The sequence below is a fragment of the Gallinula chloropus genome, assembly GCF_964237585.1.
Source record: "Gallinula chloropus genome assembly, chromosome: 18".
In the NCBI taxonomy this organism is placed as follows: Eukaryota; Metazoa; Chordata; class Aves; order Gruiformes; family Rallidae; genus Gallinula; species Gallinula chloropus.
The window spans coordinates 14,209,629-14,280,655 of NC_140103.1; the positions used below are offsets into that span (position 1 = coordinate 14,209,629).

General features: G+C 50.1%; 3 protein-coding genes across 3 annotated transcripts; 1 reads left to right on the forward strand and 2 right to left on the reverse strand.

Moving 5' to 3' along the window:
* Positions 1–10,973: 10,973 nt before the first annotated feature.
* LOC311198481 (olfactory receptor 14A16-like) lies at positions 10,974–35,336 on the reverse strand (the record flags this gene model as incomplete). The annotated part of the gene is made up of 4 exons (XM_084272438.1): positions 10,974–11,110; positions 19,584–19,647; positions 20,741–21,537; positions 35,294–35,336. 4 exons carry the CDS (start codon positions 35,334–35,336, stop codon positions 10,974–10,976), a joined length of 1,041 nt encoding a protein of 346 aa, XP_084128564.1.
* A 3,965-nt stretch (positions 35,337–39,301) lies between these two features.
* Positions 39,302–40,225, reverse strand: LOC311198482 (olfactory receptor 14A16-like; the record flags this gene model as incomplete). Its single annotated transcript, XM_084272439.1, has 1 exon — positions 39,302–40,225. One exon carries the CDS (start codon positions 40,223–40,225, stop codon positions 39,302–39,304), a length of 924 nt encoding a protein of 307 aa, XP_084128565.1.
* Positions 40,226–53,974: 13,749 nt separating this feature from the next.
* On the forward strand, positions 53,975–54,898 carry LOC311198483 (olfactory receptor 14A16-like; the record flags this gene model as incomplete). The annotated part of the gene is made up of 1 exon (XM_084272440.1): positions 53,975–54,898. The coding sequence occupies one exon, from the start codon at positions 53,975–53,977 to the stop codon at positions 54,896–54,898; it is 924 nt and encodes a 307-aa protein (XP_084128566.1).
* Positions 54,899–71,027: the final 16,129 nt, after the last annotated feature.

Consider the following 71,027-nt stretch of genomic DNA (forward strand, 5'->3'; position numbering starts at 1 on the left):
CTCTATTCTTCTAGATCCCTGGATAATCTACACATTAACCAATATTCCAAAATAAAAATAAAGCGTAACGCATTGGAGATATCCAGCAGAAGGTGGGAGTGATCTTCATTGGAAGATGGAAATAACTGACTGAATTGGTTATTAACTTATGAATTCAAGTGACTTTTAAAGCTGAGAAGTGGAGCACATGAAATATTTTTTTCTAAAAGTTTGATAACTTTATCTTTTGTGCATTTTCATGATTATATGGATATCAGAGCAGTTAACTGCATTTTTAAGCATACTGTCAGGAGGATACCATACTGTCTGCTTGCCCAATTTCATTCCTAGAAAGGACAGAATAATTTTTGCTGAAGTTGTCAAAAAATCAAAACATGATTTAAGTGAGGCAACATCATAACCACTAGGTCTTTGGGTGGCAATTGTCAGAACCTGACTAGCAGCTTTAGCATACTAGATATCATTATATTCAGTCTCTGAGTGTTTCAGGATATTCCAAGGAACACAGCTACATCTGTAGAATAGTGCTTACTTGCTAAGTTAGTGTAAACAAGCAAGATCAGTTGAGAGCAATGGGAATTATGCTGAGCTGCATCTTCTCTAATTAGGCAGAAAATGTTTGCTTTCAGGTTGACTTTCTCAGTTGCTTTGCCCTGCTATTAAAGTACTTATTGTCTGACCCTTGTCAGACCCAGAAGGGGTTACAGATAGGGGTGATCGTCTCACTTAACCTGTCTAGCGAGGAACTGTCATGAGGATCACTAGCCCTCATCCTTATTGGGGACTTCAATTTACTAGATGTCTCCTGGATGTACAGTACAGCAGGGAGGAAGCAGTCTATCAGATTCCTGGAGTGTTTGGAAGACAACTTCCTGACCCAGCTGGTGACTGAACCCACCAGGGATGGTGCCCTGATGGACTTGTTGCTTGAAAACAATGAAGACCTAGTGGGGGATGTGAAGGTTGGAGGACGCCTGGGGCATAATGATCATGAGCTGACAGAATTCTTAGTACTGGGAGAAGTAAGAAAGGGAAACACCAGAACAAGCACCTTAGGCTTCTGTAGGGCTGACTTTGATCTGTTCAGGAAGCTGCTCAATAAGATTCCATGGGAGGCAGCCCTGGAGGGCAAAGGAGCCCAAGAGGGTTGGTTGCTCCTCAAGAAGGAAATCTTGGCAGCACAAGAACAGGCTGTCCCGGTCTGTTGGAAGAGGAGTCGATGAGGAAGGAAGCCAGCTTGGCTGAGGAGGGAGATCCAGGAAGATCTTTGGGAAAAGAGGGAAAAATATGAGCTTTGGAAGAAGGGGGAGGTGTCTTGGGCTGACTATAGGAATGTAGTGAGATCGTGTAGGGGGAAAGTCAGAAGGGCTAAAGCTGAACTGGAACTCAGACTGGCCAGTTCTGTAAAAGAGAATAGAAAGTCCTTCTCTAGGTACATTAACAGTAAGAGGAGGATCAAAGAGAATCTCCATCCCTTATTGGATACTGAGGGAACACTAGTGACAAGGGATAAGGACAAGGCTGAGGTCCTTAATTCCTTCTTTACCTCAGCCTGTAGTAGTAAAGATGGTTACTGCCTGAGTACTCATCCTCAGGAACTGGCTGACAGAGAGGGGAAGAATAGCATAATTCCCATGGTTAAGGAGGAAATGATTAGTGATCTCCTTGGCCAGTTAGACACTAACAAGTCAATGGGACCTCATGGGATTCACCCGAGGGTGCTGAGAGAGCTGTCAGATGTGCTTGCCAAACCCCTTTCCATCATCTACCAGCAATCCTGGCAGACTGGGGAAGTTCCACTCGACTGGAGGCTGGCAGATGTGACACCCATAGACAAGAAGGGGCGGAAGAAGAATCCAGGGAATTACAGGCCTGTCAGCCTGACCTCACTCCTGGGGAAGGTCATGGAGAGGGTCATCCTGGGAGCTGTCATGCAGCATGTGTGATGGCCAGGGGATCAGGCCCAGTCAACATGGGTTTACAAAAGGTAGATCCTGTCAAACTAACCTGATCACCTTCTATGACAAGGTGTCCTGCTTAATGGACAAGGGGAAGGCTGTGGCTGTCTCTACCTGGACTTCAGGAAAGTCTTTGACATGGTTTCTCAGAGCATTCTGACTAAGAAACTGGCTGCCACTGGCCTGGACAGGTGAACCCTCAACTGGGTTAAAAACTGGCTGGATGGACAGGCCCAAAGGGTGAATGGAACAAAATCCAGCTGGAGGCTGGTCACGAGTGGCGTCCCCCAGGGCTCAGTCCTGGGTCCAGTCTTGTTCAACATCTTTATCAATGACCTGGATGAAGGGATTGAATGCTCCCTCAGTGAGTTTGCAGATGACACTAAACTAGGAGGAAGTGTTGATCTGCCTGAGGGTAGGGAGGCTCTTCAGAGGGATCTGAACAAGCTGGACCGATGGGCTGAGACCAATGGGATGAAGTTTAACATGGCCAAGTGCAGAGTGCTGCACATGGGGCATAACAACCCCATGCAATGCTACAGGCTGGGGGAGACTGGCTGGAGAGCTGTCAGGCAGAGAAGGACCTGGGGGTGTTGGGTGACTGCAGGCTGAATATGAGCCAGCAGTGTGCCCGGGCAGCCAAGAAGGCCAATGGCATCTTGGCTTGTATCAAAAACAGTGTGGTCAGTAGGTCTGGGGAGATGATTTTGCCCCTGTACTCGGCATTGGTGAGGCCACACCTTGAGTACTGTGTCCAGTTCTGGGCTCCCCACTATCAGAAGGACATTGAGCAAGTGCAGAGAAGGGCAACCAGGCTGGGGAAGGGGCTGGAGGGCAAATCCTGTGAGGAACGGCTGAGGGAGCTGGGGATGTTTACCCTGAGAAGAGGAGGCTGAGGGGAGACCTTCTCCCCACCTACAACTACCTGAAGGGAGGTTGTAGAGAGGTGGGTGATGGTCTCTTCAGCCAGGTGACAGAAGATAGAACAAGGGGCAATGGCCTCAAGCTGGGCCAGGGCTGGGACAGATTGGATATTAGAAAAAAAAAAAATACTGAAAGGGTTGTTGGGCTGGAACAGGCTGCTCAGGGAGGGGGTTGAGTCACCTTCCCTGAATGTGTTCAAAAAAAGGGTAGATGAGGTGCTTAGGGATATAGTTTAACTTAGGATGGGAATGGTTGGACTCAAAGATCTTCAAAGGTCTCTTCCAACCTGGTAAGTCTGTCATTCTGTGACTTCATTTAAGACCTTCCTCTCCCAACCCACATTCCTGCCCCAGTTTTACCCAGGTAAGAAAGTCAAGTCTTGGGTATAGGCAGCATTCATACGAAATAACAAGAACCTTGTGATTAAAGCAGAGCCTCAGAGTCAGGAAGCTTGAGTTTATGTCTGGTTTTCTTCTGTATATTCTGGGTGACTTTGAAAAACAAAGAATCGATATCAGAGAAAAATGACCATGAGTTTTCACTGCTGCAGCATTGTAAAATACCTTCAAACTGCAAGTAGTCTTGAAAATATAAATGTTAATTGCCCTTCCTGTGGTCCCCCTACCACAATACACCAAGCAGGTTGAGTGGTTACAGTCTTTGTTCACAACTAAATCATTGTGGGTTCCTGAGTATTCTAGGATTTAAAATATTTTTTTGCCTTGACAGGAAACATTGCACATTCAAAAGAGCAGTGAAGACTCATAGGTGAATGTCAGCCCTCATCACACTAATCTCCAAGGACAATGGCTGTCGTTGGATACAACACTTATTATAAAGTCAGTATCTTGTGCATGTAGACCAAAGGCTCTCATCTGGGCTTCTTTCCAGATAGAGCACAAGCCAGTGTACACCTCTCTGGCCAAGTCATTAGTGCGCTCATAAAAGGAACAGTCCTGTAAACCAGTACACTTTTTCCAGAACTCTTTTTAATCTCACTTCTATTTTAGGTTAAACTGGATCAAAAAGATCAATTCTGAAACTCCCTAGTGCCCACTGAGAGCTTGAACCACTCAGCCACAGAACCAGGCTCCTTCCTGTGAAAGTGGTAAGACAAAGTTTAAAATTGGTGTTGGTAATTCGGGTACTTGTGGGACCAGACAAATAACAAGTAAGAGCTTTCTTTATTACATTTTAAAAGTGAATATTTAAATCCCTTATGCGATCTGAGTTTTGCTTCCTGGTATTTTTTCATCTGTAGCATGAAAATCCTCATTTTATTAGCACTGGCTGACCACAGCATAAACCTCAGCAACCCGAAATGCTGCCTTGGAACTTGGAACAGGGAGCAGAGCACCACCTAGTGACAAAGGATAAAATTACTCATTTGTTACTAAATGTTTTATTGGATAATGTTTAAAATTCAGAGAAAAAAAAACCTAATACAAATAAAATATTTAAGTTAACAGTTAAAAAAAATCTTTTACAATCCTAAGTTATTGTCTGTCAAATATAAGGTAACTTTTCCTGTACTAATCGAAGGAATACAAGAGTTACGATTACTGATTCCAGTCTTTTCACATGAACTTCAGTTGCTTGGAATATAGATTTTATTAACTATTAGTGATTCGTTCCACTTGCTGTTTTCCTTTATACACAGTAAGAATGTAACACAAAGCTTAAGGAGAATAATTCAAAAAGGCCAGAACAACAATGAAAGCTAGTATTAGTATGTGAAGACAGCAAGCCATCAAATTCCAATATTAGCCTTCATCATTGGCACTGTTCTTTTAGAAGGTTTTTAAAAAATCAGATAATGACACAGAACCCAGACACAGTACTCTGTGTCTAGGTTAAAGCTATTATCAATTTTGGTTATTTTTCTTGATAAAAACAAAATACTGAACTCTTATAGAAAAAAGTTACATTTCACTTGAAACAAATGCAAATTTCTCATTTGTATGTCAGAGGAAAATTGTTTTTCCATGTTTTTAAAGTGCTATAGTGCCAAGTGTTGCTTATGGAACTCATTTAGCAGTGGACTTGGCAGTACTAGGTTAATGGTTGAATGTGATGATCCTAAAGGTCTTTTCCAACCTAAACTGTTCAAAATAAGTGATGGAGAATTCATATTCTCTATTTAGGTTCTCTATTTAGGTTTTTATAGACAAAAAATTACTTTTGCAACTTGTATTACATGTTAGAATCTTATTCTGATTTTCAAATTATGATAACTGTCTACACACTGATAAATAATGAGCATTTAAAGGCACAATGCTGATAAAGAACTATGAGTTGACTGGAAACTAAATGGTGTAATAAATCCTTTGTAAGACACAGTTTTTAGAAATCTTTCCTGATACGTTTTCCTAGAAGCACTTACTGGGTGAAGGGAGGTGTAAATTTAAATCAGTAATTTACCAAGCTCTGTTAAATCAATTCAAAAGTAAATTTCAGAAACATTTCACAAGTTAACTTTTTAAAAATATAGATATATTTATTTCCAGTTAGCTTAGAATGACTGTGAAATTCTCTAGGGCAGAGATTTATTATTAGTTTAAAAATCCCAGTTTCAGATATTACTAATTTACTTCCATCGATACCAGGTTGTCACCAGAGTTGCTTTCTGCATCTGCACTCAAAAAAGTGGAACAAGTTCTTTGTAAGCAACACCAGCCTATTTATCTGCCTCTTGTACAAGAATCACAGAATCACAGAATCACAGAATTATCAAGGTTGGAAAAGACCTAAAAGATCATCCAGTCCAACCATTCACCTATTACTACTAGCTCCCACTAAACCATGTCCCTCAATACAACATCCAGTCTTTCCTTGAACACCCCCAGGGTCGGTGACTCCACCACCTCCCTGGGCAGTGCATTCCAGTGCCTGACTACCCTTTCCGACAAGTAGTGCTTCCTAATGTCCAGCCTGAATCTCCCCTGGCGCAGCTTGATACCATTCCCTCTAGTTCTGTCACTGTCCACACGGGAGAAGAGGCCGACCCCCAGCTCACCACAACCTCCCTTCAGGAAGTTATAGAGAGCTTCCTCTTCTCCAGGCTGAACAATCCCAGCTCCCTCAGCCGCTCCTCGTAAGGCCTGTGTTCCAGACCCCTCACCAGCTTAGTAGCCCTCCTCTGAACGCGTTCCAGGGCCTCAATGTCTTTCCTGTAGTGAGGGGCCCAAAACTGAACACAGTACTCGAGATGCGGCCTCACAAGTGCTGAGTACAGGGGGACAATTACCTGTTCCTACTAGTAACACTATTTTTGATGCAAGCCAGGATGCCGTTGGCCTTCTTGGCCACCCGCGCACACTGTCGGCTCATGTTCAGCCGGGCATCAATCAGTACCCCCAGGTCCATTTCCTCCACACAGTCCTCCAGCCACTCCGCCCCAAGCCTATAGCGCTGCCTGGGGTTGTTGTGGCCAAAGTGCAGGACTCGGCATTTGCTCTTGTTGAACCTCATGCCATTGGCTTCAGCCCAGCTCTCCAGCCTGTCCAGATCCCTCTGTAGGGCCTCGCTACCCCCAGGCAGATCCACACTCCCAGCCAATTTAGTGTCATCTGCAAACTTACTGAGGGTGCACTCAATGCCCTCATCTAGGTCATCAATAAAGATATTGAAGAGGACAGGCCCCAGCACCGACCCCTGGGGAACACCACTCGTGACCGGTCACCAGCTGGATTTAACTCCATTTACTACCACTCTCTGAGCCCGGCCCTCCAGCCAGCTCCTTACCCAGCCGAGGGTGTACCCATCCAAGCCACGGGCTGCCAGCTTCTGCAGGAGAATACCGTGGGAGACAGTGTCAAAGGCTTTGCTGAAGTCTAGGTAGACCACATCAACAGCCTTTCCCTCATCCAGCAGATGGGTCACTAGATCATAGAAGGAGATCAGGTTGGTCAAACAGGACCTGCCCTTCATGAAACCATGCTGGCTAGGCCTAATCCCCCGGCCATCCCGCAGATGCCGCATGATCTCCCTCAAGACTATCTGTTCCATAACCTTCCCTGGAACCGAGGTCAGGCTAACAGGCCTGTAGTTCCCCAGATCCTCCTTACAACCTTTCTTGTAAATGGGAGTCACATTGGCGAGCCTCCAGTCTTCTGGGACCTCACCAGTCAACAAGGAGAGCTGATAGATAATGGAAAGCGGCTCGGCTACCACCTCTGCCAGTTCCCTCAGCACTCTCGGGTGGATCTCATCAGGCCCCATGGACTTGTGGCAGTCCAGTTGGAGTAGGAAGTCTCTGACCGTTTCTTCCAGAATCACAGGGGAGTTAGCATGCTCCCCAGCCGAGACTACCAGGTCAGAGAGAGGAGTACCCTGAGCATAACTGGTCTGACCTTTAAAGACAGACGTAAAGAAGGCATTCAGAACCTCCGCCTTTTCCTTATCCTCAGTGATCATATTCCCAGCCTCATCCAGTAAAGAGTGGATATTCTCCTTTGTCCTCCTCTTACTGTTAATGTACTTATAAAAGAGTTTGTTATTCCTTTTCACCCCAGCGGCCAGGTTAAATTCAAGCTGGGCTTTTGCCTTTCTGATTTCACCTCTACACATCCTGACGACTTCCTTGAATTCATTCTCAGTTGCCCGTCCCTCCTTCCACAGGCAGTAGATTCTCTTTTTCTCCCAGAGCCTCAAGAATAACTCCCTATTCATCCACGCTGGTCTTCTTCCCCGCCGGCTCATTGTGCGGCTCAGGGGGACCGCCTGCTCCTGCGCCCTTAAGACTTCCTTCTTGAAGAGCAACCAGCTCTCTTGTACCCCTTTGTTCGCTAGGACTAAATGCCAAGGGACTCCCCCTACCAGTCTCTTGAACAAATCAAAGTCCGCCCTCCGGAAGTCCAAGGTAGCAGTTTTACTATTCCCCCTCCAAGCTCCACCATGAATTGAGAAATGTATCATTTCATGGTCACTCTGTCCAAGGCAGCCCCCAACCTTCACATCTCCTACCAGACCTTCCCTGTTCATGAACAGCAGGTCTAGCGGGGCAGTTCCTCTTGTGGGCTCTCTGACCAGCTGCATCAGGAAGGCATCCTCTATGCACTCCAAAAACCTCCTAGACTGCTTCTTCTGTGCTGTGCTGTACTCCCAGCATATGTCAGGGAAGTTGAAGTCCCCCATGAGGACAAGGGCTGATGACCGTGCAGCTCGTGCCAGCTGCTTGTAGAACACCTCCTCTGTCTCTTCATCCCGGTTTGGCGGTCTATAACAGACGCCCACCAGGATGTCTGCCTTGTCAGCCCTTCCTCTGATCTTTACCCATAGGGATTCAATGTTATCATCCCCAGTCACAATCTCAGTAGCAGAAAAGGATTCCCTAACGTATAGAGCCACACCACCACCCCTCCTTCCTTGCTTGTCTCTCCTGAAGAGTTTGTAGCCATCCATTGCAGCACTCCAGTCATGGGAGCAATCCCACCATGTTTCTGTTATGGCAACCAGGTCATAGTTTGCCTGCCGCACTATGGCTTCCAACTCTTCTTGCTTGTTGCCCATGCTACGTGCGTTAGTGTAGACGCACCTCAGCTGAGCCCCTTGCCTCTCTCCTAATCCCAATACCACTTCCCCAGGCCGATCTCTATCAGACCTGGCTTTATCCCCTTCCCCCTTCCTATCTAGTTTAAAGCCCTTTCTACAAGTCCTGCCAGCTCCTGGGCAAGTATCCGTTTCCCTTTCGGAGACAGGCAATTCCCATCAGCTGTCCTCAGGCCAGGTGCCGAGTAGGCCGCCTCGTGAGCAAAGAATCCAAAATTTTTGCATTTGCACCAGCCTCTCAGCCATGCATTTATAAGATGGCCTTTTCTGCTTATCTCAGTGTTTGCCCCTGCCACCAAAGGAATACTGGTGAACACAACTTGCATGCCTGCTCCATCGACTAACTTCCCCAGCCTCCTAAAATCATTTTTTATAATCCTCATGCTTCTGTCAGCAATCCCATCACTGCCAGTCTGAACTACCAATAAAGGGTAATAATCGGAGGGGCGGATAAGGCTGGGGAGTTTTCTAGAAATATCCCTGACCCGTGCCCCGGGAAGGCAGCACACCTCCCTATGGGTAGGGTCAGGCCGACATATTGGGCCCTCTGTTCCTCTCAGAAGAGAGTCGCCCACAACTATCACCCTCCTTTCTTTCCTGGAGGAAGCAGTCTTCAAACGTGGAGCCGTCCGCCTTACCTTGGGCAAGCTTGGCGGCAGCGCTCCTATGTCATCATCACTCACGTCTCCCTCTGGTTTCAGGGCTTCATACCTGTTACAGAGAGGGACCAGCGGAACCGAGGTAGGTTGGGATGGGGGTCGCCTGCAACGCCGGGCTGAGACCTGCTGCCATTCCTCCTCTCCTCTCAAGCTGTCTCTCCCAGCTTGACTATGGTGAGAGAGAGGGGCCGTTTCTCCCAATACTCCCTCAGTCTGGGAAGTGCAATCTCTGCGCCTTCTTCGCAGAGAGTTGCTCCACCAGTCTATCTCCCGCTCGCATTCTCTGATGGTCCGCAGTCTATCTACCTCCTTCCTAAGCTCCACAAGAAGGCTGAGCAGCTGCTCACACTGCACGCAAGTCGCATCCTTCTCGTCCTTCCCTGTCAGCAGCAGGCTGAGGCACTCCTGGCAGTCAGAAACCTGAACTGCCACATTATGGAGCAGACCCTCTGTCTGGGTTGCCACAGCCTTTGCATGGGAAGCCCGTTTCCTAGTGAGGACCATGTTTGAGATGTTGGTGTCAGGGCAAGATACCCTGCCTGCTTGTCCTGCCTGCGCGAACTGCCGCGCAAACTGACGCGCCACACCCTTCTGACGCGCCACGCCCTGTTTGGCCGCCCTGTTCGCAGCGCTCCTGGTCGCTAGCGCTCCCAGAGACCCCTCTTGTATGGAGTCGGATTGCCGCTGCCGCGCTAAGCTCCGCCCCCGATGAGTCACGCCGACGTGCAGTCACAGCGGGAGGCAATGGCTGCCACCGGGTGCGTGGCGGGGTCTCTCCTTTTCTACTTTCGTACTTTTATTTGCCCTTGAGGATCGATGCTCGGGGGTTGCCGCTTTCAGAAGGCTCCAACGTCGAGTCTCCCTCGCCTGAGCTCTCCCCCATAGCAACTAAACTAGGGTGGCAGTTCCTCCGGTATTTAAACTGCCGCTGCCGCGCTAAGCTCCGCCCCCGATGAGTCACGCCGACGTGCAGTCACAGCGGGAGGCAATGGCTGCCACCGGGTGCGTGGCGGGGTCTCGTTCACTCCAGCTATTAATGTTTACGTTGCTAGGGCTAAGTTTCAACTCATGTTTTCCAAAACACAAGTCCCTGGGGAAACTTTGTTGGTAACAGCCCTCAGTGGGATAAATCAATACTCCAAGAAACTTCAGTGTTTGCTTCTGACTTTGCCTTCTTGAGCAGCTAATGAAATCTTTCAGCACTGCAGAGCATCAACTCCACCATGAGGCTCATCAAAATGCAGAGAGCCCAAAAGTTCTTTGTCTTGTCCTAGTAATTTTCCTCATTACTCTAGGACTTGTTAAGCTAATCCTAATATAACAAGGGATATTTCAGTGTACATTTAATGGAAGAGGATTTTTGCTATTTAAAGGCTATTTAAAAATGTTTCTTTTACAGTGAAGAGGCAATAGCAGCATTCTCCCGTTCATATTGATCCACATGATCATCTAAGGAGGTAGGAAAAGCAGTCTCCTTCAAGTCCAACAGAATATTAGAAACCTTTCTCCTCACCACCCCAACAACACCATCCCTCTCACTGGCCATCTGGGATGGGCATCACTTTTCCTGACATCAGACTTCACTGAATTGCACAGCTAGATGCAAGTGGTCCTTTGCACCAACTCCCACCTGCTTTCCTCAGAGAGCTGCCTGCTCACAGATACAGAGATTTCTCTCATTACCAAGAATCAAAAGTCAAATAGGATTCAGTTCAGGAAACCATAAACCACAGACTGAAACTGGATGTGCTAAGTGCAAGCAGTACTTGCTGAGCTGGGCCTTCCACAGTGACCATCCATGCAAGGACTCTTTATGAAAGAGAGAGAGGAAAGGGCACATATAAACACAACACAGAATTGGCTAAAGAGGCACTGAGACAGACTACTGGAAGATGGGGAAATTTTTAACTCCCTGAAACTCAAAGCAAGAGCTCCACAGTTTCTTGAACTTCTTCAGTGCATCTTTGATCTCCTGGATCCTCATGCTGTAGATGAGGGGGTTCACTGCTGGAGGCACCACTGAGTACAGAACAGTCACTATCAGGTCCAGCAATGGGGAGGAGATGGAAGAAGGTTTCAAATAAGTAAATGTCCCAGTGCTGACAAGCAGGGAGACAATGGCCAGGTGAGGGAGGCAGGTGGAAAAGGCTTTGTGCCATCCCTGCTGCGAGGGGATCCTCAGCACAGCCCTGAAGATCTGCACATAGGACACCACAATGAACACAAAACATGCAAAGAAAAAAACAGATATTAAGCCCAACTTCCACAACGTAGGCATCTGAGCAAGAGATCTTGAGGATCTGGGGGATTTCACAGAAGAACTGACCCAGGGTATTTCCTTGGCAGAGGGGGAGTGAAAATGTACTGTCTGTGTGCAGCACAGCACTGAGGAAACCCCCTGGCCCAGGTATCTGCTGCCATGTGGACACAAGCTCTGCTGCCCAGGGGGGTGGATATCATCAAATCCCAGAGTTTGTCAAGGTCTGTTTGAAGGGAAGCTCCATCTTTTTAACAGTCCACATGTGCTTGCCCATGGCTCTCCAATTTGTGGTGCCTCTAACAAAATGACAGTAGTTAATGTTAAAGAACCTGGCACTCTGTTGCTGGACGTGCAGCATGTTTGAAGGAGGATGAAGGTAGAGGCTGAAAATGACATCAGGCACCATTAGGACCACTCCTGTGGCTAGGAATGCCTTGAGCTCCAAGGTTACAGGTGCTCCTTGCAGTACTTGGAGAGGATTCAGGTCAGGAACATCTTTCAGCCCTCACACCTTATGTTTTAGTGCTATTACTGTACATTTAGAATTTTGAACGAGGATGCTGGTAGAGCCCTAAGATGACATAAGGCCCTGTTAGTACCATTCCCTGGGCTGGGAATGCCCTGAGCCTCAATTTTAATGAGGCTGCTAGTGCGCTGCCTGGAGAGGTTTCAGTCCAGGAGCACCTTTCATCCCTCAAAGCTTTTGTTAAGGATCTATTGCTGTTCGTTTAGCAGTTTCAAAGTGTATGCTGGTAGAGTCCAAAAGTGACATAAGGCATTGTTAGGATCGTTCCCTTTCTAAGGAAAGCTTTGATCCCCAAGGTTACTGGGGCTGCTAGTGAGCTACCGAGGCAGGTTTCAATCCAGGAACATCCTTCTCTTCATGAACATTTTGTTTGGGAGCTATAGCTGGATGTTTTGCCCTCTTGAAAGTGGATGCTGGTACATCCAGAAAAAATGTCAGGAACTTTTTGGATCATTCTGTTGTCTATGAAAGTCCTGAGGTGAAGGTTACTGGGGCTTCTAGTGGGCTACCTGGGCAGTTTTCAGGCAAAGAAGATTGTTAGGTCCTCACACGTTATGTTTGGGGCTACTGCTGTACATTTAACATGTTGGAAGGACGAAGGTGGTAGAGCCAGAAAATGATGTCAAGCAGTGTCAGGACCATTTTCTTTTCTAGGAAATCATTGATCCCATGGTTACTAAGGCTGCTTGTAGTCTTCCTGGGGAGGTTTCAGGCCAGGAACATTTTTCCTCCCTCCTTCCATTTATTGGGAGCTATTGCTGGAGGATTATCAGGTTTGAAGATTGAGGCTGATAGAGCCAGAAAATTATGTCAGGCACTGTTTGGGCCATACCCTTAACAAGGAAAGCCCTGAGCCCCAAGGTTACTGGTGCTGTTGTGGGCTGCCTGAGGAGGTTTTAGCCCAGATCCATTTTTCATCCCTTGCACTTTTTCTTTGGGACGTATTTCTGGATGTTCAGTGTGTTTGAAGGTGGACACTGGTAGAGCCCTAAAATGGCATAAGGCAAATTTAGAGTGGTTCCCTTGGTAAGGAAAGTCCTGAGCCAGGAGCCCTCTCACCTTTTTTTCTGATCTATTGATGGATGTTTAGCACGTTCTAATGTAGAAGTGAAAATGATGTCAGGCAATGTTAGGACCATTCCCATGCCTAGGAAATGCCCTGAGTTTCAAGGTTGCTGCTGGTTATTAGGCTACCAGGGGAGATTTCAGGCCAGGAACATCTTTTGCCAGGGATCTGTCACTGGACTTTTAGCAGTTTTGAATTTGGATGCTGGTAGAGACAGAAAATTATTTCAGGCACAGTTAGGACATTTCCCTTCACATTGAAAGCCCTGATCCGCAGGGTTACTGGGGCTGCCACTTGGCTACCTGGGCAGGTTTGAGGCATGGAAGATGTTTCAGCCCTTCAAATATTTTTGGGGAGCTACTGCTGGATGTTTAGCATTTTGTAAGGTGAAGGCTGGTAGAGCCTGAAGATGCCATCAGGCAATGTGAGGTCCGTTCCCGTGGCTAGGATTGCTTTGAGCCCCCAGGATCTGTATGTTGGCCACCCGTGGAGGTTTCAGGACAGGAACATCTTTCTGCCCTTGCATATTTTTGTTTTGGAGCTACTACTGTGCCTTTAGCAGTTTCACAGGTGGGCGCTGGTAGAGACGGAAAATAATGTGAGGGTCATTCTGTAGCTGGGAAAGCTCTGACCCCAAAGGTTACTTTGGAACATCTTTCATCGCTTGTTCCATTTTTTGAGCTTTTGATGGAGATTTAGAATTTTTGAAGGTGGATGCTGGTAGAGGCTGAAAATAACGTCAGGCACTGTTAGGACAGCTGACTTGGGTTTGAAAGCCTTGAACCCCAAGCTTAGTGAGGCTTCTAGTGTCTTTTAATGAATGAACCTGTTGTTCTGGAGTTATTGATGGACCTTTAGCAGTTTTCAAGATTGACATGGGTAGAGCTGGAAAATGGCATCAGGCGATGTTATGCCCATGTTATGCTCTGAGCCTCAAGGTTAGTTGGCTACCTGGGAAGATTTCAGGACAGGAACATTATTCCACCCTCGCACCATTTCTGTGGGAGCTAGTGATGGATGTTTGGCATTTTCAAAGGTGGACACTGGTAGAACCACAAAATGATGTCAGGCACTGATAGGACCGTTCTCTTGGCTATGAAAACTGTGTGCCTCAAGGTTACTGGGTTGGCTAGTGGACTTCCATTGAAGGTTTCAGGCAAGGAAATATTTTCAGGGCTGATGCTGTTTGCTGCCAGAGAAAGGAATAAGAAAGTGTAAGGAACTTTGCAGACAACAATGTCAGTGAAGTAGGGGGACAAGGTCCTCCAAGCCTGTGAGGAGGGGCTGTGAGGAATCCTCCCCCTGATGAGGAAGGAGCAGCCAAGAAAATGTGTGGTGAATTGACCCCAACCTCCATTCCCTGTCCCCCCATGCCGCTCAGTCAGGGGAAGGAGAGAATGGGAGAGTGAAGTGGACCCTGGGAAAAGCAGGGAGGAATTTTTATTCTCATTGCTCTACTCTCTTTGAATTGGGTTATGAATTAGATGGGTTTATTGAGAGTAAGTCATTAGAGGAACCATTGAATGATCCCTCCCTGTCCTTATCTTGATCCTTTGTTGCATCTTCTCTCCCCTATGCAGCTGAAGAGGGGAAGTGAGACAGCAGCTTTTGTGAGCACCTGGGTCAACCTGTCATTCTCAGTCTTCAGATTTGGGAACGGGCAAATGAGGGTGACACAGAGTTTCCATCAGATGAAATCCACTCTCATGGAGAAGGGGATCTTGGCAGCTTGTTTCCACCCCCAGTAGTTCCCATGGGAGCTGGGACACGCAGACCCCAGGCAGAAGGTGCCTATTTCGTGCTCGCTAGAACTGGGGCAAGCGGAATCCCAGCTCCAGTGGGTTTGAGGAAGCCACAGGGCAGAGGTGCATCCCCTTCCAGCCCCAAGGCGGCAAAGCAAGGACGAGGTGCCTCAAGTCACTTGTCATACTCCTTACCCTTCGCAGGGGGAAAGAATCGCCTCCCTGACCCTGCCTGAGGGTCCTGTCCCATGTGAGACATGGAAGGGTGATTCTCCTGCCCAGCTCTGGTTTGATCAGGAGAAAGGACACTGCTGGACACAAGGATTTCTCCACACCCAAAGGGTGAACTTCAGTGAGGACTTCAGTGTCATTCCAGGTAGGTTCCCTGGAGCTCCAGGGACACCTTGAAGAAGCCAAGAGGGAATGGAGTATGTGACAACTTCGGCTGCTCTTGTGAGCTGGGCTGGGCTCCTGGGACAGTGGGAGCTCATGAAACACTACAGCGCTGCAGAGAGACAGCTCTGCCCACGAGCAGCTCCTCTGCCAAGCACACAGGGCTGGGGACACTGTCTGTAGGCACTGAGGGGAGACCTGTGAGGCTGAGAGAGCTGATGGCTGCTGAGAGCACACTGCAGGAGAAATCTCCACAACTCTCTCTCTGGTGTGTCTGTAGGTGCAGGGCAATGCAGGTTCTGTTCCTGGAGGGATCTCCTAAAGCTGGGACATGGGACAGTCTGTGAGGTCTGTCAGGAGGACAGGTTCTCTATAGGACAAGGAAGTGCTGCACGAGTCAGCTTTGCTCCCACCTCCAGTTGATCCTTAAGAAATACCAAAGAGATTTTAGGCAATAACATCAAGGAAGCATTTTCTGGCAGAGCAGATCTGTAACTTCTTTCTTGTGGTCTGTGCTGACTGGGGTAGATGAGAACTTATTTCTCTCCTCAAGAATATGTAATGAAAACTACATCCCACACAGTGGAGAAAGTCTCCCACAGTGACCCCCTGTTTTCTGACACCCAGCACAGACTCTGCAGAAAGAGTTCCAGGGTTTCAGGCTGAGTCCTCTCCTTGGCAGCCCGACCACCAGCGAGGAGAAACCCCTGAGTGCCTGTCTTTCTGTCCCTGTCCTACAAGCCTTTGCAGGAGCATTTCTCCCTGTTTCCCCTCCTGCCCTTGGCTGATCATTCCCTGGGGCTCTGGGAAAGTCCATTGGTGGGGCTGGTACTGAGCTGACCCCCACATCAGGACCCCCATCTGTAGGACTGAGGACTGCACGGGGGCTCCTGCTGGACTGCAGGCTGCCTCCCAAAATGGCTTCACTCTCCTAAGGACTCTTGTGCCCCAGAGAGGAGCCCCACGCAGAGGAAATCTCAGTGGTGAAGCCGTGGCAATGTCGCTCAACACCTGTGTGTGGGAAGCTGCACGGAGCCCTGTGTGTCCCTGTCTGGGAGCAGAGAGCTGAGATCGTTCTTGGGTATGAGGAAGCTACAGGAGGGCTTTGGAACTCTGCCCTGCAAGACTGGATTAGTTACTGCTGCAAGGCAGTACGGAGTTCTCAAGAGCCCACAGCTGACCCTGCTCACTGGCAGCACATAGCAGACCTCCAAAAAAGGACCTGCCAAAATTTTTTCTGAATACAGAGAGTCAATGTGAATTGGAATGAGATTTTCCTCAAAGAAGAGATCCCTAACTTCTCAATGCCTTTTACTCCTTCTACAAGTCTTCATACTTGATGGCAGCAGATGTCCAACAGCAGCTCCATCAGCCAGTTCCTCCTCCTGCCCTTTGCAGACACACGGGAGCTGCAGCTCCTGCACTTCTGGCTCTTCCTGGGCATCTACCTAGCTGCCCTCCTGGGCAATGGCCTCATCATCATCACCATAGCCTGTGACCACCACCTCCACACCCCCATGTACTTCTTCCTCCTCAACCTCTCTCTTACTGAACTTGGCTACACCTCCACCACTGTTCCCAAATCCATGGCCAATTCCTTATGGGACATCAGGGCCATTTCCCACACAGGATGTATGGCTGAACTCTTTTTCTTTGTATTTTTTATGACAAGGGAGTACTGTCTTCTGACTGTCATGGCCTACGACCGGTATGTTACCATCTGCCATCCCCTGCACTACAGAACCCTCCTGGGCAGCAGAGCTTGTGTCCACACAGCAGCAGCTGCCTGGGGTGTTCTCCTTGCATATGTCTTCTTGCAAAGAGGCAGACAACACCTCACAGACACACGTGCAGACACACAGGACCTGCAGCGGTTTTCTCCATGCTGTGCTGCACACAGGCAATACATGTTCCCTACGCCTCTGCAAGGGCAATGCTCTTGACCAGTTCTTCTTTGAAATCCCTCAGATCCTCAGCCTTGCATGCTCAGATGCCTACCCTAGGGTGACTGGTTTGCTTGTATTTAGTATGTGTTTCATTTTTAGGTGTTTTGTGGGATACCTGGGGAGTTTTAAGGCCAGGAATATCTTTTGACCCGCCCACATTTTTTGGGGACCTATTGCTGGACATTTAGCAGTTTCCTAGATGGATGCTGGCAGAGCCTGAAAATGACATCAGGCAATGTTAGGCCCATTCCCTGGGCAAGGAACGCCCTGAGCCCCAAGGTTACTGGTGCTTCTTGTCCGATCCCTGAGGAGGTTTCGTGCCAGAACATCTTTCAGCCCTCACACCTTTTGTTTTGGTGCTATTGAAGCATATTCGAAGGCAGATGCTGGTGGAGCCTGAAAATGAAGTCAAGCACTGTTAGGATCGATCCATTGGCAAGGAAATCCCTGAGCCCCAAGGTTAGTGGTCCTGTTTGCAGTCTACATGGGGAGGTTTCAGGCCAGAAACTTCTGTCATCCCTTGCTGCATTTGTTTTGGAGCTATTAACGCAGTTTAGCAGTTTCAAAGGTAGTAGAGCCATTCAGTGATGTCAGGCACTATTAGGGCCGTTCCCTTGGCTAGGAATGTGCTGAGCCTTAAGGTTGTTCATGCTCCTAGTGGGTAACCTAGGGAGGTGTCAGTCTAGGAATCTCTTTAGGCCCTTTCCCCTTTGGGGGAATTAGGATGAGAGCAGTGCTGATAGCACCCTGATGTTTCTAGTTGTTCTCCAGCAACCAAGGATTTTTCAATTGTTCATATCTCCCTACTAATGAGAAAGGAGGGGACGCAGCCAGGACAGGTGACCTGACCTGGCCAAAGGGGGTATTCCATGCCATATGCATCATGCTCAGTATAAAAGAGGGGCTGATGGGGGGAGAAGCAGGCAGCTCCAGGATGCACATTTTTGGGTTTGGTCCTATTTTGGGATGTCTCTTAGCTGTATGGCCTGAACTGTGAGGTTCCGTGAGAAACTGCATCGTATATCACCAGTTTCATATATTTTGCTATAAATTCCTGTTATTGTTTTATCTATCTTTCTCCTTATGCCAACCTGTGAGGTTCCTTGGGGATTTTTTTATCCCTCCCTCTCCCACTCTCTCAATCCTGCCCTCTCCCTCACCCCCTCCTCTTAAAAACAAGCAGCTGTGTAGTGCTCAGCTCTCAGCTGGGACAAAATCACAACGGTATTCCATGCCAATTACATAAAGCTCAGCATAAAGGGGGGCTGGTAGGGGGAGGACTGTGTGGCTCAGAATGCACGGTTTTTGGGGATGGTCCAGCTTTGGGGCAGCTCTGAGCTGGGGTTCAGTGAGAAACTGCTTTGTATATTTTGCTAAACAGCCCTATTGTTGTTGTTTCTCTCTGTACTTTCCCAGTAAATTGGTTTGGGGTTTGAGGTTTTTTGGTTTCCTTTTCCCTCCCTTTTCCACTGCCCTAAAACTTCCCCCCACACCCCAACACTCTCTTAGAGAGAGACTAGCTGTGTGGTGCTCGGCTCTCGGCTGGGGTGAAACCATGACAAAAGGTTCCAGCACAACACCCAGATATCAAGACAGGCTCAGGCATGATGGGTGGAGAACCAGCCACAAGGAGAAGAATTTTGGAATTCCAGGGGCTGCCATAGCAGTCAAAGGTGCTGAACAGGAATCTGGCCATGAGCACATTGGGCTGCACTGGAAGAAGTGTGGCAGACCAGGGCCCTTCTTGTCCATCTGGACTCTGCAACAGTGTGGTCACCTCTGGAGCAGTCAGTCCCAGTGTGGGGCTCCCCAGTCTGGAGGAATGGAGAGGAACTGTCAGTTGGGTGAAAAGGTCTGCCAAGATAGGCTTAGGCTGAGAGACCCAGTCTTCTTTAGCCTGAGGAGGGGGAGGCTGAGGAAAGCCCTCTTTGTGCTACTGCATGTCCTCTGTGTGTGGAAAAAACATTAAAAAGCCAGTCCACCAAAAGTGCCACTTTGAAGGTCAGAATGGATGTGAAAATAAAGAAATGTCATCCTGGGGGTAGTGCTGTGGTGCTAAAAGTTACTTGGAGGAAGTTTGGATGAGCTGATTGAAAGGTCCTGATAGAAATGATGTCTTTATCCTTGTAAAAGGCTGATGGCCAGGCCACAAAGGCCTCAGAGAAGACACGTTGTCCTCCCAGCCATGTAGCATCCTTGCATCCTTCAACCCACCCTAGGTGAGGCCACCATGTGTCATACCCCTGTCCTTCTTTTGGCGTCACACTCCCCACATCCCAAAGAAGAGCCCTGAGACACAGGTAAGAATTAGGATCTCCCTTCGCAAGAGTGGGGATCAGTGCTTGGCATTTCTGAGTCATCAGAAAGACGGAGTGAGAGGATGTAAGGAGCTGTGCAGACACCAAGGCCAGGGAAGGGAGGAGGGAAGGAGGCACCCCAGATGCCAAAGAGAAAGATGCCCCTGCAGCCTGTGGAGAAACCCATAGTGGAGTGGGTGTCCCCCCAAAGCCCATGGAAAAGGCCCAGACCCCACCTGCAGCCCCTGGAGAGGCCCCTCACTGGACCAGGGGAGACACACAGTGTGACCCACGTTGTAGCAAGAACCTGCCAGCACTGGCAGCCCCTGGGGAGAGACAGAGACACAGAGATGAGCAAGGGACAGATTTGTGCCCGAACAGGTTTGCTGGGGGGAGGCTGGTGGCCCCGTGGAGGACTGGGACTGAGAGACATTGTGACTGATGACTGCACCCATAGCAGTGATCCTTGGCGGAGCAGCTGCTGAAGAGCTAAAGCCCCATGGGAAAGGACTCATGTTGAAGAAGTTTGTGGAGGACTGTCTCCCATGGGTGGGATCCCACGATGCAGCAGGGGAAGGGTGTTTGGAATGCCCTGCACCCCCCAACCCCAGCCAAGAAGGAAACCATCTTGTGAGGAACTGACCAAAACCCCCATTTCCCCCATCCCAGCCTTTCCCTGTGACGCAATGAGGGCTAAGAAAGGAACAAAATCATTGCAAGGGTGAAGTCTGCTAAGAAGGGAGGGGTGGGGGGAGGTGATTCAAAGTCTAGACGCACTGCTTATTACCTGACTCTGGTTGCACTGGGTGTGCAGGGCAGTGTCATCAATTAGAGAGGTATTTTCCTTTATGCTGTGTTGGGTCAGTTTTGCCCATGATGCTGATTGCAGAATGATCTCTCCCCATCCTTATCTCTACTCCTGAGCCTCTCAACATATATTTTCTCTCCTGTCCAACTGAAAAGGGGAATATTAGGCCACCTTTGGAGAGTCTTTGCCATCCAGACAGGGCTAAACCACATCACAAGTGATTAAACTGATGAAAATGTGCTTGTAATATTTTATATAACAAATAAAATTTAAAAAGGAAGGAAAAATTTTAGCCATTTGCAGGCAGACATGATGCAAAGAGAGCACAGATTGTCATTATGCAGTCCGTGGGTCACAAAAGAATTGGAGATACTGCTTTATGAATGGGATAAAAATAGACAATGCTATAATAGCTTAGAACAACTAGAAGGAAACAAAACAACAACCACTAAAAAAACCCTACAAAATACAGATGGGTCCTAATGGGAGTTCAAAGGCCAGCAATATGCAGAAGATGAACTCTTTGTTGCTGCTTAGAAACATCCAGTCATCAGTCTCCACATGGCATCCTTGAGCTCCTGGTTCCTCATGCTGTAGATAAGAGGATTCACTGCTGGTGGAACCACCGAGTAAAGAAAGGCCAAAGCCAGGTCCCAAAATAGGGAGGAGATGGAGGATGGCTTCAGGTTGGCAAACACACCAGTACTGACAAACAGGGAGACCACGGCCAGGTGAGGGAGGCAGGTGGAAAAGGCTTTGTGCTGTCCCTGCTGCGAGGGGATCCTCAGCACAGCCCTGAAGATCTGCACATAGGACACCACAATGAACATAAAACAACCAAAAGCTAAACAGGCACTGAACACAAGGAAGCCAATTTCCCTGAGGTAGGCATCTGAGCAGGAGAGCTTGAGGATCTGGGGGATTTCACAGAAGAACTGGTCAACAGCATTGCCATGGCAGAGGGGCAGTGAAAATGTACGGACTGTGTGCATCACAGCATTGAGAAACCCACTGGCCCAGGCAGCTGCTGCCATGTGGACACAAGCTCTGTTGCCCAGGAGGGTCCCATAGTGCAGGGGGTGGCAGATGGCAACGTACCGGTCATAGGCCATGACAGTGAGAAGACAGAACTCTGTTGAGATAAAAAATATAAAGAAAAAGAGTTGAGCCACACATCCTGTGTAGGAAATGGCCCTGGTGTTCTGAAAGGAATTTGCCATGGATTTGGGAACAGTGGTGGAGATGCAGCCAATGTCAGTTACAGAGAGGTTGAGGAGGAAGAAGTACATGGGGGTGTGGAGATGGTGGTCACAGGCTATGGTGATGATGATGAGGCCATTGCCCAGGATTGCAGCCAGGTAGATGCCCAGGAAGAGCCAGAAGTGCAGGAGCTGCAGGTCCCGTGTGTCTGCAAAGGCCAGGAGGAGGAACCGGCTGATGGAGCTGCTGTTGGACATATGTTTTTGCTGGCATGTAGATCGGTCCAAATAGGAAAAGGCAGTGAGAATTTAGGGAACTCTTCTCTGAGGAAAAACTGTATTTTGGAAGAGTTTTGCAGGTCCCTTTTGGCAGGTCTGTTTTGTGCTGGCTAGAGCATGCCACTGCTGGGAGAAGGGTCAACTGTGGCTCTCGAGAACTCAGTCCTGTCTTGCAGCAGTCAGTAAATAGAAGGATGGCATGAAATCCCCTGTGGATAGGAAAGAGCTTTTCAGCACTGTCACTCCAGTTTCACCCAAGGGCAGAGCAGAGCTTTGGAGCTTTGGTTGTCTCCTGACTGTACCTGAGGAGTGTTTCTTCTGTCAGAACTCCCTGACATTGCTGCTGCAGTGGCAGTGGAACCTTCCCCTGAGTGCAGAGTGGGGAGAGCTGCTCTGTCCATCAGCCCTGGTCTCAGCTACCCTCTGCCCCAGTTATTCAGACAAAGCTGGAACAACAAGGACAGACTGAAATACAATCAGGGGTTTCTCTTCTCTAGGGAAGCCAATCCAAAGATTCATTAGTAAGCCACACAATCCTGGGGTCATAGTCTGTGCTGGGTGGCATTTCTGGAAGCAGCTCCTTCTCCCTCCCTCACAATGTCTTTGCTGCCTGGAGCTGTCCCTGCAGCTGCTTCTCTCTGCCCATTTCACCTCGTGCCCTGTGCTTACAGAACTCATCCAACCTGCCCTGTGCTCAGCTCTGCAGACCCCTCCTGGCATCAGGGCACTGCCCCAGTGCAGGGCTCAGGAAAAGCTCCATCTCAATGAGAATTGTGTTTTCATTTCACATTCTTGAGTGGAGTAATAAGTTCTCATCTACCACAGTCAGCACAGCCCACAGGAGAGGAGAAGTCTAAGTAAAGACAGAATAATCAGGCAAGCATCAGGAAAATGTTTCCTTGATGTTACTCTTCCAAGTCCCTTTGGTATTTCTCAGAAATCAGCTGGAGCTGGGAGCAAAGCTGACCCATTCAGCACTTTCTTACAGCAGGAGGACCTTACGCTGCCTTTCCCTGGGTCACTCCTCAAACCCACAGGTGCTGTCTCTATCACTGTGGAAAACCCATGAGCCAGGCTGAGTGCAGACCCTGCTCACTAGGACAGCCCTGGGCACCCCTGGGTGCAAACACTGCTTCACACCTCTGCAACCCTGCCCAGGAAAAGAGAGCTGATGGGGCAGAAAGGCATCCCTGACCGGCAGCACTTCCTTGTCCTGTAGAGAACCTGTCCCCCTGACAGACCCCACACACTGCCCCATGTCCCAGCTTTAGGAGATGCCTCCAGGAACAGAACCTGCATTGCCCTGCACCCACAGACATACCAGGCAGAGTGCTGTGGAGATTTCTCCTCCAGTGAGCTCTCAGCATCCGTCAGCTCTCTCAGCCTCACAGGTCTCCCCTCGGTGCCTCCAGGCAGTGTCCCCAGCCCTGTGTGCTTGGCAGAGGAGCTGCTCCTGGCCAGAGCTGTCTCTCTGCAGCGCTGTAATGTTTCATGAGCTCCCACTGTCCCAGAAGCCCAGCCCAGCTCCCAGCAGAGGAGCAGGTGAATACATCACACACTGCATTCCCCACAGGCTCCTGCAAGGTGTCCCTGGAGCTCCAACGAACTAACTTGGAAAAATACTGAAGTCCTCTCTGACGTTCCCTCCCTTGGCTGGGGAGAAATCCTTGGGTCCAGCAGAGTCCTTTCTGCTGATCAAACCAGAGCTGGGCAGGACAATCCCCTTTTCTTGTCTTCCCATGATACAGGAGCCCCAGGCAGGGACAGGGAGGCAACTCTTGTCCCCTGTGAAAAGAAGGGAGTCAGGCCAGTCGTTCCAGACCCCTCATCCTTGCTTTGCACACCTGGTGCTGGAAGGGAACACAGCGCTGGCCCATGGAAGAGGCTTCAGCTCCTCATCCATACCTAGGAGTTTGTGACACAAATGAAGCATTTGAATTTTCCTTGTATATAAATCTCTCCTGACTTCTGTCTTTTACTTCTGCAACACTTTCCCATAGCCAGAGGAAGCAAATGTCCAATAGCAGCTCCATCAGCCAGTTCCTCCTCCTGCCCTTTGCAGACACACAGGAGTTGCAGCTCTTGCTCTTCCTGGCATCTACCTGGCTGCTCCTCTGGTCAAGAGTTTCATGATCATTACTGTAGCCTATGAGCATTGACCCCACACCCCCATGTACTTATTCTTCCTCTTCAACCTCTTGTTGAATGTGTGGTGGGTTGACCCAGGTGCTGACTAAAGCTGCTCTATCACTCCCATCTAATTTATTACCCAGTCCAAAGAGAGTAGAGCACTGAGGAAAAAGGAAAAGAACCAAACTTTAAAACACAGCCCCACATCCCTCCCTGTTTTTGTCAGGGTCCACTTCACTCTCCACTCCTTCCTCCAACTGAGCAGCATGTGGTTGGGGAATGGGAATGGGCATTGAGGTCAGTTCATCACAGATTGTCTCTGATGCTCCTTCCTCCTCAGGGGAGGACTCCTCACAGTCTCCCCTTGCTCCAGCATTGCGTCCCACCCACAGGAGACAGTCCTCCATGAACCCCTCCAACGTGAGTCCTTCCCACATGGCTTCAGATCAGCACCAACTGCTCCAGGGTGGGTCACTTTAATGGGCTGCCCTCCTTCAGCAACAGACTGCTCCAGCCTGGGTCCTCCACAGCCCTGCCAGCAAACCTGCTCCAGCACAGGCTTTCTATGAGGTCACAGCCTCCTTCAGGTGTCTCCACATGCTCGAGCATGGGGATGTCTACAGGCTGCAGGTAGAATCAGTGTTCCACATCATTCAGAATGGGCGGTGGGGGAACAACCTTACTGATCATGGCCTTCCCCAGGGGCTTCAAGGGAATCTCTTCACATTTATCCCATTCCTAACCCAGGATCTCCCGGTCTTGTGTGATGCTGACATTCTGTAACAAAAAGCTGTGCTCTCTTGGCATTATGTCTCCCTGGTAAGGTGCTCAGATTTCTCCAGGAGGATGCTGTGGAGACATTGATGAAGGCTTAACTATGCAGACCACATCCACAGCCTTCCCCTCATCCACTGAGCAGGTCACCTTGTCATAGAAGAAGATCAGCTTCTTCAAGCACCATCTGCCTTTGCTAAACCCATGCTGAGTGGGCCCGATTGCCTGAGTGTCCTGCATGTGTTGCATGATGGCACTCAGGATGATTTGTTCCATCACCTTCCCCAGCACCGAGGTCAGGTTGACAGGCCTGTAGTTCCCCGTGACATTCTTCTGGCCATTCTTGTAGATGGGTGTCACATGTACCAGCTTCCAGTCAGGTGGAACCACCCTGGTCATCCTTGAAAGCTGGTAAATAAGGGAAAGATTCTTGGCAAACACTTCTGGCAGCTCCCTCAGTACCCTCAGGTGTATCCCATCTGGAACCTTTGACTTGTGCAGATCTAAGCAGCTGAGCAGGTCACTTAGGAATTACCCTGAGATTATGGGAGCTTCGGTCTCCTTCCCATCCCCATCTTTCCAATCAGGGATCTATCTGTGTATCAGGAGACAACTGGTTGTACTACTGAAGACTGAAGCAAAGAAGGGATTAAGTACATCAGCCTTTTTTCTTTATCCTCCACCACAATGGTTCCCCCCCATTCAATACAGATGAGAGATGGTCCCTGGCCCTCCTTCTGTTATTAATGTTGTTGTGGTTTAGCCCTGGCTGGAGGCCAGACGCCCACCAAGGTCAGTCTATTACTCCCCTTCTTAGATGGATAGGGGAGAAAATATTTATTAAGATGCTCAGGAGTCAAAATAAGGACAGGGAGAGATCACTCTGTCATCGACGTGGGCAAAACAGACTCAACACAAAGTGAAGAAGAGAGAAACTACTCTACTTTATTACACTACACTACAACTACAAAGAACAGTGAAGAATAAAAACAGATTTGGGAGCGTGACCAGATCTTAAAACAAACGTAACCAGATCTTAAAACACTTTCCCCCCACCTTTCCCTTCTTAGCAGACTTTAGTCAGGATTTTGCTCCCTTCTTCCCCCCTGTTCGCAGTACAGGGGTGGCAGGGACTGGGGAAAATGAGGTTCTCGGTAGCTCCTTCCCCCCACCCCTCCATTCTAAGCAGACTTCCCTTTAGCCATGATCTTGCTCCCTTCTTCCCCCTGCTCGCAGTACAGGGGGGCAGGCACTGGGGAAAATGGGCTTCTCGGTTACTTCTTCATGAGCTGTTTTCCTTTTCCAGATCTTAAAACACCTCTAACCTCCCTCCCCACTACCTTCTTAGCAGACTTCACTCCAGTCATGATTTCACACCCTTCTTCCCCCCGGTGGCAGCACAGGGGGGCAGGGACTGGGAGATGGGGCTTTGGTCAGTCCCTTGCAAGTTGGTTTCCCTCTCGGCTCGGGGGTGGGGGTGGCATTTATTCCACACCCTCCCACTGCTGCACCGCGGGGTCTCACCCACAGGAGATTGTCCTCCATGAACTTCTCCAACATAAATCCTTTCCCCAGGGCTTTATCTATTCACCAGCTGCCCTGGTGTGGGTCACTCCTATGGTGGGCAGTCATAAATCACAATGTCTCTCAGTCCCAGTCCTCTGTGGGGTCACCAGCCTCCCCCAGCAAACCTGTTCCGGTGCAAATCTCTCTCTCACTCATCTCTGTGTCTCTGTTTCTCCTCTTGGCTGCAAGTGCTGGCAGGGGCTTGTTCCAATTTAGGGTCACAGCATCTTGTCTATGTCTCCACCTGCTCTATCCAGCATGGAGCCCCTCCTGGGCTGCAGGTGGGGTCTGGGCCTTTTCCATGGGTTTCTCCACAGGCTGCAGGGGCATCTTGCTCTGCGGCACCTGGGCCACATCCTCCCCCGTCCTGTTCCGGCCTCAGTGTCTGCACAGTTTGTTACATCTTCTCGCTCCCTTCTCCGGTGGCAAAATGCAGCTGCTGCCGGGTTGTTTTCTCCTCTATGTGATTCTCAGAGGCTCTGTGACCATCTCTCAGGCCGTGACTTTGGCCTAGAATTGCTCGTTGTTTATAGTTTAGGCTGGCAGGAAACTGTAACTGCTGCTTCCAAAACCCATCTCAGCAGCAAAACTTCACTGTGGAGCCCGCAGGCAGCCCCACCGATACCGGGGCTGGAGGCTTTCCTGTTCCGAGGAACCAACCCTCCTAACGCCCCTGCCCTCAGGATCTTTCCTGTCTGGGTAGGAGTGACCATCCATTGGCAATGTGCCAATCGCCCAGCCATAGCTCCCAAACCAAAGGAGCCGGGGCTCAAAGACACACCCGGCCTGAAACCTCCCCACGGAGCCCACAGGCAGCCCCTCTGACTCCAGGGCTCTCCTGTTCTGGGAAACCCTCTCCTAACACCTCTGCCCTTGGGATTTTTCCCCTCTGGGACAGAGCTGCCATCCATTGGCAACGTGCCAAATGGCCAGCCATAGTTCCCAAACCAAAGAAGCCAGGGATGAAAGACACACCCGGCCTGAAACCTCCTCGTACAGCCTGCAAGCAGCCCCTCTGACCCCGGGGATCAGATCATTCCCTCTTACCAGAACCCCCTTCTGTTCCCTCTGCCCTCGGGATTTTTCTCTTCTCAGCCAGAGCGGCCGTCCATTGGCAACGTGCACAGTGCCTGATGTAGCTCCTAAAGCAAAAGACCCGGGGATGAGAGACATACCCGGCCCGAAACATCCCTGCAGAACTCGGAGGCAGCCCCTCTGACCCTGGGGATCAGGGATCTCCTGTTCCAGGGATCCCCCTCCTAATGTCCCTGCCCTTGAGAATTTTCTCTCCTGTGCCAGTTCGGCCATCCATTGGCAACATGCCAAATGCATAGAGGTATTTCCCAAACCAAAGGAGCCAAGGTTTAAAGACATACCCAGCTTGAAACCTCCCTGCAGAGCCTGGAGGCGGCCCCTCTGACCTCGGGGCTCAGTGCTTTCCTGTTCTGGGGAAACCCCTCCTAATGCCTCTGCCCTTGGGCCAGTCTGGCTGTCCCTTGGCAACGTGCCAAACATCCAACCGTAGCTCCCAAACCAAACGAGCTGGGACTGGAAGGCCTACCCTGCCTGAAACCTCCCCGTGGAGCCCACAGGTGGCCCCTCTTACCTTGGGGGGCTCAGGGCTTTCCTGTTCTGGGGAACCCCCTCCTAATGCCCCTGCCCTTGGCATTTTTCTCTTCTGGGAAGGTGCCCTGCTGGACTTGTTTGTAAACAGAGAAGGGCTAGAGGGGGATGTGAAGGTTGGAGGATGCCTGGGGCACAGTGATCATGAGCTGATAGAATTCTTAGTACTGGGAGAAGTACGAAAGGGAGACACCAGAACAAGCACCTTGGACTTCCTTAGGGCTGACTTTGGGCTGTTCAGAAAGCTGCTTGATAAGATTCCATGGGAGGCAGCCCTGGAGGGCAGAGGAGTCTGGGAGGGTTGGTTGCTCCTCAAGAAGGTAGCACAAGAACAGGCTGTCCCAGCCTGTCCGAAGAGGAGTCAGCGAGGAAGGAAGCCAGCTTGGCTGAGTAGAGAGATCCAGGAAGATCTTCAGGAAAAGAGGGAAAAATACGAGCTTTGGAAGAAGGGGCAGGTGTCTTGGGCCGACTACAGGAATGTAGAGAGATCATGTAGGGAGAAAGTCAGAAGGGCTAAAGCTGAACTGGAACACAGACTGGCCAGTTCTGTAAAAGAGAATAAAAAGTCCTTCTCTAGGTATTTTAACAGTAAATGGAGGGTCAAGGAGAATCTCCAGCACTTATTGGATGCAGAGGGAACATTAGTGACAAGGGATGAGGACAAGGCTGAGGTCCTTCATTCCTTCTTTACCTCAGTCTTTAATAGTAAGGATGGATATTCCCTGAGTGCTCATCCTCAGGAACTGACTGACAGGGAGGAGAAGAATAACAAAGTTCCCATGGTTCAGGAGGAAATGATGAGTGACCTACTTGGCCAGTTAGATACACACAAGTCAATGGGGCCAGATGGGATTCACCTGAGGGTACTGAGAGAGCTGGCAGATGTGCTTGCCAAACCCCTTTCCATCATCTCCCAGCAATCCTGGCAGACTGGGGAAGTTCCACTCGACTGGAGGCTGGCAGATGTGACACCCACAGACAAGAAGGGTTGGAAGGAGGATCCAGGGAACTACAGGCCTGTCAGCCTGACCTCAGTCCTGGGGAAGATCATGGAGACGGGCCATCTTGGGAGCTGTCATGCAGCACATGTGATGGCCAGGGGATCAGGCCCAGTCAACATGGGGTTACAAAAGGTAGATCCTGTCAAACCGAAGGTAGGGAGGCTCTTCAGAGGGATCTGAACAGACTGAACTGATGGGCTGTGACCACTGGGATGAGGTTAGAACAACCCCCTGCAGTGCTACAGGCTGGGGGAGACTGGCTGGAGAGCTGTCAGGCAGAGAAGGACCTGGGGGTGTTGGGTGACTGCAGGCTGAACATGAGTCAGCAGTGTGCCCAGGTGGCCAGGAAGGCCAATGGCATCTTGGCTTGTATCAGAAATAGTGTGGCCAGTAGGCCAAGGGAAATAATTTTGCCCCTGTAGTGGGCATAGGTGAGGCCACACCTCGAGTGCTGGGTCCAGTTCTGGGCACCATAAGAAGGACATTGAGGTCCTGGAGTGAGTCCAGAGAAGGGCAATGAGGCTGGAGAAGGTAGTGGAGAGGAAATCCAATGAGGAACAGCTGAGGGAGCTGGGGTTTTTTAGCCTGGAGAAGAGGAGGCTGAGGGGAGACCTTATTACCACCTACAAATACCTGAAGGGAGGTTGTAGAGAAAATTTTACTGAAAGAGATGTTGGGGCCTGGAACAGGCTGCCCAAGGATGTGGTTGAGTCACCTTCCCTGGAAGTGTTCAAAAAAAAGGTAGATGAGGTACTTAGGGATCTGGTTTAGATTAGGATGGGAATGGTTGGACTTGATGATCTTCACAGATCTTTTTGACATTTGTGATTCTGTCATTGAGAGGCAAGGGGACTGCAAGGCTGGGGGCTGCGTGACAGATGGACTGGAAGGCAAGGGGAATGTGATAAAAGGGGAATGGGTCCGTTTCATAGACGGATTGTGAGGCCAGGTGATTGTGTCATAGAGGGATTGTGAGGCCAGGGGAGAGTGACGTTGCTGAGGTAGAGAGCTCAGGCGAGGGAGACTCGGCGTTGGAGCCTTCTGAAAGCGGCAACCCCCGAGCATTGATCCTCGAGGTCAAATAAAAGAGCGAAAGAAGAAAAGGAGAGACCCCGCGACGCACCCGGCGGCAGCCATTGCCTCTCGCTGAAACTGCACGTCGGCGTGACTCATCGGGGGCAGAGCTTAGCGCGGCAGCGGCAATCCGACTCCATACAAGAGGGTTCTCTGGGAGCGCCAGCGACCAGGAGCGCTGCGAACAGGACGGGCAAACAGGGCGTGGCGCGTCAGAAGGGCGTGGCGCGTCAGTTTGCGCGCCAGTTCGCGCAGGCAGGGCAAGCAGGCAGGGTGAGCCTCCCCTCCTAGCTCAGAGGGGAAATTGAGCACACCAGCTCAGAGTACACAGGTTGAGCCAAGGGTTCCCTGTTTCTTGTGTGTCCATACATTTGGACCATGGTGTCCACCAGGCGGAGACCTTCCCCCTACAAATCTGGGGCAACCCCAATGGGGGATGTGCCTAGGGACGCCTCGGTCCAGGTCACTGGCTGCAGGGAATGTCTGAGTCTCCTGCTGCCAGGGGAAAGAGACAAGGGCCTCACCTGTGTGAGGTGTGAGCAGGTGGATGCCCTCCTCTGCTTAGTTGCTAATCTAGAGGATGAGCTCGCGAGGCTGAAAGCCACCCAGGAAAGGGAGCGGGAAGAGCTCGAAAGGCTGAAAGCCATTCGGGAATGCGAGATGGAGATTGACTGGTGGTGTAGCTCCCTGGCATCCAAGAGGGAAGAGTGCCAGGAAGATTCCACACTACTGAAGGCGGTCCCCCTGCCCAGCCCTAGCCAGGTAAATGGGAGTGACCCAAACCCTGTGGAGGTCTGGAAGGCAGTCCCTACTCGCTGCCGTAGGCACTCCCCCCGCCTACCTACCCCGCTCCCCCAGGTCCCCATATGCAACAGGTTTGGAGCCCTGGAAGTTGAAGAGGAGGTATGTGAGGAGATGAATACAGTCCCTCTACCTCAGAGGAAGCGAAAGCCCAGAGCGAGGCGAGTATCTGCACGCCTTGTGACTGCCTCAGCAAAGCAAGAAGAAAGAAGGGTAGTTGTGGTTGGGGATTCCCTCCTCAGTGGGACGGAGGGCCCCATATGTAGACCAGACCCTACACGTAGGGAGGTGTGCTGCCTTCCTGGAGCCAGAGTCAGGGATATTACCAGAAGGCTCCCAGGGCTGGTGAGTCACTCTGATTATTACCCACTGTTGATAGTTCAAGCAGGCAGGGATGCAATCACAAAGTGTAGCCTGTGCACTATCAAGAGTGAATTTCGTGACCTAGGGCGCTTTGTTGGGGGGACGGGTGCCCAAATAATATTTTCTTCTATCCCCACTTGTGGGAGGTGGGGTTCAGAGTGGGTCAGGAGAACACATGAATTGAATCAGTGGTTGAAAGGCTGGTGCCTGCACAAGAAGTTTGGGGTTTTTGACCAGGGGATGGTGTACTCTGCTCTGGACATGAGTACTGCTAATGGGGCTCGCCTGTCCCATAGAGGAAAGCGGATCCTAACTCAGGAGATGGCAGGGCTCATTGATAGGGCTTTAAACTAGTTAGGAAGGGGGAAGGGGATATTACAAAGGCCGCTGGGGTAAGGCAGGTGCTTTGGGAGTCACAGTACGAGTTGATGGTGGAAATAGATAAATGCCAACAACACAATGGCAGACTTGGGGATGTTGCTCCACATGAGAGGAGGGATAACTCTGTGGATTACCCTGTGAACTCCTCAGTGGAGCCACTTTTGCCCATTCCCTATCGAAAAACTCGCTGTGAGCTATTGGGGATATCTGCATCTGCTGCCCCACTAAAATGCCTTTATACAAACGCACGTAGCATGGGGAACAAACAAGAAGAATTGGAGATCTTTGTGCAGTCACAGGGCCACGATCTCATTGCAATCACTGAGACGTGATGGGAGAGCCTGGATGACTGGCACGCTACCATGGATGGCTACATGCTTTTTAGGAAAGATAGGCTAGGGAGACGAGGTGGAGGAGTTGCTCTTTATGCTAGAGAGCACCTAGAATGTATTGACCTCCACCTGGGTAGGGATGAACCACTTGTCGAGAGCTTGTGGGTAAGAATTAAAAGGCAGGCCAGTACGTGTGACGTAGTCGTGGGTGTGTACTACAGGCCCCCTGAGCAAGAGGAGTGGGTTGACAGTGCATTTTATAAGCAATTGGAAGTAGCCTCAAGATCGCAGGTGCTGGTCATTATGGGGGATTTCAATTACCCAGATATTTGCTGGGCAAGCAATACGGCCAGTCGTATGCAGTCCAGGCAATTTCTGCGGTATATGGAAGACAACTTCCTGATACAGATGGTGCAGGAACCTACGAGGAGAGGGCGGGTGCGTGACCTTGTTTTTACTAACAAGGATGGGCTCGTTAGGGAAGTGAAGGTCGGGGGCAGCTTAGGACAAAGCGACCATGAAATGATCGAGTTCAAGATCCTGAGTGGAAGAGGCAAGCCAAAAAGTAGGATAACTACCCTGAATTTTGGAAGAGCTAACTTTGATCTCCTCCGAAATCAAATAGGGGCTATCCCGTGGGCTGCTCTGTTTGAAGGAATGGGAGCCTGTGAGAGCTGGCTAACATTCAAACAGCGCTTCTTCCAAGCACAGAATAGGTGCATCCCTTTGAGTAAGAAATCGGGAAGGAGAGGCAGAAGACCTGCGTGGATAAGCAGGGAGCTTTTGAGTAAACTCAAAGGGAAGCAGAAGACCTATAAACTGTGGAAACAGGGTCTGAGATCATGGGATGAATGTAAGGACGTTGCCAGGGCCTGCAGGGATGCAACTAGGAGGGCTAAGGCCTGCTTAGAAATGAAGCTGGCAAGGGACATAAAGGATAATAAAAAGAGTTTTTTCAGGTATGTGAATAGTAAAAGGATGACCAGGGATAATGTAGGTCCCTTGTTGAATGAGGCGGGTGTCTTGGTAACGGGAGATGATGAGAAGGTGGAGATACTGAATGCCGCCTTTGCCTCGGTCTTTACTCCGAAGGCTTCTCGGGACCCACAGATACGAGACAAAAGTAGGAGTGGTTGGGGAACGAATGGCTCACCTCTAGTTGAGGTAGGGGTGGTCCAGGAGCGACTCAAAGGATTGGATGCACACAAGTCCATGGGCCCAGATGGGATACACCCACGTGTGCTGAGAGAGCTGGCGGAGGTGATTGCGGAGCCACTCTCTATCATCTTCCATAGGTCCTGGACTACAGGAGAAGTGCCTGAAGACTGGAGGATAGCCAATGTCACTCCAGTCTTTAAAAAAGGCAAGGAGGATCCCAGTAACTATAGGCCAGTCAGCCTCACCTCAGTCCCTGGAATGGTGATGGAACAGCTTGTTTTGGATGCCATCTCCAAACAACTGGAAGAGAAGAAGGTCATGAGGAGTAGTCAGCATGGATTCACCAACGGGAGATCGTGCTTGACCAATCTCATAGCCTTCTATGATGTCATCACCAACTGGGTGGATGGAGGGAGAGCAGTGGATGTCATCTACCTTGACTTTAGCAAAGCTTTCGATACTGTCTCCCACGACATCCTGATAGAGAAGCTGAGGGAACAAGGGATAGATGAGTGGACGGTGAGGTGGGATGAGAACTGGCTGTCAGACTGGGCTCAGAGGGTCGTGATCAGTGGAGTAGAATCTGACTGGAGGCCTGTGACTAGCGGTGTTCCCCAGGGCTCCGTGTTGGGTCCAGTCCTGTTTAATATCTTCATTGACGATCTTGATGAGGGTATAGCATCCACCCTCAGCAAGTACCCAATGATACAAAGCTGGGAGGAGTGGCTGACACGCAGGACACTGCGCTGCCATCCAGAGAGTCCTGGACAGGCTGGAGAGCTGGGCTGAGAGAAATCTAATGAAGTTCAACAAGAGCAAGTGTAAAGTCTTGCACCTGGGGAGGAATAACCGTTTGTATCACTACAGGCTGGGGGATGACCTGCTGGAAAGGAGCTCTGTGGAGAAGGACCTGGGGGTCCTGGTTGATGACAGGTTGGCTATGAGCCAGCAGTGTGCACTGGTGGCTAAGAGAGCCAATGGGATCCTGGGATGCATCAGGAAGAGTGTGTCCAGCAGGTCGAAGGAAGTGATCCTCCCCCTCTACTCTGCGTTGGTCAGGCCCCACCTGGAGTACTGTGTCCAGTTCTGGGCTCCCTGGTATAAAAAAGACAGGGACCTTCTGGAGAGAGTCCAGAGAAGGGCAACTAAGATGATTAGGGGCCTGGAACATCTCCCGTATGAGGAAAGGCTGAGTAAGCTGGGTCTGTTCAGCCTGGAGAAAAGAAGGCTTAGGGGCGACCTAATTAGTGTTTATAAATATCTTAGACTTGGGGGAATTGGCCAGCCCGTTTTCAGTGGTCTGTGGGGACAGGACTAGGGGCAATGGCCGTAAGCTGGAGCATAGGAAGTTCCGCACCAACATGCAGAAGAACTTTTTCACAGTAAGGGTGACGGAGCAGTGGAATAGGCTGCCCAGGGAGGTGGTTGAGTCTCCTTCTCTGGAGATACTCAAGTCTCGTCTGGATGCCTATCTGTGTAATGTGAGATAGGGAGCCTGCTTTGGCAGGGGGGTTGGACCCGATGATCTCTTGAGGTCCCTTCCAACCCCTAAGATTCTGTGATTCTGTGATTCTGTGAACCCACAAGCAGGACCTTGCTCTTGGCCTTGTTGAACTTCCGTTCACATGGGGCCATCTCTTCAGCCTGTCTAGGTCCCTCATGATGGTATCCCTGCCCTCCTGTGTCAACCTCACCGCACTGCTCAGTGCATGGGCAAACCTATGAGGGTGCACACTATCCCCCTGTCCATGTCCCCAACAAAGATACTGAAGAGTCTGGAGTCATCAGTGGTACGGAATAGCTCAGCTCTCCTCACTGTGTCTCCTGCCAGGATCTCACTCACCCCCAGCCTACCGCTGAGGGGAGGGGAGGTGTTGGAGAGACAGCCTTGATGTGTGCCAGCACTGCGCAGTCATAGCCACACAGTGGTGTGTCCCCAGCACCTCTCCAGCTACCAATACACAGCCCTCAGAGGGCTCCCGAGGGGAGAATTAAACCCATCTCATACAGACCCAGTGCAGAGATACATCCTGTTCTGGGTTTGTGAGGCAAGGGCTTGGTGGCTGGTTTGGGTGCAGGGGTGGTTTCTGCAAGAAGCTGCCAGAAGTTTCCTCGGTCCCAGAGAGCAATTCCCTGGTCCCTGTGTTGCTCAAGGCAAGGGGGGAGAGAATTAGAGAGTGAAGTCGACACTGGGAAAAAAGGGAGAGGTGGGGGTAGGTCTTTTAAAATCTGGTTTTATTTCTCTTATATCCACTCTCTTTTGCTTGGCTAATCAATTAGATTTTACAGTTTAAGTTTTGTTGAATCTGTTTTGCCCCTAAGAGTAATTCCCGCATGATCTCTCCCTGTCTTTATCTTGACCCACAAGCCTTTTATTACATCTTCTGAATATTACATATCAGAAGTGTTCTATCACTTGGCTACTTATCTGGAATGGCAACGTTTTCCCACCATGACAGAACGGGAATTTCCAGGAACTGTACCCATGGCAGCAGAAGAAATATTGACCTTCCCCTGTATCGTCATTACCACTAGCCTGTCTCTTTCATTTCCCTCATCACTCAGGTGTTTCCACCTCTCCTGATGTAATCTCCATGCATAAGAACAACTTTTCCCTACACTAGCTGAATGTATACACTTTGCTCAAAGGTTTCCACCTCCACTTGCTCTTTGGTCATTCAGGTGCCACTCAGCTCTCTGGTGTCTGCTTTGAGCCTCAGAGAGTTGGAAAACATCCCATCTTTCAGAAGTCTAATGAACTGTTCTGTCAGGAGGTCAGTGTGTTGTTAAGTGACCTTCCTATGTATCTGATTCAAACTGTTCTGGGAGAGAATCTCCTCTGAAAGCTGACCCCCTTCACACGCTGCTTGGCCATAGCAGGCAGCTGAGGAGAGAGATTTCATGGGTATTAAACTGTGTCATGTGTAACCGCTGTTTGTTGTCAGAGAAATCTGTCTGTGCCTGTGAGCAGAGATGATGCCAGGAAAAGTGTTGGGAGTCCCAGAAGGCCAGTGAGGGAACTGCTGGTCTTGGGGAAGAGCAAGGTTCTCCATGCAGGGTTGGATCTCCAGAGACTGCTTTTCCTGCCTGTCCAGATCTCCTTAGCAGACCCATGTCCATCACAGAATGCTGCTGTTACTTCTTCTATCAACTGAGCCATGACAGACAATACCTGTGACTGGAAAAAGGTCTTCCATGGGAAATTCCTTTGAAATCTTTATCACCAAGGACCTAACTAAAATCCAAGTAGTTGTAGGAGTTTTGAGATTTTTGAATGAAAGTGAGTTGAAGAGCCATGCTTGTAAGGGCTTTCTGGATGTTAATGAGCCCCATGGTGTCTTTTCTCCTGAGTCCACAGACCTCAGATACGAAGTGGAGACTGAAGAAACCTCTCAAGAAGTTTAGTCAGGAGTAATGCCCAAAGTACCTTGAAACACTAACAGGCCCCACTGGGAGCCGTTCCTGACAAAGCCTCCCCAGGGGCTCCTTAGAGCAGACAACTGGAGGCCATGACGACAAACCCAGGCAAAGCACAGGCAGCTCTGATGCTGAGGACACCCTGGCTTCATCTGATGAAGCAGAAATGCCAAGCACTGACCCCCAGCCCCTGGGCAGGGAGATCCTGACCCTCACCTGTGTCTCAGGACTCCTCCTTGGGATGTGGGGAGTGTGACACCAAGGGAAGGAAAGGGGTATGACACATGGTGGCCTCCCCTTGGGTAGATGCAAGAAGGCAACCATACTCCATGGCCATGAGGACAATGTGTCTTACCTGAGGCCTCTGTGGCAGGGACATCAGCCACAGCCAAGGTGGCAAAGACTTCGTTTCTATCAGGCCCTTTCATCCTGGCTGGCACCCTTGACCATCTGCACCACAGCCCATCCCACACGGCCTCACCCCTGTACCTGGTTCTTTGTAGGTTGCAGGGATGCAACACGCTTCCCCACCTCATTGTCACCTAACAATGTCCCTGCCTGTTCTGCTGTCTCTCCATCCTCACCAGCTGTTCCCACAAGCACAAAGCCACCAGCTCATCCACACTTCCTCCCAGTGACTGCTTGCACCACAGCACTACCCTCAGAATGACATTTCTTTATCCTCATGTCCACCCTGGCCTTCAGAGCCATCAGTTCACATGGACTTCCTTTCTTATGTTCTTTTCACGTGGCACAAAGAGGGCTTCCCTCAGCCTCCCCTTCCCCAGGCTAAAGAAGCAAAGGTCTCTTGGCAGACTTTCCCTGACCACATACGTGTTCCTCCACATTCCTTCAGAATGGGAAGCCCCACAGTGGGACTGGCTGCTCCAGAGGTGGCCTCACCAGTGCTGAGTCCAGATGGACCAGAAGGGCCCTTGTCTGTGCAGCCACACTCCTCCCAGTGCAGCCCAATGTGTTCATGGCCACATCCCTGTTCAGCACCTCTGACTGCTATGGCAGCCCCTGCAATGCCCAAATTCTTCTCATGGTGTCCGGTTCTCCACTGGCATGTCTGAGCTGCCTTGATGTGGGGGTGTTGTGCTGGAACCTTTTCTCATGGTTTCACCCCAGCCCAGAGCCGAGCACCACGCAGCCGCTCTCTCTCTAAGAGGGGTGTGTGTGGGGGGGGGAATTGGGGGTGGGGGGAGAGGAAGGGAAAAGGAAACCAAAGAAACCCTAAACCTCATGGGCTGGAATAAGGACAGTTTACTGGGACAGCAGAGAGAGAAACAACAACAACAACAAGAGGACATTGTAGCAAAATACACACAACAGGTGATGCACAATGCAGTTTGTCACTGAACCCACAGCTCTGGCCACACAGCTCACGGCCATCCTGAAAGCACGTGTGTCCTGGAGCTGAGTTCTCCTGCCCCCACCACACTCCTTTTATGGTATGATCTGAATGAAACAGGCTTTTTTGGGCAGTTTGGGTCACCTGTCTTGGCTGCGTCCCCTCCCAGCTCCCTGGGTGCTCCCCACCTTCCCGTTAGGAGTAGAGAATGAACAACAGAAAAGTCTGATTGCTTGGACACAACTAAAGCCTCCCTGTTATCAGCACTGCTCTCATCCTAACAGCCAAATGTGGCACCACATGGGCTGCTAGAAAGAAAATCAACTGTATTCCTCCTGAAACCAGCCCACCTTTGCAGACAACAAGTGCACCACCACAGTGGGCTCATTCCTGTAGTCATGCAGTATGGATAATCCCCTTGGTTACTTATGGTCAGCTGGGCCTGTTCTGTCACCTTCCAGACACTTGTGCACTCCCAGTTGACTCATTTCTGGAGCAGAACTAGAAAAAAGGCCTTGATGCTGAGCACTGCTCAGCAAGGGACAAACGTATTTATTTAGACTTTATGACTTACAAATCCAAAACACCAGAACTATGGGGGCCACCAACATGAGAATTAATTCCAGCCACAGAGAAAATATGCTCAGGAAGAGAAGATCTCTTCTGCTTGGAAATCTTCCTGATGTTCCTGTTCATCAAATCCCAGAATTTCTCAAGGTCTTTCTGAAGGGAATCTCTATTTTACTAATAGTTCACATGTGCCTGCTGATGGCTCTCTAACTTACGGTGCTTCTAACAAAATGACAGCAGTAAGTGCTAAAGAACCAGGGACTCTACTGCTGGACATCTAGCATGTTCAAGAGTGGATGATGGTAGAGCCTGAAAACGACATTTTTAGGACTGTTCCTGTGGCTAGGAATGCCCTGAGCCCCAAGGTTAATGGGGCTGTTAGTGGGCTACCTGGGGAGGTTTCAGGGCACCTTTTGCCAGGGAGCTGGTGCTGCACATTGAGCAGTGTCGAAGGTGGACACTATTAAAGCTGGAAATTACATTGGGCAGAGTTACATCCACTCCCATGGCTACAAAAGCCCTGACCCCATGTTCCTGGGGCTGCTAGTGGGATACCAGGGGATATGTAAGGCCATGAACATCTTTCATCACTCACACCTTTAGTTTGGGATGTATTGCTGTGCATTTAGCAGGTTCAAAGGTGGACCCTAGTATGGCCAGAAATGACATCAAGCAATGTTAGGACCCTTCTTTTGTCTCTGTACGCTCTGAGTCCTAAGGTACTGGAGCTGCCAGTGGTCTACCTCGGCACCCCAGGATGCCATTGGCCTTCTTAGCCAAGAGGGCACATTGTTGGCTCATGCTCATCCCACAGCATATGAAGGGGGTCAGCTTTCAGAGCAGATTCTCTCCAAACCAACTTGTGTTCAGATACATAGAAAGGTCACTTATCAACACACTGAACTTCTGAGACAATTGTTTATTAGACATCTGAAAGATGGGAAGTTTTCCAAGTCTCGGAAGACACTGGAGAGCTGAGCAGCATGGAAATGACCAAAGAGCAAGCAGAGGTGGAAACATGCTGAGAAAAGTGAAGTGCATACATGTCTCTAGGCTACTGAGAAGACAAAACAACCGGCAAAATTCATAGTAAATACAGACTGGACCTAATGAGAGTTCCATGGCCAGTGATATGCCAAAGATGAGCTGCTTAGAAACATCCAATCCTCAGTTTCCACACGGCATCCTTGAGCTCCTGGTTCCTCATGCTGTAGATGAGGGGGTTCACTGCTGGTGGAAACACCGAGTAAAGAAATGATGCTAACAGGTCCAGAAATAGGGAGGAGATGGAGGGAGGCTTCAAGTAGGCAAATATGGCAGTGCTAAGGAACAAGGAGACCACGGCCAGGTGAGGGAGGCAGGTGGAAAAGGCTTTGTGCCGTCCCTGCTGCGAGGGGATCCTCAGCACAGCCCTGAAGATCTGCACATAGGACACCACAATGAACACAAAACACCCAAAACCTAAACAGGCACTGACCACAAGGACTCCAGTTTCCCTGAGGTAGGCATCTGAGCAGGAGAGCTTGAGGATCTGGGGGATTTCACAGAAGAACTGGTCAAGAGCATTGCCATGGCAGAGGGGCAGTGAAAATGTATTGGCTGTGTGTACCACAGCAGTGAGAAACCCACTGGCCCAGGCAGCTGCTGCCATGTGGACACAAGCTCTGCTGCCCAGGAGGGTCCCGTAGTGCAGGGGGTGGCAGATGGCAACGTAGCGGTCATAGGCCATGACAGTCAGAAGACAGAACTCTGTTGTGATCAAAAATAAAAAGAAGAAGAGTTGAGCCAGACATCCTGTGTAGGAAATGGCCCTGGTGTCCCACAAGGAATTGGCCATGGATTTGGGAACAGTGGTGGAGATGAAGCCAAGGTCAGTAACAGAGAGGTTGAGGAGGAAGAAGTACATGGGGGTGTGGAGGTGGTGGTCACAGGCTATGGTGATGATGATGAGGCCATTGCCCAGGAAAGCAGCCAGGTAGATGCCCAGGAAGAGGCAGAAGTGCAGGAGCTGCAGCTCCCGTGCGTCTCCCAAGTGCAGAAGGAGGAACTGGCTGATGGAGCTGCTGTTGGACATCTGCTGCTGTCAAGTGTGGAGACCTGTCCAAGGAGGAAAAAGGCAGTGAGAAGTTAGGGGACGATTCTTTGAGGGAAACAGTTTCCAATTCACATTGACTCTCTGTATTCAGGAGGACATTTGGCAGGTCCCTTTTGGGAGGTCTGCTTTGTGCTGGCTTGAGTGTGCCACTGGTGGGAGGAGGGTTGGCTGTGGGGTCTTGAGAACTCAGTCCTGCCTGGCAGCAGTAAGGGAATAGAAGGATGGCCTGATCTCAGACTAAAACCCCTGTGGATAGGAATGAGCTTTTCAGCACTGTCACTCCAATTTCACCTGAGGGCAGAGCAGAGCTTTGGAGCTTTGATTTTCTCCTGACTGAGAGCTGAGGAATCCAGTCTCACAGGGCAGAGCTCCAAAGCCCTCCTGCTGTCTCATCCTACCTAAGGAGGATCTCAGCTCCCTGCTCCCAGCCAGGGACACACAGGGCTCAGTGCAGCTGCCCACACAAAGGTGATGAGTGGCATTGCCACGGCCTCTGTGCTGAGATGTCTCCTGCATGGGGCTCCTCTCTGGGGCACAAGAGTCCCTGGGAGAGCGGTGCCATTGTGGGAGGCAGCTGCAGCCCAGCAGGAGCCCCCTGGAATTCCTCAGACCTACAGATGGGGGTTCTGAAGTCTGGGTCACTCAGTGCCAGCCACACCAATGGATTTGCCCGGAGCCCCAGGAAATGGTGGGAGAAAGGCAACAAGAACAGGAGGAGAAACATTCCCCAGAAGGCTAGAAGGACAGGCACTCAGAGGTTTCTTCTCTCTGGGACAAGGACCCTGCACCATATTTCCATGTGTCACACTTTACATCCACCGCTTCATTCCACAGTGCGAATGGAGCCATGCTCAGGAGAAGACAGCTGTCCTGCCCTGTCCCTCTGATGGGGCAGAAGGGCATCCCTTCCAGGCAGCACTTCCTGGTCCTAGAGAGAACCTGTCCTCCTGACAGACCCCACACACTGCCCCATGTCCCAGCTTTAGGAGATCCCTCCAGGAACAGAACCTGCATTGCCCTGCACCCACAGACATACCAGGCAGAGTGCTGTGGAGATTTCTCCTCCAGTGAGCTCTCAGCATCCGTCAGCTCTCTCAGCCTCACAGGTCTCCCCTTGGTGCCTACAGGCAGTGTCTCCAGCCCTGTGTGCTTGGCAGAGGAGCTGCTCGTGGGCAGAGCTGTCTGTCTGCCGTGCTGCCGGGTTGCCATGAGCTCCCCCCATCCCAGGAGCCTGGCCAAGCTCAGCAGGAGAAGACCAGTTCTTGTAGGCTTCCTCCTGGTGCCTCAGATGTCATGGGGATCCTTCTGTGATCTCATCTCTGACAATCTCAGGATGTCCCTGCCCAGGACAGGGGTCAGTGCTTGGCATTTCTGCTTCATCAGACCCAGCCAGGGTGTCCTCAGCATCAGAGCTGCCTGTGCTTTGCCTGGGTCTGTCGTCATGGCCTCCAGTTGTCTGCTCTAACGAGCCCATGGGGAGGCTTTGTCAGGAATGGCTCCCAGTGGGGCCAGTTAGTGCTTCAAGGTACTTTGGGCATCACTCCTGACTTGGACTTCTGGAGAGGTTTCTTCCTCTTTGTACCTTGAGGTCTGTGGACTCATCTTGGTATCTGAGGTCTGGGGATTCACAAGAAAAGACACCATGGGGCTCATTAACATCCAGAAAGCCCTTACAAGCATGGCTCTTCAACTCACTTTCATTCAAAAATCTCAAAACTCCTACAACTACTTGGATTTTAGTTAGGTCCTTGGTGATAAAGATTTCAAAGGAAATTCCCATGGAAGACCTTTCTCCAGTCTCAGGTATTTTCTGTCATGGCTCAGTTGATAGAAGATGTGACAGCAGCATTCTGTGATGGACATGGGTGTGCTAAGGAGATCTGGTCAGGCAGGAAAAACAGTCTCTTGAGACCCAACCCTGCATGGAGAACCTTGCTCTTCCCCAAGCCCAGCAGTTCCCTCACTGGCCTCCTGGGACTCCCAACCCTTTTCCTGGCATCATCTCTGCTCCCAGGCACAGACAGATTTCTCTGACAACAAACAGTAGTTAAACAGGATCCAGTTTAATAACCATGAAATGTCTCTCCTCAGCTGCTGCTACGGCCAAGCAGCGTGTGAAGGGGGTCAGCTTTCAGAGGAGATTCTCTCCCAGGACAGTTTTGATCAGATACATAGAAAGGTCAGTTATTGTTGCAGTCTGGCGTAGCTGGGTGCTGGGAGAGGATGGGGGCTGCACAGGTGGCTCCTGCAAGAATCAGCTAGAAGTTCTCTGCAGGCCCTGCAGAGCAAACATTGGTTGATTCAGGGGCAGAGTCACTGCTGACCAAGGCCAAGCCCATCAGTGATGGTCACAGCGCCTCTGGGAATCACATTTAGGGAAACATAAATGCAAGCAGCTGCCTTTTTCCACCAGAGAAGGGAGTGAGAAGATGTAATGAGCTGTGCAGACACCAAGGCCGGGAAGAGGGGGGAGGATGTGCCCAATGTCCCAGAGTGAAAGATGCCCCTGCAGCCTGGGGAGAATCCCATGGTGGAGCGGGTGTCCCACCGCAGCCCATGGAAAAAGCCCAGACCCCACCTGCAGCCTGTGGAGAGGCCCCACGCTGGATGGAGGAGGTGGAGACAGACAGGTGATGCTGTGACCCACATTGGAGCCACCCCCTGCCAGCACTGGCAGCTCATGGAGAGAGACAGAGACACAGAGATGAGCAAGGGAGAGATTTGTGCCAGAGCAGTTTTGCTGGGGGGAGGCTGGTGAGCCCGTGGAGGACTGGGACTGAGAGACACTGTGACTGACCCATAGCAGTGACCCACGGTGGGACAGCTGGGGAAGAGCTGAAGCCCTGTGCGAAAGGACTCACGTTGGAGAAGGTCATGGAGGACTGTGTGCCCTGGGTGGGACCCCACGGTGCAGCAGGGGGAGGGTGTGAGGAATGAATGACCCCCCCCCCCCCCGGCCAAGAAGGACACCAACTTGCAAGGGACTGACCGAAGCCCCATCTCCCAGTCCCTGCCCCTCCCGTGCCACAATGCGGGGGAAGAAGGGAGCAAAATCCTGACTAAACTAAAGTCTGCAAGAACGGAGGGGTGGGGGGAAGGTGCTTTAAGATCTGGTCCCGTTGTTTTAAGATCTGGTCCCGCTTCTCATTATCCAACTCTGGTGTCACTGGGTGTGCAGTGCAGTGTAATAAATGAGAGAGTTTTCTGTCCTTCACTCTGTTGAGTCTGTTTTGCCCAGGTCGTTCATTACAGGATGATCTCTCCCTGTCCTTATCTTGACTCCTAAGCCTCTTGATATCTATTTTCTCCCCTGTCCAAATAAAAAGAGGAGGGATAGACTGACTTTGGTGGGTGTCTGGCCTCCAGCCAGGCCTAAACCACCACACCCACACAAGCCATATGCCTCTCTCAGCATCAAAGCTAATCCAGCACCAATAAAACCACAATGTCATGCACAAGTAAGGTGCACACTCCTGGCCTGTCCACCACTCAGGCAAAGGTGATCTCACAGCATCTACCACTGACATTTGCCCATTCCTGGCTTGTCAGGTATTTTGGCACCACTGACATCACAAGGACATTCCTAAGATATCTGTCAGTTCCTGGCCAATCATACATCCAGCTACCAGTAGCCTCAGAAGGACCTATACTGTCCATAAGCCTGGTCCTAGACTCAGGCTAGAGATATTTCCTCAGAACCCACACAGCCTATTGGTCTTTTCCCTGCCTATCAACTATTCAGGAAGTAATGATACTATCTACACAAGTTTTGGGCTTTCTCTGACCTATCAGCTACTTGGGAACCACTGACATCACAACACAGACCATCTGCCTTCTCTTGTCCTGTCAACTGTTCTGGAATCAGTGACCTCACAACAACCTCCACTGTCCACAGCCTGCTCCAGATCTGTCAGTATGACCTCACAAGCACGTATTCCCCTATTGGCCATGGACACATTGTTGAGATATTCAGTTCCCAGTGACCTCACAAGCATCTACCAAATCCATGAGGCTACTCTCCACATGCTTGAAGTACTCCATCCTCAGACCTCTCAGGGCTCGTTCTGCAGCCTGTTTAAGTGGGGGACCCGGATGGCTTTATCTTTGTGTTTCTTTTCACCTTTAAACATTTATTCTTCATTAAATTGAACCTTATTAATGTAGGTTTGATCCATTGCATACCTAAGTGTCTTGGTTTCGGTTGGGATGGAGTAAATTTCTTTTCTTACAGTGGATAGAATGCTGTGTTTAGGAATTAGGATGAGAGCAGTGCTGAGAGCACCCTGATGTTTCCAGTTGTTGACAAGTAATCAAGGACTTTTGCAGTTATTCACATTTCCCTACTAATGAGAAAGGATGGGACACAGCCAGGACATGTGACCTGAACTGGCCATAGGGGGTATTCCATACCAATTACATCACACAGGTACAAATTGCTGCCATGATGGTGCACAGATGACAATACAACAGAGAATCCCTGGTCCCCATTCAGAAACTGATTCATCAACGGGAGAGTCAGGGAGTGACACAAGGAGGGTCTGTCTGTTTCTCCTGCAGGAGCGAGCAAGCGGTGTGTGGTGCTCAGCCACTGTTTGGGGCTGAACTACTACTACTACAAAAGTACACAGTGTTTTGAGTTTATCCAAGTTCCACTAGTTGTTATCCATTGCTCCAAATAGACAGCACAGTGTGGTTTTGTTTGCAAGCTTCATGATCATACTCTAGCTTAAGGAAAGTTGTGCTTTTCTTTGACCTCCTGAGGCAGAGTACTCCTGTTACTCCTCCACGCAGAGGATTATAGAAGCTCATCTCGCCAGTGTGGTTGTTAAAAGAGATTGGCTAAGAGAGGGTTTACCTGGCCCCTGGAGCAAGTAGGAAAGTGTAACTCATGCTGGGATGAGGCAGATGGGTCTGAGAGAAGGATTGGATCCAGGTGCACCTAGACTCCTCTCTGAGGGAGCTCCTGACAAGCAGGCAATGCTGAAGAGACACATCTCTGCCAAGAGCAGCTCCTCTGCCAAGCGCAGCGGGGCTGAGGGCACTGCCTGCAGGCTCCAAGGCAGACAGAGAGGGAATAAAGGCAATCTGGATGGGAGGATGCCCAGAGCTCACAGAGAAATCTTCATGGCTGTGGACATGTTATGTCTCTGGCTGTAGGGCAATAAACAAGAGTATCCTGAAGGGATGTCCCAGAGCTGGCACATCCAGCGGTTGGTGTAGAGGAGAAGGACATGCTCTGGATCAAGGAATTTCTGCTTCGCTATTAGAGGGACCAAGGCCACGACCCTTTCCTTCTCCCAGGAAAGGCTGCAGAAGTGTGAAGCTGGGTGTATCCCCAGGGGTTCAGGGCTGTCCTCATCAGGTTTCCTGTGCCACTGGGGGCTGTGTGGTGGGGAAAGGACTCTGATGCCTGCAGGGTAAGCTTCCTGGGGAACCTGCTACAGCACTGGGGGAGAGGCTGTGGGTGGATGGACTGATCTTCAGAAGAACAGAGTCTTTTCTGTTCAGGGGGCACTGTGTGGGTGAGAACTGTTCACACCTCCAGATCACCCAAGGACATTTTTGAGGAGGTGCTTCAAGGGGAAGGTCAAGGCAGGATAAAGACAAGGAGATTTCTTGCGTTTGACTTTTCCATTTCCTACTCTTGAACAGTGGGAGGGGAGATATGTAAAAGGAATTCTCCAGTATGAACACGTCTGTGAGACACTTGAACCACCACTTTGAGTGATCACTGACTCTACCAAGAGCCTCCTAAAGCGTCTTCAGCCACTCCTCTTCCCGTGGACAGAACCCACATCGCCATTACAGGATTCATCAGGGTTGTTCTGACTGAATCTTTTCCACATGCCAACAAGAACTTGTGCACTGCCAGTGCCCTGAAGCGAGACACTTTTGTGTAGGGCCAAGGTGAGTCCACAGAGCTTGTGATGGGGTCTGTGAGAGATGACGGGAAAAAGCCACCTGATAGGGAAACATCTGCCAGGAGGAAAATCTCCAGGCAGCAGGGATAATGTGAGGGAATGAGAGGAAAACAAACCCAGAAATGTTGTGGGTGGGAGAATTCAGGAAAACCTATATCAGCCCCTCCACTGCAGAACCCTTCCTATGAGAAAGCCCTATTCCTCCAAGCAAAACCTCTCTCCTCAGGGTGGTGGGTTCCAAGACATGAACCATCTCCTCTGCAGCCAAAGCCCCAGTGCCAGGGCTGACTCCTCACCATACTGAGACCAGAGGCCCTGCTTCTCTTGGTACACTCAGCCAGTATCAACCAGGATTCCAGCCACAGAGCTGAGGAAAATCCTGGAAAAAGAGAAGTGGGTGCATGAAGCAAGAGGAGTATCCATGGGACTTGGGTTTGAGTTCATTCAGAGAAATCTCCCCTAACTGTGTTTTACTCCTAAATAGTGCCTCATGCCCAGAAACAGGAAACGTCCAATGGTTCCATCACCGAGTTCCTCCTCGTGGTGTTCACAAACACACGGGAGCTGCAGCTCCTGCACTTCTGCCTCTTCCTGAGCATCTACCTGGCTGCCCTTCTGGGAAATGGCCTTATCATCCTCACCATAGCCTGTGACCACCACCTCCACACACCCATGAGCTTCTTACTCCTCAACCTGTCCATCCTTGACCTGGCCTCCATCTCCAACACTGTCCCGAAATCCATCACCAATTCCTTGTGGGACACCAGGGCCATTTCCTACACACGTTGTGTTGCACAGGCCTTTCTCTTTGTCTTTTTCACTTCAGCAGATAACTGGGCCAGGGGGTTTCCTCAGTGCTGTGCTGCACACAGACAGTACATTTTCACTCCCCCTCTGCCAAGGAAATACCCTGGGTCAGTTCTTCTGTGAAATCCCCCAGATCCTCAAGATCTCTTGCTCAGATGCCTATGTTGTGGAAGTTGGGCTTAATGTACTTACAGTCTGTTTTTTTCTTTGCATGTTTTGTGTTCATTGTGGTGTCCTATGTGCAGATCTTCAGGGCTGTGCTGAGGATCCCCTCGCAGCAGGGACGGCACAAAGCCTTTTCCACCTGCCTCCCTCACCTGGCCATTGTCTCCCTGCTTGTCAGCACTGGGACATTTACTTATTTGAAACCTTCTTCCATCTCTTCCCCATTGCTGGACCTGATAGTGACTGTTCTGTACTCAGTGGTGCCTCCAGCAGTAAACCCTCCTCATCTACAGCATGAGGATCCAGGAGATCAAAGATGCACTGAAGAAGTTCAAGAAACTGTGGAGCTCTTGCTTTGAGTTTCAGGGAGTTAAAAATTTCCCCTTCCTCCAGTAGTCTGTCTCAGTGCCTCTTTAGCCAATTCTGTGTTGTGTCTATATGTGTCCTTTCTTCTCTCTCTTTCATAAAGAGTTCTTGCATGGATGGTTACTGTTGAAGGCCCAGCTCAGCAAGTACTGCTTGCACTTAGCACATCCAGTTTCAGTCTGTGGTTTATGGTTTCCTGAACTGAATCCTATTTGACTTCTGATTCTTGGTAATGAGAGAAATCTCTGTATCTGTGAGCAGGCAGCTCTCTGAGGAAAGCAGGTGGGAGTTGGTGCAAAGGACCTCTTGCATCTAGCTGTGCAATGCAGTGAAGTCTGATGTCAGGAAAAGTGATGCCCATCCCAGATGGCCAGTGAGAGAGATGGTGGTGTTGGGGAGGTGAAGAGAAAGGTTTCTAATATTGTGTTGGACTTGAAGGAGACTGCTTTTCCTACCTCCTTAGGTGACCATGTGGATCAATATGAACTGGAGAATGCTGCTATCACCTCTTCTCTGTAAAAGAAACATTTATAAATAGCCTTTTAAATAGAAAAAAATCCTCTTCCATTAAATGTGCACTGAAATCTCCCTTGTTATATTAGGATTAGCTTAACAAGTCTTAGAGTACTGAGGAAAATTACTAGGACGAGACAAAGCACTTGTGGGCTCTCTGCATTTTGATGAGCCTCATGGTGTAGTTGATGCTGAGCATGGCTCTCCAGTGCTGAAAGATTTCATTAGCTGCTCAAGAAGGCAAAGTCAGAAGCAAACACTGAAGTTTCTTGGAGTATTGATTTATCCCACTGAGGGCTGTTACCAACAAAGTTTCCCCAGGGACTTGTGTTTTGGAAAACATGAGTTGAAACTTAGCCCTAGCAACGTAAACATTAATAGCTGGAGTGAACAGAGCTGATAGGGCCTGGTACATCCCCTGTAACAACTAGATTGTAACATGCCAAACAGCTCATCAGTTGAAACCAACCTAAGAGGGTGTGAAACAGGGTGTAGGGTCACTGCATATTGTATCTGAAGATGACCATTTCAAAACAGCTCAGTAACAAAACAGCAAAACCCAAAACCCAATAAAAAGCCAGAAGACCCCAGTCCTTACTATTACTGTTGGTCTGAAGTGCCGTGTGAGGCTGAGGTGAGGGCAACTTTGATTGTAAGGGTACAGTGCCTGAGGGATGTCTTTGTTCAAGGTCCCTCTTCAGAGGCAGGCAGAGGAAAGTTCAGGTGATTCTAATGCTGAGAAAAGCCAAATACCAAGCCCTGACTCCCAGCCCTCAGGGAGGGAGAGTTTGTCCTTCATGCATGGCTCAGGTTTTTCCTGGGGGGTGTTTTATCTCCAGGAAATGATTGAGCACCACACACCACTCACTAACCCCCTGCCCTGGGAGGAGAAACAGACATAGCCTTCTGGGTTGGGACAAGGACAGTGAAAGGGGAAGAACAACATAGCCCATGACAAAACACAGGCACAGTGATGACACAGAACACTGCACCAACCCAACCCCCAACCCACTGCCAGTTGGAACTCAGACTGTCCTGGAGCCATGCAGGCCTGCCTCTTTCCTCTCAGCCCCATTTATGGGGCAGTGATGTCACCTGGTGTGGAAAACAGCCTGGGCCATCTCAGCTCACTTGTGCTGGCTCCTTGGGCAAGTTAAATCTGTCCTAGCTGGAACCAGAAAACTATCCACCCCTTTTTTCTCACCATCTACATCATGCCTGGATCTTACATTTTCAGTTGATTTGGCTGGTTCATATAATTTGTATAATATTTCAGTGAGACCTGGACAGGCTGGGGAGCTGGGCAGTAAGAAACCAAATGAGGTTCAATAAAAGCAAGTGTAGAGTCTGGCACCTGGGAAGAAATAACTGTTTGAATCAGTACAGGCTGGGGGATGACCTGCTGGAGAGGAGCTCTGTGGAGAAGGACCTGGGGGTCCTGGTAGATGACAGGTTGACCATGAGCCAGCAGTGTGCCCTGGGGGCTGAGAGAGACTATGGGATCCTGGGATGCATCAGGAGGAGTGTGGCCAGCAGGTCACAGGAGGTGATCCTCCCCCTCTGCTCTGCCCTGGTCAGGCCTCACCTGGATTGTTGTGTCCAGTGCTGGGCTCCCTGGGATAAAAAAGACAGGAATCTCCTGGAGAGAGTCCAGAGGAGGCTATGGAGATGATGAAGGGCCTGGGGCATCTCCCGTATGAGGAAAGGCTGAGGGAGCTGGGGCTGTTCAGCCTGGAGAAATGAAAACTAAGGGGGGGATCTAATTAATGTTTATAAATATCTTAAGTATGGGATGCAGGGGGAAATGGGCAGCCCCTTTTCAGTGTCTGTGGAGACAGGACAAGGGACAATGGCTGCAAGTTGGAGCACAGGAAGTTCCACACCAACATGGGGAAGAACTTTTCCCCCAGTGAGGTTGAGGGAGCCCTGGGACAGGCTGCCCAGGGGGTGTGGAGTCTCCATCTCTGGAGAGATTCCAGCCCCGTCTGGACGCCGCCCTGTGCAATATGAGCTGGGGAGCTGCTTTGGGAGGGGGTTGGACCCCATGAGCTATCCAGGTCCCTTCCAACCCCTGGGATTCTGTGATTCTGTGATTTAGCAGTTTAGAAGGTGGACACTGTTAAACCAGAAAGCGACGTCAGGTAGAATTACATCCACTCTCATGGCTACAAGAGCCCTGACCTGCAAATTAATGGGGCTGCTACTGGGCTACCTTGAGAGGTTTCAGGCCATGAATATCTTTCATCCATCACACCTTTTGTTATGGATTTATTCCTGTTTCTTTAGCTTTTTGAAGGTGTACACTGGTAGAGCCCAAAAGCAGCGGTTTTCAATTTTAGGACTGTTCCCTTTCTAAGGAAAACCCTGAGCCTCAAGGATACTGGGGCTGCTACTGGGCTACATAGGCAGGTTTCAGGCCAGGAACATCTTTCAGCCCTCAAACCTATTGCTATTGCTGGACATTTATAAGTTTCAAAACTGGAAGCTGGTAGAGCAAAGAACTGATGTCTTGCACTGTTATGACCATTCCAATGTCTGTAAAAGCCCTGAGCTGCAATGTTATTGGCATTGTCTCTTGGGCTACCAGGAGAGGTTTCTGGCCCTTGCACCATTTGTTTGGGAGCTATAGCTGGACGTTTAGCATTTTTGAAGGTAGACACTGGTAAAGCCAGAAAAAGACATCAGGCGATTTTTTGACCATTCCGTTGTCTATGAAGGCCCTGAGCCTGGAGGTTACTGGGGCTTCTACTGGGCTACCTGGGGAGTTTGCAGGCAAAGAAGACTGTTAGGCCCTAGCACGTTATGTTTGGGGCTACTGCTGTACATTTAGTGTGTTCAAAGACAGATGCTGTCAGAGACACAAAATTATGTCAGGCGCTGTTAGGACCATTCTCTCTGCTAGGAGCTCCCTGGTCCCAAGGTTACTAATGCTGCTTTTACTCCTCCTGAGGAGGTTTCAGACAAGGAACATCTTTCTAATCCTCACTCCTTTTTATTGGGAGCTACTGCTGGATAATTATCAGGCTTGAACACTGAGGATCATAGAGACCAAAAAAAGATGTCAGGCACTTTTTGGACCATTCCTTTAAATTGGGAATCCCCAAGCACCAAGGTTACTGGATCTGCTGGAAAGCTGCTGGACAGTTTTCATGTCAGGAACATTTTTCAGCCCTCGCTCCTTTTCTTTGAAGCTATTGCTGAAGGTTTAGAATTTTTGAAGATGGACAATGGTAGAGCCTGAAAATGACATCAGGCACTATTAGCACCATTGCCCTGGCAAGGAACACCCTGACCTCAAGGTTACTGGTGCTGCTAGAGTGCTACCTGGGGAGGGTTTAGTCCATGAGAGTAAGGGCTGCATGATCTCTCTCCATCCTTATCTTGACCTTTGGTTACATCTTCTCTCCCCTATGCAGGTGAGAATGGGGAGTGAAAGAGCAGCTTTGGTGAGCACCTGGGTCATTCACATTCAACAAGAGGTTGAAGAGGAAGTAGTACATAAGCATGTGGAGTAATAGGTTACAGTAATGATCATTAAAATCTTTCCCAGAAGAGCAGCCAGGTAGATGCCCAGGAAGAGGCAGAAGTGCAGGAGCTGCAACTCCTGTGTGGCTGCAAAGGGCAGGAGGAGGAACTGGCTGATGGAGTTGCTGTTCGACATCTGCTGCCTCTGGGTATGGAAAAGTGTTGCAGAAGTAAAAGACAGAAGTTTGGAGATATTTATAACAAGGAAAATCAAAATGCTGGATTAGTCACCCAAATGACCCAAAGAATCATTCCTGGTTTTCAGTTATGAGTATGGGCAAAAGGGGGGGACATGCAGTTTCCATCAGATGAAATCCATTCTCATTCAGAAAGGGATCTTGGCAACTTGCCTCCACTCCCAGTAATTCCTATGGGAGCTGGGAATTTTGTGCCCGCCAGAACTGGGGTAAGAGAAATCCCGTCTTTGGTGGGTTTGTGGCTTTCATAGGTAAAGAGCTGTGTCACCTTCCAGCCTCGGGATGCAAAGCAAGGATGAAGTGTCTGGAGTGAATTGCCTGACTCCCTTCCTTTCACAGGGGGAAAGAGTCCCTTCCCTGTCCCTGCCTGGGCTTCCTGTCTCAGGAGGAGACAAGGAAAGGTGATTGTCCTGCCCAGCTCTGATTTAATCAGGAGAAAGGACTCTGATGGACAGAAGGATTTTCTCCCCAGATGAGGGAGGGAACATCAGAGGTGAGACCATAGAGAGATCCCCATGAGGCCTGAGACACCAGGAGGGATCCGAGAAGAACTGGTCTTCTGCTGATCTGGGCCAGGATCCTGGGATAGAGGGAGCTCATGGCCACCCAGCAACACTGCAGACAGAGCTCTGCCCAGGAGCAGCTCCTCTGCCAAGCACACAGGGCTGGGGACACTGCCTGGAGGCACCGAGGGGAGACCTGTGAGGCTGAGAGAGCTGATGGATGCTGAGAGCTCACTGGAGGAGAAATCTCTACCTGGTATGTCTGTGGGTGCAGGGCAATGCAGGTTGTATTCCGGGAGGGTCCCCTAAAGCTGGGACATGGGGCAGTGTGTGGGGTCTGTCAGGAGGACAGGTTCTCTGTCGGACCAGGAAGTGCTGCCTGGAAAGGATGCCTTTCAGCCCCATCAGAGGGACAGGGCAGGTCAGCTCTCTTCTCCTGGGCATGGCTGCAGAGATGTGAAGCAGAGTGTGCACCCAGGGGTGCCCAGGGCTGTCCTTGCAAGCAGGGTCAGCACTCAACCTGGCTAGTGGGTTTTCCAGAGAAATACAGACAGCACCTGTGGGTTGGAGGAGTGACCCATGGAAGGGCAGCATAAGGTCCTTCTGCTGTACGAATGCACTGTAAGGGTCAGCTTTGCTCCCAGCTCCAGCTGATTCTTGGGTAATTCCAAAGGGACTTGGTAGAATAACATCAAGGAAGTTTTTCCTGATGCTTTCCTGATTTTCCTGAGTCTTTGCTTTTACTTTTACTCTCTTTTGGGCTGTGCTGACTGTGGTAAATGGGAACTTCTCCCCTCAAGAATGTGCAATGAAAACTCGATTTTCATTAAGACTTTGGGGTGTCTCCTGAGCCCTGCACACACAGAGGTTCCCAGGGCAGAGCCCTGACGCCAGGAGGGGTCTGCAGAGCAGAGCTGAGTGCAGGGCAGGTTGTATGAGATATGTTAACTCAGAGCAGGAGATGACATGGGCAGAGAGAAGCAGCTGCAGGGACAGTTCCAAGCAGCAGAGACATTGTTAGGGAGGGAGAAGAAGCTGCTCCCAGAAATGCCCTGGCAGTCGGGATTTGGTACCTCCCTGACATCCCCCCATGGTCCTGACACTTTCCCACAGTGATACCCTGGTTTCTGCCACACAGCAGAGCCTACACTATGAGTTCCAGGGTTTCATGATGAGTCTTCTCCATGGCAGCCCAACTCCCAGTGAGGAGAAACACCTGAGTGCCTGTCTGTCTCTCCTGTCCTTCCAGGCTTGTCTGGAGCATTTCTCACTGTTTCCCCTCCTATCCTTGCTGCCTTTGTTCCACTGTTACCTGGGGCTTTGGAAACACCCATAGGTGAAGCTGTCACTGAGCTGACCCTCACTTCAGGACCCCCACCTGTAGGGATGGTGGTCCTGAAAAAAGCTCTGCACAGCCCTTGGGTGAAATTGTAGTGACAGTGCTGAAAAGCTCATTCCTATCCACAGGGGATTTAGTCTGAGATCACACCATCCTTCTATTTACTGACTGCTGCCAGGCAGGACTGAGTTCTGGAAATTCAACAGCTGACCCACTCAAGCCAGCACAAAGCAGAGCTCCCAAAAGGGACCTGCAAAAGCCATACTCAATACAGAGAGCCAATCTGAGGGTATTCCATGACAATTGGAAGAGATTTTCCTCAAAGAACAGTTCCCTAAATTCTCACTGTGCCTTTTCCTCCTTGGACAGGTCTCCACACTTGATGGCAGCAGATGTCCAACAGCAGCTCCATCAGCCAGTTCCTCCTCCTGCCCTTTGCAGACACACGGGAGCTACAGCTCCTGCACTTCTGCCTCTTCCTGGGCATCTACCTGGCTGCTCTCCTGGGCAATGGGCTCATCATCACCACCATAGCCTGTGACCACCACCTCCACACCCCCATGTACTTCTTCCTCCTCAACCTCTCTGTTACTGACCTTGGCTGCATCTCCACCACTGTTCCCAAATCCATGGCCAATTCCCTGTGGGACACCAGGGCCATTTGCTACACAGGATGTCTGGCTCAAATCTTTTTCTTTTTATTTTTCCTCTCCACAGAGCTCTGTCTTCTCACTGTCATGGCCTATGACCGCTACGTTGCCATCTGCCACCCCCTGCACTACGGGACCCTCCTGGGCAGCAGAGCTTGTGTCCACATGGCAGCAGCTGCCTGGGGCAGTGGGTTTCTCAATGCTGTGATGCACACAGTCAGTACATTTTCACTGCCCATGTGCCATGGCAATGCCCTTGACCAGTTCTTCTGTGAAATCCCCCAGATCCTCAAGCTCTCCTGCTCAGATGCCTACCTCAGGGAAACTGGAGTCCTTGTGGTCAGTTCCTGTTTAGCTTTTGGTTGTTTTGTGTTCATTGTGGTGTCCTATGTGCAGATCTTCAGGGCTGTGCTGAGGATCCCCTCGCAGCAGGGACGGCACAAAGCCTTTTCCACCTGCCTCCCTCACCTGGCTGTGGTCTCCCTGTTTGTCATCACTGCCGTGTTTGCCAACCTGAAGCCCCCCTCCATCTCCTCCATATTTTTGGACATGGTATTGGCATTTCTTTACTCTGTTTTTCCACCAGCAGTGAACCCCCTCATCTACAGCATGAGGAACCAGGAGCTCAAGGATGCCGTGTGGAAACTGATGACTGGATATTTATAAGCAGCAATTAACTGGTCATTTTCTTTTTCATATCACTGCCCATTCAAATAATTTTAGAAACTGTTTTTATTTAGTAGGGTTTTTATTTGTTGGGTGTTTTTCCTCCTAGTTTGTCTAAACTATAATACAGTGTCCACTTTCATCCCGTTCCTAATGCAGCATCTCCCAGTCTTGTGTGACGCACACACAGCGTAATGACGAGCTGTGCTCTCTTTGCATCATGTCTGTCTCCAAAGGGCTACAATTCTTTCTTTCTTCCTTCTTTCATTTTTTTCTTACATTTATAAAAAAATCACATATCAGCTGTATCACTTGAGTTTTGTCTGAAGTGACAATGCTTTCCCACCATGACAGAATGGGAATTTCCAGGGTTGATACCAATGGCAGCAGGAGAAATACTTTCATCTCCCTCATCATTCAGGGGTTTCCACCTCTCCTGATGATTCAGCCATGCCTAAGGTCATCTTTTCAGCAGACTGGCTGGATGTATGCACTTCAGTCCCTCACAGGTTTCCACCTGTGCATGCTCTTTGTTCATTCAGATGCCACTCAACTCTCCAGTTTGTGCTTTGAGCTTCAGAGTGTTGGAAAATATCCCATCTTTCAGAAGTCTAATGAACTACTCTGTCAGAAGTCCTGGTTTCAGCCAGGATAGAGTTCATTTTCTTTGCAGCAGCTGGTGGAATGCCATGTTTGGGATTTAGGATGAGAGCAGTGCTCACAACACTCTGATGTTTCTAGTTGTTGCCAGACATCCAAGGACTTTTCCGTTTTTCATATTTCCCTGCTAAGGAGAAGGGAGAGGACACAACCAGGACAGGTTACCCAAACTGGCCAAAGAGGGGATTCCATTCAATTGTGTCATTCTCAGCATAAAGGGAGGATTGGTGGGGGGAGGAGGAGGCAGCTCCTGGCAGCGTGGTTTTGGGGACGGTCCATTTTCAGGACGGCTCTGAGCTATATGGTCTCATCTGTGCTGTGAGAATCACCAGTTTTGTATATTTTGCTACAAAGTCCTATTGTTGTTGTTTCTCTCTGCTGTCCCAGTAAACTCTTCTTATCCCAACAAAGGAGGATTTGGCTTCATTGATTTTTCTTCTCCCTCCCTTTCTTCTTCCCTCTATTCCTCCCCTCTCCTCCTCCCCTCTCCCCCTCCCCAGCCCTGCCCCCACTCCCTCTTAAAGAAGAATTGTAGTGTGGTGCCCAGTTCTCAGCAGGGGCAAACCTACAACATGTCAGAAGTTCACTGTGTCGGTAGCTGAGGTTAATGGGACTGCTAGTGTGCTACCTGCAGAGGTTTCATGCCAGGAACACCTTGACAATATGTTTAATTATTTGTAGGTGGATCCTGGTAGAGCCTGAAAATTGTGTCAAGCAATATTAGGATCATTCCTGTAGCTATAAAACCCCTGATCCCCAAGGTTACTGAAGCTTCCCTGACCTGGGGAGGTTTCAGGACAGGAACATCGTTCATCCCTTGCACCTTTTGCTTGGGAGTTATTGCTGAACATTTACCTGTTTTTAAGGTGGAGGCCAGTAGACTATTGTGTGCCATTACCCTATATTTAGTATGTTTGAAGTTGGACGCTGGTCTGAAAATGATGTCAGGTAATTTTATGAGTACCTCCTGCAAGGAAAGCCCTGAGGCCCAATATTACTGGGGCTGCCAGTGCGCTACCTGGGGCGGTTTCTGGCCAGGAACATCTTTCATCCCTCAGGGCTTTTGGTTAGGAGCTATTGCTGGAAATTCAGGAGTTTTGAAGTTAGACACTGTTAAAGCTGGAATATTATGTCAGGCAAAGTTACATCCACTCCCATGGCTACAAAGCCCTGACCCCCATGTTACTGGGGCTGCCAGTGGGCTTCTTGGTGAGGTTTCAGGGCAGGAATATCTTTCAGCCCTTGATTTTCTGGGGGCAGATTTATTGCTGGATGTTTAGAAGTTTCAAAGTTGGACATTGGAAGTGCCTGAAACTGATGTCAGACATGTTAAGACCATTCCATTGTCTGTGGAATCCCTGATCCCCAAGGCTACTGGGGCTGCTAGTGGGCTACCTAGGAAGGTTTCTGGCTAGGAACATCTGTCCTCCATCACAGCTTTTGTGAAGGATCTCTTGCTTTTTGTTTAGGAGTTGGAAGGTACATACTGGTCGAGCCCAGAAGTGTCACCAAGCATTGTTAGGACCGTTCTCTTTCTCAGGAAAGCCTTGACCCCAGGGTTACTAGGGCTGCTACTGAGCTACCTAGGCAGATTTAAGGCCAGGAACATCTTTCACACCTCAAGCTTTTTCTTTAACGTTTTCCAAACTAAACACTGTTGAAGCTGGAAAAAGACATCAGGCAATTTTTAGACCATTCCGTTGTCTATGAAAGCCCTCAGCCCAAAGGTTACTGGGGCTGCTAGCAGCCTACTGGGGAGGTTTCAGGCCAGGAACATCTTTGAACACTCAAACCTTTTGTTTTGGAACTGTAGCTGGGCATTTAGCAGTTTCTAAGGTGGACACTGGTAGAGCCTGAAAATTATGTCAGGAGCTTTTAGCATCATTCCCTTGGGTAGGAATCCCAGAATCACAGAATCACAGAACGTTAGGAGTTGGAAGAGAATTCGGAAGATCATCTATGCCATCACCAGATGGTGATGTTTCAGAAGGCATCCTCAAGCATCCTTGAGAAGATCTCTATGACCTGCTAGGTGAGAGCTGATGTGTCAGGATTAATGGACATCTGTCTAACGGGTGATGTTGAGGTTGCTGTCTGCTATGGAGCAGCCTTGTTAGGAAGAGGAAGCCAATAAGGCTTCCTCAAACAACTGAGGAAGGTTTCACATTCTCAGGCCTTGGCCATCATTTTGGACTTCAGGCACTTGGATATCAGCCTGGAGGCAGCACAGTAGGACAGAAAATTCTGGAGGGCACCAATAACCTCCTGAATCCAGAAATTTTAGGAATGCCAAGGGCCCCCTCAGGTTCAGCCTGGAAATTTAATCTGGACATAAAGAGCATCAATAAAGGCTTTGACAATGATGCCAGCAGCAAGAAGGTGGCTAGGGGAAATATTGGCCTGCTGCTAGATGGAACCTGTTGGCAAAGGACTCAGGAAGGTCCAAGGTACTCAATGGCTTCTTCAATGCTGACTTTATTGGTGAGACATCCTTCCAGGAATACCAGACACCCTAGACAAAAGGGAAAGCCTGTGCTAGGGAAGACTTAAACCTTGGTGCAGGAACCACAGGTTAGGGACTATGATAAAAAGAATGGACATGCATAAGCCCATGGGACCTGAGAGGATCAACTCATGAGCACTGAGGGGGCTGTCTAACCTCATTGTAAGGCTGTTGGAATTCATCCTTGAAAGGTCCTGGTGACTGGGAGAGATTCCCAAGGACTGAAAATAAGCAAGTGCACCTCCTGTCTTGAAGAAGGGCACAAAGGTGCATCTCTCTCCCATAACCAAAGAAGTAGACAAGCTGAGTATGGAGTAGGAAAGTGGAAAATGAGGTAGGCTGACAACTGACAAAATGCCCTAAACAGCCCAGGTCAACTCTGCTCACCTGTGCTGGGCTGGAGGACACAACCTCCAGAAAAGGCTCGTCCCTGGCCCTGGTGATGTGACCCACTTGGCACTGATCCTGTGGCAGGTATAAAATATAAGTTGAAGCAGTGGGTAATGTTGGCACTGTAGGTAAAGACAGAGAGAATATGAGTCTTCAAAGAAACCTTCATTCTAAAACTGTTGGTGGATAGGGTTCAGCTCCAGCTTTGTTTAGGCTACAGAAATCCTAATCAAGACCAGTATCACCCCTCATGAACAACAGATCAACTCAAAGCACACAGTGCAGTCCACAAGTAATTCGCCTCAGGTTAAAGTAAAAACATCCATTGGCTCAGGTTTCCATGTCAAGGGGCAGTGGAAGACCAAGGGTGTCAGTCCCTCATCCTAAGAAAGTTCATCCTTAGGTCTAGTCTGAATCTCTTTTAGCTTAAGACCATGACCCTTTGTCTTCTTGCTACAGACCCTACGGAAACGTCTGTCCCCATCTTTCTTATAACTTCCCTTGAAGTAAGAAAAGGCTGAAGGAAGGTTTCCCTGGAGACTTCTCCAGGCTGAAAACCACCAACACTCTCAGCCTTTCTTCACAGGAGAGGTATTCCACCCCTCTAATCATTTCTGTGGCCTGCCTCTGAACCTCTCCATGGCTTTCCTGTGCTGAGGACTCCAGAGCTGAACGCAGTATTCCCAGTGGGGTCTCTCCAGGGCAAAGTAGTGGGACAGAATCACCTCCCTCAGCAGTCTGGCCTTTTCATGTAGCCTGGCATAGAGTTGGCTTTCTGGGCTGCCAGTGCACATTGCCAGCTCGTGTCCAGTTTGTCATCCACCAGCACCCCCAAGTGCTTCTGCACAGAGCTGCTCTCAGTCTCTTCATCATTCACCCTGTTTTAATACCAGGCGCTGCCCCCACCCAGGTGGGGTGCAGCACAGGACCTTGCACTTGGCCTTGGTGAGTTCACATGGGGCCACTTCCTGAGTTTGTCCCACTCTGAATGGCACCCTGTCCCTCAGGCATGTCAGCTGTGCCACTCAGATTGGCAAGATGGGCCCTGCTGCTTCAGAGAGGATGTGTCCCATGATGTTGCAGGGCACAGAGGTGAGGCACACAGGTTGCCAGTTCCCAGGGTCCTTCATTTGACCCATCTTAAAAATGGGTGCGATGTTTCCCTTCTCCCAGTCGCTGGGGACTGCCCCTGATGGCCATGACTTTTCAGATCTCTTGGAGAGTGGTTTGGAAATTGTATCAGCCAATTCCCTCAGGACTCTGAGGTGCTTCTGGTCAGGTCCACAGTATGTTCAGGTTCCTCAGGTGATCTCAGGTACCAAGATCCCAAGATCCCAGGCCCTCCATCCACTGCCTGTGCTCTTCCTTCTTGCCCTTTAGTTGGACCAGCATCCATGCCTGTCTCTTGCCTTCCTTTCCAGATCTCTTACGTCTGGGGATTGAGAGCTCTTGCGCTCTGTGGAGCAAGGATGTCACAATCATCATCCAAGTGAAGATCCTGCCATTGGTCTGTCAGTTATTGAGGCACAAGTGATGTCCTCATGAACATTCAAGCCAAGTGCCTGCTGGCCTTTCCACTTCCTCAGGCAGAAGTGACCTCACAAGACCCAGCTGTGAGCTTTCTCTGGCCTGTCACCTGCAGAGACAGGTGTGACATCACAATCATCATCCAAGCCATGTGCCTGCTTCTGGCCTGTCAGGTACTCACACAGCAATGACTTCACAGTCCCCTTCAGAACCACCTGCCTCTTCTCACCATTCAGATTCTGAGACCCAGATGAAATAAAAGCCCCTTCCCCACCCATCACTCCCCTTGTGTCCTACAAGCTGTTCAAAGATAGATGCCACCTCACGTTTCTCCTCCAAGGGTTCAATGACCTCACAGTCTCTGCATTCCCTCTGCCTCCTGGGGGGAAAAAGAGCTCAGAGTGAGGCTGAGAAGGTAAGTGGAAGCTTGGGGCCTTTGAGGGATGCTGTTAGGGCTTGGGGGTTACAAGCTGTGGTAGCAGTTTGGGTTCAGTTTGGAAACTCAAAACTCTGGTGAGAGTTTCTGTTTTGTGCTCAGGGTAGGGCTAAGGGTCAGAGGTGCCCCTTTATGTTCTGGGATCATGGTGAGGCTCAGGGTGAGGGTTTGTGATTCTGCTTAGAGCTTCTTGGAATTGATTTCAGGGCTGCCCAGCTTTGTGGTTTAGGGGATTGGGTTAGGGCTAGAAGGAAGGGCCAAGATCAAGGCTAGCATGTCAAGAGTAGGGATCAAGTACTGTCCCTTTCACATGCTTCTTCCCTGTCCTTCCCCACGGTCCCTTCACTCTTGGGTGAAGCTCTCAGGCATCTCAAGCACCTCACAATGTTACTCCTCATCAACCAGCTTCCTCCAGCAGAAGTATCATCACCAGCAACTCTCCAGAAATGCCACCTTGATCTTCATCTTCCTCTTGCCCCAGACCTCATCTCCCTGGCCTGTCCATCACAATCCCTGACCTCATTGTAGCTCTTTGGGAATCATGAGCTACATTTTGGAGAAGGGTTGAAGATGTGGGGAGGGTGGCTCCAGCATTAGGGATTGGTTAAGCTTCAGGCATCTGGTGAGGGTTTCAACTATGGTGTTGGCATTTAGAGTAGGGTGACAGAGGAGAGCTCCAGGTTAGGTGGCAGGATTAGGATACAGGAAAAGATTGAGGGTGATCTGGGCAGTGCCAGATTAGAAGAGACAGGGCATGTAGGCACTCTGTGAGTTTCCATCCTCATGGTGACCAGAGAGTAATCTCAGCTGGTGATGACCAAAAGCCTCCCCATTTCACTGGGCATGGGACGACCACTGGGCCCTGTGGTGTGACAGGACACATCCAAGTGGCTCCATGACACATAACGTCTGTATCTTCTCACTTTGTCGTCCTGAAGTTGCTCCCTCTGATTTCTGGCTCCAATCAGCATGTAGGGAGGCACGTGTCAAAGTTTTGGAGGAGTTTCATCACCCACAGCCCTGAGCAGCTTCTACTAAACTTCCAGGAATCTTCATTCCTGCTATGGGCCTCCACACTCAGTGACTTTGCCCTGGAAGCTTGTTAGTGTGCAGCCACTATCATCACTTTATTCTTGCCTATCAACTTCTGGACAGTTGCAGAGGGACTTTAAGGAGACACTGTCTTCTAGACAGAGTTTTGCTAATGTGATGATGTCAGCTAGCACAGGATACAGCACAAGTCCATTTCTTTCTCAATCCTGGCTCACTAGTATTTTCAGCATCAACAAACATTTTCATTTGACAGTAAAATGTTCCCCCAAAAAACTCCAATTTCATTTTCTTCACATTTAAAAAGATACAAGCACATTTTCACTGACTGAATATTTCCAAGCAAACAACTTTTGTTTTTCCCAAATCAGACTAAGTTAGGAGCTCTGGGGATATGCATTAAAAGTAGGAGGAGGAATAAACATCCTCCTGAGTCCTTGGGGTGTCAGGACACTGTCACACTGTGCACTGAAACTTGCCTTTCGGGTATTTCCACCTGCCCTGAGGAAATGGACTGTGTCTCAAGGCCCCTGTTCAGCAGACTCTCTGGCCATGTGCCCTGCCCTTTGCTTTTGGGATTTACTCCACCCTCTTACAGTTTTTTACTCATAGTTGGGGAAAGTGTTTTATGTTTTTAATATTATTTTTTCCAAATGAGGCAGAATTCTGTTTCTATTCCCAGCCAGTCCTCAGGGTAAACAGGGTGGGAATTGTGGCAAAGAGGCTGCAACATTCAGCTGCAGACTCAGTGCAGAAGCCTGATGGAGGAAAAGAGAGCAACTCCCAAGCATCCCTTGGAGACATGGTGGGGTTGGGGAGGTGTAGAGGAAGGACATCTAAGCAGTGTGACAACTCAGGGAGACAGCTGTTGTGACCTTTCCACACGTCTTTAGGAGTACCTCTGGTTCACTATCAGCTGGAGAAAGCTCCTGTCACTTCTGTAAATTGAAAAACTAAAAAGCCTGAAAATACTAAATCCTCCTTTTTTTTTTTAATTAAGTGCTCATTGAAATCTTCCACTTTAATTAGAGTCCTGAAACTTCTCCAATTAGCTGTACAAGTCTTGAAACCCTGAAGAAAATGAAGGGAAGACACATAGCTCGTTAGGGATTTTTCAATATTAATGACTCTGTGGTGTATTTGGTGGTGATTCCATGAACTGCAGATCCTGTGAGGAGATTGAAGCAGTCTCTCCAAGAGTTAAAGTCAGGAGAAACAGCTCAATTGTTAATTAAAGTGTTAATTGGCCCCACTGAGGCCAATTACTGACAAAGCCTGCCCATGGATGTGTAGAGCAGAAAATTGCAGTCTGTGATTAAAGGTAGACTGAGGCAGTGTGCAGGTGGATCTGATGCTGAGTAAAGCCTTGATGTATTTTATCAAGCAGAAGAGCCAGCCCCACAGAAGTGGGATTCTGTCCCCCACTCTGCCTCAGGGCTCCTCCTGGGCCAGTGTCACATGGGGTGTGTGATGCGGAGTGTGGTACAAGGGTAGCACAGCTCCCAGCAGCCTGAGGGGGTGCAAGGAAGCAGTCAGGTCCCAGTTCCGTGAGATTAGTCTGTGTGGTGGTTTAGGCCTGGCTGGAGGCCAGATGCCCACCATAGTCAGTCTATCACTCCCCTTCTTAGTTGGACAGGGGAGAAAATACATATTGAGAGGCTCAGGAGTCAAGATAAGCACAGGGAGAGATCATCCTGTGATCAACGACACGGCAAAACAGACTCAACACAGAGTGAAGGAAAGAAAACTCTCTCATTTATTACACTGCACTGCACAGACAGTGACACCAGAGTCGGGTAATGAGAAGTGTGACCAGATCTTAAAGCACCCTCCCCCACCCCTCCCTTCTAGCAAACTTCACTTTAGTCAGGATTTTGCTCCCTTCTCCAGTGGCAAATGCAGCTGCTTGTGTTTTTCTTTCTCCTGTATGTGATTCCCAGAGGCGCTGTGACCATCGCCAGTTGTCTCAGCCTTGGTCAGCAGCAATTCTGGCCTTGAATCGGATGATGTTTACTCTTTGGGGCCTGCAGAGAGCTTCTGGCTGCTCCTTACAGCAGCCATTTTCTGCAGCCCCCATCCTCTCCCAGCACCCAGCTACTCAAAACTGCCACACTCCACCACTCGCCTCTGTGAAACACATATATGAGAATTGTTCTTTAAATCCCCATCCCAACAGAAATTCTCTACAATTATTACACTACCCAGCTCTGTTCAGTCTGTTCTGCTCATTCCCTCAGCCAATTAGTGTCCTTATCTCAAATTCCTCGAGCCCCACATTGGGCGCCAAAAAGGACTGTGGTGGTTTGACTCTGGCTAGAGGCCAAACGCCCACGCAAGCCACTCACTCACACCCCTTTTCAGCCAAAAAAGGAGAAAACATATATATTGGGAGGCTTAGGATTCAAGATAAGGACAGAGGGATCCCTTTCCAATTAGTGCAATGGGCAAAACAGACTCAGCACAGAATAAAGGGAAGAAAACTCATTTATTACTACTACAACTACACACCCAGTGAACCAGAGTTGGGTAATAAGAAGCACATCCACTTCTTAAAGCACCCTCCCCCCCCAACCCTCCCTTCTTAGCAGACTTAAACTTCATTCATGATTTTACTCCCTTCTTCCCCCTCCCAACATGGCACAGGGAGGGGCAGGGAATGGGGAGTGGGGTTCCAGAGTTTCCTCACAAGCTGCTTTCCTTCCCCAGATCTTAACACTTCTACTTCCCCCCCACCCCCCACCTCTTTGCACACTTCACTTTAATCATAAATTCTCTCCCTTCTTCCCCCCCATCACGGTGCAGGGAGGGGCAGGGAATGGGGAATGGGGGTTTTCAGTCCGTTCCTCCTAAGTTGTCTTCCGTCTTAGCTGGGAAGGTGGAATCCCTTACACACACCCTTCTCCTGTGGCACTGTGGGGTTCCACCCACAGGAGAGTCCTCCACAAACTTCCGCAGCGTGAGTCATCTCTATCAGGGAGTCCTCTTGCAGAAGCCATCTAAGCAGCACAGCTATAGAAAACAGGTGACACCAGGGTGCTGGGCAACTGAGGGCACAGGAAACCAGCCTCCAAGAAAATCAGTACTCCGGAAACCAGTGGCCCAGGAAACCAGGGACCAAGAAACCAGGAGCTCATGGAAACCTTGGTGCCGGGAAACCAGGGTCCTGAAAATTCAATGACCTGGGAAACCAGAAGTGTTGGAAAACCGGGTCCTGAGGAACTGGGGACACGAAATACCAGGGTGATGTGAAACTAGGGGTGCAGGACACCAATGAAGCAGGAACTTGGGAGTGTGGGAAACTTTGGGTGTGAGAAATCTGGTTGCAGGCAAACCAGGGTGCCAGGAGACTCAGGGCACGGGAAACTGGAGTGGGGATACCCCAGTGTCCTGTGAACCCGGGGACTGGAAAACTGGGTTTGCAAGAAACCAGGGTGCCTGGAAACCAAGGTGCAGGGCAAGTGGGAGTGCAGGGAACTGTCATTCTGAAAAATCAGTGCCCCAGGGAATGAGCGGCCCAGGAAACCAGAGTCCAAGAAACCAGGGGATCGCAAAAAACAGGGTGCTGGGAAACTGGGGTCCTGTGAATTCAGTGACCTGGGAAACCGGGGGTGCAAGAAACCAGTGGCACAGGAACATGGGGGAGTGGGAAACTAGGGACACAGGAAACCGGGATGCTGAGAAACCAGCGTGAATGGAAAAAAGGGGTGTGGGAAACTGGGGGCGTGGGAAACCAGTGACACAGGAACAGGGGCACAGGAAACCAGGAGTGTGGAATCCAGGCTTCAGGGAAAATGGGGGCGCAGTAAACAGGCATCCTGAGAAACCAGTGGCCCTGATAACCAGTAGCCCAGGAAACCAAGGCCCAAGAAACCAGGGGCTCATAGAAACAGTGGTGCTGGGAAACTGGGGTGCTGGGAAACTGGGGGTACAGGAAACCAGGCTGCCAGGAAATTGGTGTGCCAGGAAACTGGTGGCGCGAGAAACCAGGGTGAAGAGACCCCGGTGCGCCAGGAAATCAGGGTGCTGGCAAAGAGGATGCACAGTAAACCAGGGTTTGGGGAAACCAGCATTCCAGGCTACTGGGGTTGAGGGGAAACTGGCAAAATCAGTGTCCCAGGAAACCAGCGGCGCAGGAAACCAGGACCCAAAATACTGAGTGCTCATGGAATCTGGGGTGCCGGGAAAACAGTGTGAATGGAAAAAATGGGTGCAGGAAACTAGGGGCGTAAGAAACCAGTGGCACGGGAAGCCGGGGGGGAGGAGGGGTGATGAATGAAAACGGGAGCACTTGAAACCAGGATGCTGGGCAAATGGGGGAGCAGCAAACAGGCATCCTGGAAAATCAGTGCTCTGGGAAACGAGTGGCCGAGGAAAACGGGGCCCAAGAAACCAGAGGCTCGTGGAAACAGGGGTGCTGGGGATACCAGGGTCCTGTAAATTCAGTGACACGGGAAACCAGGGAGGTGGGAAATCTGGGGTTTGGGAAACTGGGGGCATGAGAAACCAGAGTGATGGAAAACTAGGGGTACAGGAAACCGGGTTGCCAGGAAACTGGGGGCATGGCAATCCAGGGTGAGGAGACACCAGTGTGTTGGGAAACTGGGGTGCTGATATACTGGGCGTGCAGAAAACCAGTGATGTGGGAAAATAGGGGTGCAGAAAACTGGGAGCATGGGAAACCGTGGTGCCAAGAAACCAGGGTACTAGGAAACTGGGGAGCCATAAACTGGGCTGCTGACAAAACAGGATACTGGGAAACTAGTGGCAATGGGAACAGGGCTGCCAGAAAACTGGGGTGCTAGGAAACTGGGGGCACAGGAACCAGAGTGGTGAGACCCCAGTGTGCTAGGCAACTAGGGGTGCAAGAAACCAGTGTTCTGGGGAAATGGTGTGCCAGGAAGCTGGTGGCCCATGAAATCGGGTTGGGGAGACCTCGGTGTTCAGGGAAACTAAGGTGCCGGTAAACTGGGCAAGCAGGAAACCGGGATGCCAGCAAAGCAGGGCCCAAGAAACCAGGCGCTCATGGAAACCAGGGTGACGGGAAACCAGGGCCCAAGAAACCAGGTGCTCATGGAAACCAGGGTGGCAGGAAACCAGAGTCCTGTAAATTCAGTGACCTGGAAAACCGGGGTGCATGGGAAACCTGGGTCCTGGGAAACCAGGGGTATGAGAAACAAGGGTGCTGGGAAACTAAGGGCATGGGAAACTGTGTTGCCGAGAAACCGGGGTGCTATGAAACTGGAGGCACAGGAACCAGCAACAGGGGCCACAAGAATCTGGGTTGCCTGGATACCAGGTTGCTCGGAAACTGAGGTGTCAGAAAATTGGGGGAGTGGGAAACCAGAGTGGGGAGACACCAGTGTGCCAGGAAACTGGGGTGCCAGCAAATGGGGCACGCAGGAAACCAGTGATGTGGGAAACTGGGGGTGAAGGAAAATGTGGTGCTGGGAAACTAGGGTGCCAGGCAACAGGTGGACCAGGAAACCGGAATCCTGGAAAAACACTGCCCTGGGAAACCAGTGGCCCAAGAAACCAGTGCCCTAGAAACCAGTGGTTGTGGAAACCAGGGTGCTAGGAAAACTGGGTCCTGTAAATTCAGTGACATGGGAAACCAGGGGTGTGGAAAACCTGGGTCCTGGGAAATTGGGGCATGAGAAGCCATGGTGATGGGAAACTAGTGGAGCAGGAAAACAGTGGTGCAGGAACCAGGGGGCGTGAGAAACTAAGTGCACGGGAAAATGGATTTCCAGGAAACTGGGGGTGCAGGAAACCAGGGTGTTGAGAGCCCAGTGTGCTAGGAAACTGGGGGCATGGAAAAAACAGAGTCCTGGGAAAGCAGTGTTCCAGGAAACTGGGGGCACTGGAAACCTGGGTGGGGAGACACCAGTGTTCCAGGAACCCGGGCTGCCAGCAAAATGGGTGTGTGGGAAACCGGGGTGACTAGAAACCAGTGTGCCAGGCAACTGGTGGTGCCAGGAAACCAGGGGCTCATTTAAACTGGGGTGCAGGGAAACCAGCGTGACTGGATAAAAGAGGCATGGGAAACTGTGGACTTGGGAAACTAGTGGCACAGGAACAGGGTCCACAGGAAACTGGGAGTGCGGGAAACCGGGGTTCAGGGAAACTGGGGAGGCAGGAAACCAGCGTCCTGGAAAATCAGTACCCAGCGGCACAGGAAAGCAGGGCAAAAGAACCAGGTGTTGTGGAAACCGGGGTGCTAAGAAATCTGGGTCCTGTAAATTCAGTGACCCGGGAAACCAGGGGTGTGGGAAGCCTGGGTCCTGAGAAACTGGGAGCGTGGGAAAGCAGTGGTGCGGGAACCTGGGGGCGTAGGAAACTAAGTATGTGGGAAACCGGGTTGCCAGGCAAGCGGGGTGCCAGGAAACTGGTATGCCGGGGTATCAGGGTGCCCGCAAAATGGGCACACAGAAAACCTGAGTGCTGGGAAACCGGAGGGAGTACCAGGCAACTGGGGGCTCGGGAAACCGGTGTCCTGGAAAATCAGTGCCCTGGGAAACCAGGGGCCTAAGAAACCTGGGTCCTGAGTAATTTGTGGCATGAGAAACCAGGGTGCTGGGAAACTAAGGGTGTGGGAAACTGGAGTGAGTGGAAAAAAGGGGTGGGGAAATTTGGGGCATGGGAAACCAGTAGCATAGGAACTGGGGAGCGCAGGAAACTGTGAACACGGTAAACCAGCGTGCCAGGAAACTGGAGGTGCAGGAAAATGGCATCCAGGAAAATCAGTGCCCCGGAGAACCAGTGGCCCAGGAAACCAGGGCCCAAGAAACCAGGGGCTCATGGTAACCAGGGTGCCGGCAAACCTGGGTCCTGTGAATTCAGTGACCTGGGAAAACAGTGACATGGGAAACCTGGGTCCCAGGAAACTGGGGGCATGAGAAACCAGGGTGACAGGACACGAGGGGCGTGAGAAACCGGGTCATAATATGGACTGGGGTTAGTGCATTCGTGATGCCAGCACAGTAGAAGAGTAATGTGTGCATCACCCTGGCCAATATTACGGGTCAGGATTCCATTTGTCTGGCAAGAGCATGACAGGAGAACCTGTTTTCAGAGCTCAGTCTCATTGGTCTGCCTGTGGACACGTGGCCAAACCCCATCAAAGAGCCCAACCTGTGTGCAACCCCCCAGTCCTGCACGGACAATCGGGATGGGGTTTTTTGCCCACTTGCCACAAGTGACAGAAGAACCCCAAGAGCTGGAATTGCTGGGAGCAGTGTCAGCGGACACTGTCGGTAGATAGGGCCTGGCGGTCGGAAGATTTTGGGCTGTACGTAAAGGTAGGACCCCCCCCCCCCTCTTTAGGTAACCAATAGTAGGTAGCCAGTGAGGTAAGCGGACGGAAGTGACATCTGATCCCTGGGGTATAAAGCCCCGCGCCCCTCTCTAATAAACGCCATTTGCCGTCCACCACATTGGTGTCTGTGGGCTGATGGACCGTGCTGCCAGAGTGTGGTGCCGTTGCCGTTCCTGAACCAGGTCGCCGTGCCTAAACAAAAGGCAACAAATGGTGCCGACACCCGGGAAACTCGCCTGCGTCAGGTGAACGGCGGCCGGGCAGCAGGACCAGCCCGGCGGAGGGGACGCCCTCAGACCCGCAAGGAGGATGGAAGCCCTTGTGAAGGTCGTATTGGTATTGAGTGTGCAGTGGGGTATTGAGTGTAAGGTTAAAGATTTTACTCTCGCCGTTGCGAGACTTTCGAAAAATCGGGGTCATTGACCAGCCGGTTGGTATTCTCCATCCTAAGGTGTGGGTTAAATGTACTAAAGTTTTAGCCGAGGAAACTATGTCCTCCGGCAGTGGGAAAAATCTGAAATCGTGGAGGAGAGTCGTGCAGGCACTCCGAAAAGCGATACAAGAGCAGGACACTTGGAGGGAGGCGAAAGAATGTTTGTCGGTCATCCCAAAAATTGGGAATCGGGGCGGCCACACAAACTTTGCGGCCCCCAGACAGTGATAAGCCTGCCAAGCCCAAAGATCAAAAGGGTGATATGCCTCGTAAAAGTTCATGTAAAGTATCATTGTTTTGTTTTCCTCCAGCCCCTGAACTACAAGGGACAGCAATGTGATGTGATTTGGATTTTTGGAATTGGACAAATTCAAATTGTTAATTAATGTCTATCTAATGTTAAGAGTTCTTACTGACTATTGCAAATGCAATTTGAAAATTGTTAATTGTTTGAATGTTTTGATTGTAGGTATTGAGCTATTGTGCACACACTTTTCCTTTCTCATTACTTTATCTCTATCCTCTATCTATCACGGAGTACCATCAATAAGATGGCAATGTTGAGCCACGGGGTGGTGTGACATACCGTGTCCCTCAACGAATGCCTGTACCAGAGGACTTATGTCTCAACATTGCTGAAATATTGCATTAAGATGCTTGTAAAGGGTTAAGGAAGACTTGCTAACAGGATAGCTTGAAGTGCCCTAGCTGTAACCTCACATAAACAATGCCTCGCTTGAAGGCCTCTGCCTCACTGATAAAGAAGAAACATCAAAAGGGACGTAAGTTTAGGTCTAACACCGTATCTTAAGTAAATTACACACTCAAGGACTATGTGCTCTGTGGAAATAAAATGACTTCTTTGATGAGTTCCAGTACCCCCCTCCTCCTTATCTGTTCATGAATTCCTTGCTTGTCTCTAATTGGCCACGAATGCAGGCAAAGCATTTCACTTTAACTAGTTCAAGCTCCCCTTTGTCCTTGAAGGTATACAAAACCTGCTAAATCCAAACTTGTAGTTTGGATCAGAGTCAAGGGGTAACTGAGTCTGCGCAAGACAGAAGGTTACTTGCGGTGATGAAGAGGAGCCATCCGACTTCATCCCCACGACCCTCAACAACCACCACCAAACAGCAGTGCACAGGCGCAATGGGGAGGAGTTGATGGAAATCACTTCTTGGGGCACATTTTAATATGAAGTGGGATGAGTTAGGAATATGTACAGGGGTATAAGGTAACCTAATGAATAAGTATCATTGTTAGTGTGCGCATGTTGCAGGCTAAATAAAGTAACTTAAACCTTGACTCAGTTTTGAGTCTTAATTCTGTTCCCGAGAATTGTGAAGACCTCCTCATGATAAAGCACCTAATTGGACATCACTCAGGGGTTAAGCCCAGCCGCCCCCAGCCACCCAGAGCAATCTGAGGTCGGTTGGAATGCAAGGGGGTTTAACATCTGCCAAAGCCATTTATCTGGGTGCGGATCGTGACATTTTAATAGTGTAGTCGGCAGGATTCTCGGAGAACAGAAAGGTGTGAGGTCCTGAGAGTGAATAGGGGAAATTTGATACTTAAGTTGGACCCTCTCAGGATGCATTGCCCCTTTGAGTTGTATAGAATGGCTGCCCCTACAGCAGTCAGTAGAAGTAAACAAACAGTTGCTGCTAAGCAAGAGAACTCCTGCCTGTCACACAGGAGACCGGGGTTCCATTCCCCAACAGGGAGTCCTTTTCTGGTGACATTGATTTATTGGTATCGACTTCAGATATTGCTAAAAGGAACTGAGTTTTGGAAATTGATTTAAATTTGATGAAC